The following is a 62,068-nucleotide window of genomic DNA, read 5'->3' as shown; positions in this document are numbered from 1 at the left end:
GGGAGGCAGAGAGTCAGGGAGGCAGAGAGGGAGGTAGAGAGGCAGGGAGGCAGTGGACTGACAAATGTAAATCCTGTTAGAGTTTCCGTTTGTAGTTATACAGAAAACAGTTTTACTTAATTTTCCATGATCTAATTTCTACTCCATTGTCATGTCTGTTTGGACAACTTTGGTTCTGTACTTAGTTTAGCTTGTTTGTGTACAATAGCTTCATTACACAGTGGTAGACTAAAACATTGTGGCGCCGTTTTGGTTATATCCAACACTGTCTGAGATTGTTTCACTTTCTTAATCACTTTTTTCTTAAACATTTATTGGCATGGAAACATTTGTTAACAATGCCAAAGCAAGTGAAGTAGATAATAAACTAAAGTGAAATAAACAATACAAATTAACAGTAAACATTACACTCACAAAAGTTCCAAAAGAATAAAGACATTTCAAATATCATAATATGTATATATACAATGTTGTAACGATGTGCAAATTGTTAAAGTTTAAAAGGGAAAATAAATATAAATATGGGTTGTATTTACAATGGTGTTTGTTCTTCACTGGTTGCCCTTTTCTTGTGGCAACAGGTCACAAATCTGTCTCTGTCTCTGTCTCTGTCTCTGTCTCTCTCTGTCTCTCTCTCTCTCTCTCTCTCTCTCTCTCTCTCTCTCTCTCTCTCTCTCTCTCTCTCCTCTCTCCTCTCTCTCTCTCTCTCTCTCTCTCTCTCTCTCTCTCTCTCTCTCTCTCTCTCTCTCTCTCTCTCTCTCTCTCTCTCTCTCTCTCTCAAGGCAATATGCTGACAGCACCAGCTGAAACTGGTTTATAAACATGCTGAGGCACAGGGTTAGTGACCTTTGAACTCAGAGACCCCTCAGGAGAGGACTGTCTGCAGAGTGTGGGAGTAGAAAAACTACCTAGCAACAAGCTGACTAATCAACCACACTGTCAACATAATCTTGGTTTCATAATAACGTGTATCAACTAAATTGTAATAGTATGAGTTTATTTAATATCATGACAATGAGAGAGAGAGACATTTTGTGTTGCACCTTTTAATCACACTATGGGTTTGGGGTAGAGTGTATCCCATGACTTTCCCTAACCCAATCCATTACCTACCACAACTGTTTTCTGCTCTATGACCAATCCAATGAGCTGAATATGAGGCTTTGAAATCACAATGTCTACATCTGAGAAGGCAACACACACACACACATCATTAAACAGAACAGTAGGCCACTTATTATATCTCTCTATGTGTCATCGGCAAAGGCATGAAGACATAGGCAGTGGCAGAATAGTCTATTCTATTCTATCTGGACCGATAAGGTAATGCAGGAAGCTGTAGGCAGTAGCAGAACGTGAACAGCAGCAGGAAGAATTGTGTGTCGCTCCCCTTTCCTGTGTGACCGCCTGCGTCAGCGTCGCGCAGTGGGAGTTTTCCGCTGACGAACACACGGTTGATGTGCGCACTACACTACAGTAGGCTAGTCCAGAGAGACAAGAGAGCAGACACCGTCAGCGATCCAGTGCCACGGAAAGCAAAAACCTTGACGCGTTTATAAAACCGTCAAGTTAATAACTGATCTGTTGAATTTAGGAGATGGTGATCTCATATTCTTGGTGAGTAGCTTAACTAATGACCGTGTCTTTTGATCTGTTTAGTGGCAAAGCTAAAACATATTTCAACATCAGCGGTTTTGTAACCAGTCATTAATGCTGAGTGTTTGATAAGCCTCTTTGTGTGAGGGGAAAGTTGTCTTAAAGTTATATAAGAAGTAACAAAAAAGCGGACAACTATTTCATGTTATTTTATTTTATTATTAGACTACACGAATGTCAAAAAGATAAGCAGAATAATATATTGTTTTTAGGCTTTAAGTTTGGTTTTGGTTGTATGAAAGCTATTTATATCGACAAAAATCTTTTGATCGTGTTTTCCAGTAGTTGTTTTGCTTGCTGTAGCCTAGTTGAGTCTTGTAATAGAGACCCCAAATAGCAACAGCTGAGTGTGACTAGCTGCTGGGCTGACCAGCACAATGTTTTCATTGTAAAGGCCTAATTACCGAACACATGAAGCTCGCGGAGTGACGAGGTCAGCGGCGGAAGTTGGGTCGCGTTTATAACGGGATGGAAGCCAAATAGTGAGGCAGTGGGTACTTAGTAGTAGTGGCAATTTGAGTAAAATATTGGTTGGTTGGTTGGCTGGCTGGTTGGTTGGTTGGTTGGTGTGTGTGTGTGTGTGTGTGTGTGTTGCACAGTGCTATGCAACACTGCAATTTAGGTATTTCTGCTGCTGTGAGTCATTGAATTATTTATATTAGTCACACACACACACACACACACACACACACACACACACACATGCACACGCACACACCCACCTGTACACTCACCATTAAATTTGACCTGAGTGAGAGGGGATGTCAAGGAACAGAATGTCTCTTGGAGAGATTTTCATAAAACTGCAGAAGAAAACCATAAGTCATTCTGAAACAACACACATATTCTATTTAAGCAATAAGGCCGGAGGAGGTGTGGTATCAGGCCAATATACCACGGCTAAGGATGGTTCTTATGCACAATGCAACGCGGTGTGCTTGGATACAGCCCTTAGCCGTGGTATATTGGTCGGGATACCACCATCCCAGAGGTGCCTTATCGCTATTGTAAACTGGTTACTAACATAATTAGAAAAGTAAACAAGTCATTTTGTCTCATACCCATGGAAAATTGTCTGATATACCACAGCTTTCAGCCAATCAGCATCCAGGACCCAATTTACCCGGTTTATAAATAGACATAGTGTAGTGCACCTTTTGCAATCACTACAAATGTATAACACAGTTAGTCATACAACCAAACATGAGCTGCTTCATTCTCTGTAGAAACGGTGTGTTATTTATTTGAACACCAAGACAAATTCCTAGCAACCATGTGTTATATAAATGTTTTCAGAGTCTTCACTGCCTTGTCCTAGTTATATTTGTGAGTATGACACTAATTATTCCTAGTAGTACATACCTCTTATTCCTTCCTAGTAGTACATTCCTCTTAATCCTTCCTAGTAGTACATTCCTCTTAATTCTTCCTAGTACTACATACCTCTTAATCCTTCCTAGTAGTACATTCCTCTTATTCCTTCCTAGTAGTACATTCCTCTTAATTCTTCCTAGTAGTACATACCTCTTATTCCTTCCTAGTAGTACATACCTGTTAATCCTTCCTAGTAGTACATACCTCTTAATTCTTCCTAGTAGTACATTCCTCTTAATTCTTCCTAGTAGTAGAAACGGGGGGCAAGAGTTCAAATGACTAGAGTAGAGAGCTTTTCTGTGACAACATGTTTTGTTTAAAGCCTCTACACCAGGTGTATTCAAGCTGAAGTACACAGACCCCTAGGAGTCCTACAGGGGCTTCTGCGAAAATATACAAATATAAAATATATATTTTTTTATATTTTAATGTTTTTCTGAATATCACTACAAAACAACTAAATTCAACTAATTTTGAATGACATATCTACAGTATAGATATCATCATAAAATCATCTTTCTAATGATGATACAACTTTTATTTCTCAACCTTTTAATATTAACTGGAGTGAATAACACTCACTGGAGTATCTGACAGGCTTTGAAAATGTACTCTTGAGTAGTTTTATGTACTTGGACATGCCTGTCTGCCAACACATGGCTAACCTTTGTTTAACCAGCTTAGCAGCTACTTGCAAAAAATGCATTTGGAGTTACCTTTTTTTTTTTAACTGATAGGCCATGTCAAAATGATTTCCCCAAATCTATTCATTTGAAAATGTTTATTTACTTCTCCTTGCCATTATCGTTCACAAAAATAAAACATGGGTAAAGAAATGTGCAAGAAAAGGTTGAAGACCACTGCTCTACTCTCTTGTATTTTACACTTTAAGTTAGAGTCCAGTTGAGCCTATTTAAGTATGTATTTACAGTAGTATTCAACACAAGCTAAGTTTGTAATCATTAAATAGAGCTGTATGTTGTTTGTTCTGTGTGGGCTTGGTTTGCACTGTACTCCCTGTTTCACTGGGGCCAAAATAGCCTGCTCTAGACATAATTTTCCCTCCGAAATATTCCGTCCTGGACTTCCTCCCTCCCTGTTTCCCAGCCCTCCCTGTTTCCACGGTTTCTTACTGAAAAACGTCCCAGGAATCACTGGAATGTTAATGACGAGAAGGAAAGAGAGAAAGAGCTATTGACGTTTTTAGACTAGCCTTGTATTTCACTAAAGCAAAAAAAAAGAATTGGGGATTGCAATAGTTATTGAGCCTGTTTATGACGTGGGTTATCAATATCTAGGCTATGTAAGTTATCAGTGGTTGTTGGATCATCTGTAGGGACGGCTTTCATTAGTTTCAATAAGCAGATGTCCTCCTTTTAAAAACCTGTCAAACCCGTACAGGTACCTCAGTCAAGGAATGAGGTTGGAAAATAACGATCCTACCCGGTGCTGCGTGTCACAATGAACAACAAAAGCAGTATCAGGTTACTCTGCTGTGGTTTTGCCCGTTGACAACAAGACTTAGATCTAATTTATTGTTGGCAGTTTGTGAAATGTTATTGGAAAGGTAAGTCCCAGTGATGTTTTTTTTTGCATATGTCTTATGATACCTGTTTGACATGGAAATGTTGTGGGTGAAATTGAGCAGTGTGTATGTTACTGAGTAAATACCACACTTTGCAACTTTGCATGACTCAACCATGAGTATTGTTAAACTCTGTTCCCACCAGACTTATATTAGCTACAGTAGTCACAAAACGCATTATAAATAACGTCAGTGTCAAAAGAAAGCTTGTGAATCAGTGTTACACATTCAGTTATTACGGTAGGCTACTGATTCACCGAGTGAGTGGGCACGGCATTGTGTATGACTCATGGATATATCGGGGGCCCTGAAAATATATATATTTTAAAAAAAAATGTAATCGACTTAATAGCAGTAGTTTCTGTGATTAATAACTTATTCAGAATTTGCTAAAATTGAGCTGTAATTCAAGGTTTTATATACAAAAACTATTACAAGGATATTAATGTCTTGATTTAGCAAAATCCGATGCATTGATAAAGTACACCTTTTATTTTTTACCTCAATGTCAACTTGTTTTGACATCACATTGTTGTTTTTAGCTGTACAGGTTATGTATTTCAGATGTTTTCAGACAATGCAATTCATCACGATAAAATACATTGTGCAATAAAATGACCAATAAGTTAACTTTAACAGTTGTAAATGTTATACCTCAGTTTTCACGAGACATATAGTCAGCAAAATACGGTGCCTTAGAAAAGCTATTGCGTCACTGTTACATATCCATGTACTACAGTTAGTGAGTATTCATTCATCATCATTGCAGTATTAATGTGTATTGTTAATGTATATTCACCATCCTTTTTTTTTACTGTTTTGTATCCAGGCAGATCGTCTAACCGCCCTAGAGAAGCCATGAGTGGGGTCCTGAAGAGGAAGTATTCCGAGGTAGAAGAGGAGGACCCTTGCTACTCCTCCCCTTCTTCCTCCGCCTCCTCCTCCTCCCCCTCCTCGGAATGGGAGTCGGATGAGGAGAGCTGCAACAGTGACAACCAAGACTTCACCCCTGCCTCACCTACCTCCCATCTACCCAGTAAGTCAATAAGAATGGTGGTAGCTACATTAACACATCTGTTGATGATCCATGTTACTTCAATCTTAAAGCAATATTTTGGCCAGTAGATCTCATGAGGAAACCCCTTGAATATATATCTATACAGTATGTCTATATACAGTATATGTTAATGTATATCATATTTTTATGGTCATTGGTCAATAAACTTGCAATGAATATGTCTTATCTTTGAAATAAATGCAAAGCTACACTATTGTTATCAGAGTCACTGCTAGGGAGTGTATTGAAGGAGTGTCCCGTTATCACACTACAGCAGCTCAGTTACAACCTGCTGGTAGCAGAGAATAGGCTTCTCTTTGAGGTACTGGGCTTTGCCCCTTGAGTTGACTGAATCATTTGACTAAACAATATGATGTGAATTACAGTTATCATGCTTAAGCTGCAAATAATAGGTTCATGTTATAACATTCAAAGATCCCTACAAACTCCAGTGACTCTGTTTTGCACTGTTTTGAATGGACAGCACATAGACACACGTCCCTTAGGTTCAACATAAGTCTATTAGATTGTGGTTGATATTTTGATTTCATGGATCCCCCCCCAAAAAATATATATTTCTATTTCATGTGGTAATTATTTTGTTCTCCAAACCACATTGAGAGTTAGATTCATTACAGGATGGACGTGAAATAGGTCATAAATAGTTAATCAATCACGAAACTACCATCTCTCCCCCACACAACTGCAAACACACTGTGTCCCAGTATGGAATGTCTCTAGCCAAAATAACAGCAGCGGAACTAAGCTGAATCCCAAATGGCACGTTCTTCCCTATGTAGTGCACTACTTTTGACCAGGGCCCTATGGCAACTTCTTCCCTATGTAGGGCACTTCTTTTGATCAGGGCCCTTATAGCTAATAGGGTGCCATTTGGGACATGGAATAGGCTACTACGTAGCTTGCTGAGCTGTTGTTTACCAACCTCCTCACTTTCGAGTTCCTTCTCCACTCCAGCATGTGTGAAGGTCAAACGACTCCTTATCATGAGGCCAAAATGTCAAATGAAAACAGCGACCTGATGGGGCATCAGTGACCTGATGGGTCTTTAACAGTCTCTTAGTAGTAGGGTGACTAGTACTTCTCACCAAACTGCAGAGAGGTTAGAGGGTCTTACTATAATTATAAGCAGGGTCTCTCTCTGTCTGTGTTGAGGGAGACATTGTCTTTCTCTCTCTTCATTCTCTCTCATTTGCCTTTGGTTGTATTATTATAAACACTCCTTGGGGTTTTGTTTCTAACAGATAAACTCCCCTATGTTCAACTCTGGTGACCCAGTTGACAAAGTTGTTAACACTGGGTTGTAACTTGTAACCATTAACAGTTAAGTGAGGTAGCGTAGTCTGCCACCCAGTGGCGGCTGACAGAACTGCATGATCAGCACTTTTCGGCATACTTATTTTGTATTTATTTTTAATTTATTGAACTAGGAAAGTCAGTTAAGTACAAATTCGTATTTACAATGACGGCTTACCAAAATGCAAAAGGCCTCCTGCGGGGACGGGGGCTGGGATTAAAAATACAATAAAAAATAATATATATAAATATAGGACAAAACACACATCACGACAAGAGAGACACCAAAACACTACATTCAGAACTGGTATGCAGTAGCTCTAACAAGCTGACATTGACAAAGGCATAGAATACACCAACTTCTTGTCGTGACTCTAAACCCTGTTTCTCCTCCTCCTCCTCCTCCTCCTCCTCCTCCTCCTCCTCCTCCTCCTCCTCCTCCTCCTCCTCCTCCTCCTCCTCCTCCTCCTCCTCCTCCTCCTTCTCCTCCTCCTCCTCCTCCTCCTCCTCCTCCTCCTCCTCCACCATCAACAGTCCGCTCCATCCTGAAGAGCCCAAAACTTTCCCATGACAACAGCGGCCATAGCAACAGCGTTGTCTTCAACCAGGTGACGGTGTTCCTGTTCCGGCGTTGCCAGGGTTTCACCAGCGTTCCGAGGCGCGGCGGTGCCACCCTGGGCATGGTGAGGAAGCACAGCGCCCTCCGGAGGTACACACTGGCAGAGCACACCCAGGAGAGACGAAGGAGGCGCAGGGAGAGACTCAGAGATAGACTGAGGGAGGAGAGGCTGGAGACACTCAGACAGAGAGTAAGTATTCTAGACTTCTAATCTACTAGTGAGCACTGTAGACCTCATTGCCCGGGCAGTTTCCCTTGAACCAGATTAAGCCTACCCCTGGACTAAAAAGCATGCTGTCCTGTGTTTGTCCCAGTCGAGTGCAAACTGACCATTCTGGTATAGTTTCTTGCATCCCATTTGCTTAAATTAAAATCAAAATCAAATAATCAAATCAAATGTTATTTGTCACATGCGCCGATTACAACAGGTGTAGATTTTAGAGTGAAATGCTTACTTACGAGCCTCTAACCAACCACGCAGTTTTAAGAAAAAAATAAGTGTTAAGAAAGTATTTACTAAATAAACTGAAGTAAACAATAAAGAAATAAAAGGAAAATTAAGAAAAAAAAAAAAATAGAAAAAAATATAGTAATTAAAGAGCAACAATAAAATAACAGTAGCGAAGCTATATACAGGAGGTACCGGTACAGAGTCAATGTGGAGGCTATATACAGGGTATTACGGTACAGAGTCAATGTGGAGGCTATATACATGGTATTACGGTACAGAGTCAATGTGGAGGCTCTCCTTTTCCTGTCTTCCACGATCATCTCCTTTGTCTTGATCACGTTGAGGGAGAGGTTGTAATCCTGGCACAACACTGCCAGGTCTCTGACCTCCTCCCTATAGGCTGTCTAATCTCACAGTAACTTAAACGTCATGTATGCGGGTCATTCCACCTCAAGAAGATGGGTCATTCCACCTCAAGAAGATGGGTCATTCCACCTCAAGAAGATGGGTCATTCCACCTCAAGAAGATGGGTCATTCCACCTCAAAAAGATGGGTCATTCCACCTCAAAAAGATGGGTCATTCCACCTCAAGAAGATGGGTCATCCCACCTCAAGAAGATGGGTCATTCCACCTCAAAAAGATTGGTCATTCCACCTCAAGAAGATGGGTCATTCCACCTCAAAAAGATGGGTCATTCCACCTCAAGAAGATGGGTCATTCCACCTAAAGAAGATGGGTCATTCCACCTCAAGAAGATGGGGTCATTCCACCTCAAGAAGATGGGTCATTCCACCTCAAGAAGATGGGTCATTCCACCTCAAGAAGATGGGTCATTCCACCTCAAGAAGATGGGTCATTCCACCTCAAGAAGATGGATCATTCCACCTCAAGAAGATGGGTCATTCCACCTCAAAAAGATGGGTCATTCCACCTCAAGAAGATGGGTCATCCCACCTCAAGAAGATGGGTCATTCCACCTCAAAAGGAGGAGTCATTGAACCTCAAGAAGATGGGTCATTCCACCTCAAGAAGATGGGTCATTCCACCTCAAAAAGATGGGTCATTCCACCTCAAAAAGATGGGTCATTCCACCTCAAAAAGATGGGTCATTCCACCTCAAGAAGATGGGTCATTCCACCTCAAGAAGATGGGTCATTCCACCTCAAGAAGATGGATCATTCCACCTCAAGAAGATGGGTCATTCCACCTCAAAAAGATGGGTCATTCCACCTCAAGAAGATGGGTCATCCCACCTCAAGAAGATGGGTCATTCCACCTCAAAAGGAGGAGTCATTGAACCTCAAGAAGATGGGTCATTCCACCTCAAGAAGATGGGTCATTCCACCTCAAGAAGATGGGTCATTCCACCTCAAGAAGATGGGTCATTCCACCCACCATCTCAGATTGTTCTGAATGTTTATGTTGTTAGAAAACAGATGAGATTAGCTTTCTTCCAACATTATTTTGTTGAAATATAATTTGAAATTAAATTCAGGATGATTTTGACATGAACCATGAAAATGTTAATATAGCTACCATTGACTTGCATTGGATTTGTGCCACAAATGCAACAAAAAAAAAGTTAGCATTTGAAACAGGGGTCAGGTAAACAAAACCAAAGCATGGATTGCTGTCATACCTTGTTCATAAACTGGTTACAAGGTAAGGAAACCAATATGTAATTTTGTAATTCAAATGAACTATCCCTTTAACATTGAAATGGGGGAAGAACAGCACCATCTAGTGGTCAGAACCTGGTAATACCAGGACATAGGATGGGACAAAAACCAAACAACTTCAATGACTCCTTTCTGAACATGGGGGTAAACATCATCAGAATCACTGAGAATACATAGGGTGAAGAAACAATAGAGTTGCAGCTCTATACTACTGGTCAGACATAGCAGCTCCATACTACTGGTCAGACATAGCAGTTCCATACTACTGGTCAGACATAGCAGTTCCATACTACTGGTCAGACATAGCAGCTCCATACTACTGGTCAGACATAGCAGCTCCATACTACTGGTCAGACATAGCAGCGCCATACTACTGGTCAGACATAGCAGTTCCATACTACTGGTCAGACATAGCAGCTCCATACTACTGGTCAGACATAGCAGCTCTATACTACTGGTCAGACATAGCAGCTCCATACTACTGGTCAGACATAGCAGCTCCATACTACTGGTCAGACATAGCAGCTCCATACTACTGGTCAGACATAGCAGCTCCATACTACTGGTCAGACATAGCAGCTCTATACTACTGGTCAGACATAGCAGCTCCATACTACTGGTCAGACATAGCAGCTCCATACTACTGGTCAGACATAGCAGCTCCATACTACTGGTCAGACATAGCAGTTCCATACTACTGGTCAGACATAGCAGCTCCATACTACTGGTCAGACATAGCAGCTCCATACTACTGGTCAGACATAGCAGCTCCATACTACTGGTCAGACATAGCAGCTCCATACTACTGGTCAGACATAGCAGCTCCATACTACTGGTTGTGTATGGTTGGGGTGTGGGGGGTCTGTGGGTGGTTGGGGTGTGGGGGGTCTGTGGGTGGTTGGGGTGTGGGGGGGTCTGTGGGTGGTTGGCGCGTGGGGGGTCATTGGGTGGTTGGCGCGTGGGGGGTCATTGGGTCGTTGGGGTGTGGGAGGTATGTGGGTGGTTGGGGTGTGGGGGTCTGTGGGTGGTTGGGGTGTGGGTGGTCTGTGGGTGGTTGGGGTGTGGGGGGGTCTGTGGGTGGTTGGGGTGTGGGAGGGTCTGTGGGTGGTTGGGGTGTGGGGGTCTGTGGGTGGTTGGGGTGTGGGGGGGTCTGTGGGTGGTTGGGGTGTGGGAGGGTCTGTGGGTGGTTGGGGTGTGGGGGTCTGTGGGTGGTAGGTGCATGGGGGGTCTGTGGGTGGTTGAGTGTGGGGGGTCTGTGGGTGGTTGGGTGTGGGGGGGTCCGTGTTTTTAACTCATTGTTTGAAAAACAGTTTGGTCCAAATCAGATATTTGGTATATTTATATTTATTGAATATTTTATGAATCCTATGGGCAATTTGGGTGCAATCAATTAGCTTCATTTCTCAGAGATCAAATTATATTTCAAAAAAATAATGTTGCAGGATTGCTAATCTTATCTGTTTCTAACTATATAAACGATTTCAGAAAATTCTGAGATGGTGGGTGTCATGGCCTACTGAAATTACATGGAACGACCCAGAAGGGTTACTGTAATAACATGGAACGACCCAGATGGGTGACTGTAATCACATGGAACGACCCAGAAGGGTTACTGTAATAACATGGAACGACCCAGATGGGTGACTGTAATAACATGGAACGACCCAGATGGGTTACTGAAATAACATGGAACGACCCAGATGGGTGACTGAAATGACATGGAACGAACCAGAAGGGTTATATCTTGTATTCCTCGACTCCCTTGAAAATACTCTAAAAGCATTTAAAAAGAAAAGTTAAGGACTATGTGTAAATATTTTATTTGAAGTAACTCTCTTCTCTCCAGCTGACAGCCAGTGGCATTATGGACCAGGAGGAGTTGGATCACCTCACCATCGACCAGGTGCCAGACGAAGACATCGAGACCCACCTTCCTGCGGCTGACCTTGAGGATGGGGAAGAGGATGGGGGTGACAGTGGGTTCCTGTACCCCTACGCTTCCCGCCAGAGACAGGCTCTACTCCGGACGGCGGGGGTGAGGCACATCGACCGGGAGGAGAAGAGAGAGCTCCATGCTCTGAGGAAATCCCGAGAGGACTGTGGATGTGACTGCCAGGGATTCTGTGAACCTGAGACCTGCGCCTGTAGTCTGAACGGGATCAAGTGCCAGGTGAGAGCCATGCAGATGTGACGGGTTTGATCCCTGGGCGTCTGATGAACAACAAGCCATTTGGTAAAGAATGAGAATTCTCTCCCACACCTAGATCAGATGCAAACTTTAGTCATATAATGAGCTAAGATTTCAGTCATATAATGAGCTAAGATTTCAGTCATATAATGAGCTAAGATTTCAGTCATATAATAAGCTAAGATTTCAGTCATATAATGAGCTAAGATTTCAGTCATATAATGAGCTAAGATTTCAGTCATATAATGAGCTAAGATTTCAGTCATATAATGAGCTAAGATTTCAGTCATATAATGAGCTAAGATTTTAGTCCTATAATGAGCTAAGACGAATGTGATTTCTCTCCGCAACAGATGGATCGCTCCAACTTCCCTTGCGGCTGCACCAAGGATGGCTGTGGGAATACTAACGGTCGCGTGGAGTTCAACTCCAGACGGGTCCAGACCCACTACATACACACTGTCATGAGGCTGGAGCTGGAGAGGAGACTGCAAAATGAGATATTAACCCAGAGGAGAGACCCAGAGGAGAACAAAGAAGAGCTCCAGGAGCTCCAGGACCAAGGGCAGCATCAGCAGGACAGTGCCCAGGAGGGGAGATGCCCCTTCGGGTTCACCCTGGAAGAAGAGGGCCTCTCTCTCTCCATCCCCACCACCCCTACCTTCCACTTCAGCTCTGAACTGTGTGAGGTTGGTGAGAATAGTTGCTGTAGTGACATGACCGACTCGTCCGGCGTCTCTGCCCAGAGCGAGGACTCCGACGTGGGAGGAAGTCCTCGAGAGCACCAGCCTCTCTTGGATGTGGACGATGGAGGTCTGGCTTGTGTCCTCAGCTTCTGTGACTCTGACAATGAAGACTGCTCCATGGGCAGTGAAAGTGACACAAAGCCAGGGAGACAACCGTCGCCACACCTTCCCCAGTGTGTCAGCAGCTTCGACACGTCATACGGTCTCTGTAAAGACACCACAGCCACCCTCGGCCTGTCCAACGCACCCAGTTCACACACAGACAATACACAAAGGTACACAGAGAAGACACACAGACACACAGACAACAGCTGCAGCGGCGGTTCTTTCATGGCCGAGTATCAAGACGACAATGCCAACCAAGCGACGGCCCTGTTCGCCCACAGCCCCCTCCAGGACTACCCCAACACACCCTCTCCCTCCATAGACTACTCATCCAGCAGCTACATGGACCTCAGTCTCTCCTCTGACTCGGATTTGGAGCTCTTTGACAACTTCCCTACAGACTATAGCTCAGCCCCTCTACACAACTCATTCAAAGGCCACAAGCACCCTGACAACTTCCTTCATCTGCAGGTATTGAGTTCTGCAAATGTCCCACAGTTCAACGAGACAGCTGGCACCTGCCTCCTGGAGTCTCTGATTGGCTTATCTGAACCAATAGAAACTCCTTCATTCACAGACAATCAGTTATTGGAGCAGGTAATTCAGTGACCAATGGGCTGAACTGTCAGGGTTCTGTGGGACCTGATTGGCTCATGGACATGGAAGTGAGCCTAGAAGAATTTTAATATGTACAGTCTACAGTTTGTATTTTAATAAGATATTTGAATGTACAGTATGAGATATTTTATTCAGATTTATTAAATATGATGTTGTTGAAGAAGAGGCACATTATGGTTATTCATGATTTAGACAATATTATACATGAGCAAATATCACAAAAGCCTAAATGTCATCACTACAAGATATAACATGTTTCCTGATGTTCACGTTTTTTTTGATGTGCTTTCCAGCAGTTATTTATAAATTATTATTCATTAAAAAAAAAATAACAATGGCTTAATTAATTAATTTACTTGAAGTACATTTTTTTTTAGCTGAGGGATTGTATTGCTGGAATCACCATGAGAGAAGCGTGAGACGGACAGACGGACGGACAGACAGACGGACGGACGGACGGACGAAAAAAACGGAAAAAACAAATAGTGCCAGAGATGAGGGGCTGGTAAAAAAAACTGAAGCTGAAAGAAGAAATCATTTTACATTGAAATTGTAAAGGGAGCCCCCCCATTCAAAAAAACCCAGTTGTTTCACAAATTGTACAGCAAACACCATTTCCCAAAAGTCCTCAACATGATGGTCCTTGTTTCATTGATGGGTTTACTCAATCAGCTTCGGACGGCCGGACAGACGTGAGACAGACAGACGTGAGACAGACAGACAGACAGACAGACAGACAGACAGACAGACAGACAGACAGACAGACGTGAGACAGACGTGAGACAGACAGACAGACAGACAGACAGACGTGAGACATTCATGCATTTTATGAATTGTATTCATGTGAAGTTTTGTTTCAATCAAGACGGTGGCACAATATTCAGAATTACAACATCTAGCCGTTTATTATTAATTGTAGTACTACTACTGTGTATTGGCCTACATGAAATGATTTAGCTAAATGTATCGCTATTTATTTGTGTCAAAACGCCATAGTTTCATGTATTGGAGATCCGTCTCTCTCCTCCAACATAAGTAACTTATTTTTTTTCTTCGTTTGGCTTATTTGACAAACTGAAAAGTTATTGCTTTGCAAAAATATCAATGGAATCTGATATGTGCTCCGTGTATTTATAAGAAAGTTTTGCATTGTCTGTCTTTTTAAGTTATTTTTAATGGAAATATATTAGCATTTACAATGTGTTACTGAATCTTGTATTTTAAAGCAAAGTCAAATCTTTTATCAATGAATAAACATAAATCTTTTGGAACAATGTTGAACAGAGAGCTATCTTTTTTGAGGCTACTGCATGTATGACAGAACAAAAAAACACCAACAATGTGACCAACCAAACAGTCTTCAAAAACATCATCATTCCAGTTAAAATAATAAGGTAATTAGTGAAAAAAAAAAGACTTGACAAGGCAAGAACAAGATGTATGTCAGGAGAAGTGCAATATTATCATAAGGAGATTTATACTTGGAATAGAGAGGAGGGAAAAAGTGAGGCAGAGGAGGTCTAAGAAAGAGAGGGAGGAAGAGGGTGAGCGTGAGTTGATTAAAAAAACGAGATGATTTCTTAAAACAGAATGGTAGAAAGTATAAACAGAGTGAGTTGAACACAGGAAGAGAAATGGAAATGAATGAGGGCGAAGTATCGGAGGTGGTAGGTGTGGTGAAGTTCTCGGAGCCCGAGGCTTCCACTGAGGGTCAGGATAAAGATGAGTCTGTGACAGTAGGAGTGAAGTTTTGGGAAAAGGTGGACCATTTGTGGTTTCATGGGTGGGTGAAAACAGAGTTAGGTGCTGTGGAATCGGTGAGGGTAACCAGAAGTGGTCTTGTGATTATTGATTGTGTTTCTGCTGGTCAGAGGGAGAAGGCGCTCCGTGTTAAACTAATGGGGGGGAAGAGATGTGAATTGTTTTGCTCTCAAGAAAAGGGTGCCATTGAAAGGAGTGATTACTGGGGTAGCGGTAAATATGAAAGCTGACCAACTGAAGGGGAAGATTCCCGGTGTTTGTGATGCCCATCGTTTGGTGCGACGCAGACAGGGTGGCGAAACAGAAGAGTCATTGTCTGTTCTTTGAGTTTTGATGTTGAGACTTTGCCTGACAAAGTGATGTTAGGATATATAGGTTTTCCTATAAGAGCTTTTGTGCCAAACACATTACGTTGTTACAGGTGTCAAGCTTATGGGCATGTGGCAGCAGTGTGTAGGAGGGAGGTTCCTAGGTGTGAGAAGTGTGCAGAAGGGCATGAGACAAAGGAATGTGTAGCATTGGGGAAAGTAGTGGTATGTGTTAATTGTAGGGGTGCTCATGGGGCTGGGGATCAGAAATGTCCCATGCGAGAGATGCAGGTTGAGGTTCCCAGCGTTAGAGTAGTGCAGAAGTTGTCATATGTTGAGGCAGTGAAGAAAGTAGAGGAAGATGGATCAAGGGGCAGAGATCCTGAGAGGAGTGGTGTGAGTGGTAGATCTGTACCAGTACAGAGGGATAAACCAACAAGTGATATATGTTTCAGAAAGATTGGATTTTTAGCATTTATAACAATGGTTATCCACTGTACTGCAGAGATGGAACGTAAGTCACAGAAAATAGAGGTGGTGGTGGCAGCTGCAGAGAGGTATTTGGGTGTGCGAGACTTGACGTCAGAAGAGTTACTGTTACAATGCTGAATATGTGTATGTGACTAATAAACATTTGATTTTAAGAATTACAGGCTGTGTTAAGTGGTGGTGTCCCATTCTTTCAGGCTGTTGACCTGACGTATTTTATTTATTTGTATTTATTTAACTTTTATTTAACTAGACAAGTCAGTTAAGAACAAATTCTTATTTACAATGACGGCCTACCAAAAGGCAAAAGGCCTCCTGCTCCCCGTTGGGATTAAAACATTTATTAAAATAAAATAGGACAAAACACACATCACAACAACAGAGACACTACATAAAGAGAAACCTAAGACAACAACACCACATGGCAGCAACACATGACAACACGGCAGCAACACATGACAACACGGCAGCAACACATGACAACACGGCAGCAACACATGACAACACAATATGGCAGCAACACATGACAACACAACATGGCAGCAGCACATGGCAGCAATACATGACAACACAATATGGCAGCAACACATGACAACACAACATGGCAGCAGCACATGACAACACAACACGGCAGCAGCACATGACAACACAACACGGCAGCAACACATGACAACACAACACGGCAGCAACACATGACAACACAACACGGCAGCAACACATGACAACACAACATGGCAGCAGCACATGACAACACAACATGGCAGCAGCACATGACAACACAACACGGCAGCAACACATGACAACACAACATGGCAGCAGCACATGGCAGCAACACATGACAACACAACATGGCAGCAGCACATGGCAGCAACACATGACAACACAACATGGCAGCAACACATGACAACACAACATGGCAGCAGCACATGACAACACAACACGGCAGCAGCACATGACAACACAACACGGCAGCAACACATGACAACACAACACGGCAGCAACACATGACAACACAACACGGCAGCAACACATGACAACACAACATGGCAGCAACACATGACAACACAACACGGCAGCAACACATGACAACACAACATGGCAGCAGCACATGACAACACAACATGGCAGCAGCACATGGCAGCAACACATGACAACACAACATGGCAGCAGCACATGGCAGCAACACATGACAACACAACATGGCAGCAACACATGACAACACAACATGGCAGCAGCACATGACAACACAACATGGCAGCAGCACATGACAACACAACACGGCAGCAACACATGACAACACAACACGGCAGCAACACATGACAACACAACATGGCAGCAGCACATGACAACACAACACGGCAGCAACACATGACAACACAACACGGCAGCAACACATGACAACACAACATGGCAGCAGCACATGACAACACAACACGGCAGCAACACATGACAACACAACATGGCAGCAGCACATGACAACACAACATGGCAGCAGCACATGGCAGCAACACATGACAACACAACATGGCAGCAACACAACATGGTACAAACATTATTGGCCATAGACAACAGCACAAAGGGCAAGAAGGTAGAGACAACAATACATCACGCAAAGCAGCTACAACTATCAGTAAATGTCCAGTAGGACGAAATAGATTTAAATAGTGGAGTATAATATATATATTTTTTATTATTTATTTATTTATTTTTGTGCGTGTAGTGTTAGATGGTAGGGTATTTGTTGTATTTATTTATTATTTTGTTCCAGTAAAGTATAAGTGTGTTATACTCCAGTCTAGCAGGTGGCAGGATCGTTGCTCTACATGTTGCGTGGTGGTCGGTGTCACCAGTGTGCGACTAGTCTGGTCTGATATAGGAGATCGCTAATGACAAGATGGCCACGGAGCATTAGTGGAATCTGTCAACTTTTTCAGCTACAGGGAAATTATATTTTGTGCTTTCTATAATAATGGGTTTATCACAAAGCACCGGTGCGTCGGAAGGAGGAACAGATGGATACCACGTCCACGGGGTAATAATGGGTCTTTATTTTATTGCTCTTCTTATGACGCTGCGTGTAGTTCTTGACGGTAGTATACAGAAGGCATACAGGGGTGTAGTAGCCGGATAAGGCCTGCCGAAAGCTGATGAGGTGGCACTGAGCTAGCTACCCTTTTGGCGCACAGACAACACAACGACCCCCTTTGGCGCACTGACAACACAACGACCTCACATTGATTTACGAGATGAAATAATCGATCATAATAACTCTGTGTATAGTTTGTATACGATCGCTTTCTCTTTTGTATGAATGAGCACCCAGGCCTTCTAGCTACAATGTAACAACTTAAACCAGTCGATGTAGCTACTGTAGATACTAGGCCAAGCGGTGACCAAATGATAACAACAATATTTTAACGTTGACACCCTTTTAATGCATGTATTTATATTATAAATATATATAGCTACACGAGATAACTATATAGTAGCTTAGTAAACTCAGCTCCATATATGAAGTTGATTTTACTCAACTAGCTAACGTTAGCTAGATAGCTGCTTTAGTTGTACCATTACATTCGCCTGAGAGGAACATTTTGATGAAACCGTCTAAATTCGGCCTATGGGACTGCTGCCAGGGTCGGTATAATTTGTGAAACGTTCCAACAGGAATCTGTTCCAAAAATAACAAGGTTGCCAACAAATGACGCATACAAAGTTGTATAGCGGAAGAGTAAGATAACTGGTAGGGAGTGGGCAATTTAGTTACGTGTTTCACTCACCACGTTTATTCCAAAAAATGTCTATCCTCACTCTGGTGGCCTATGGACAAACATTAAGAATAAGCTATATATGATGAGTTGATGCCTATTCCCCAGCTAATTAGCTAGGTGAATTGATTATTCTACTTTCTATGCGTTGTTTGTTGGCATCCTTGTACTTTAAGAAGTTTCTGGAACAGTATCCTTTTGGAAGGTTCCACAAATTATACCCACCCCTGCTACTATCTGCAGAAGCCACATGTTGCACAACAGCATAGCTGAAATGCATACAATACTGCACAACACAGCTTAATTAAACCACTATATGATCTACTATTTGTTGATCAACAGTACTTGTTGTGGAATTGGTAGATTACATTTACATTACATTTAAGTCATTTAGCAGACGCTCTTATCCAGAGCGACTTACAAATTGGATTACATGTTAGATATTGCTGAACTGTCAGAACTAGAAGCATAAGCATTGGATTAAATGGTTGTGTTTGTTTTCCCATGTCCACGTTGTGATCTGATAGGTGCAGGAGAATTCCCCTGCAGAGAAAGCTGGGCTGGAGCCTTTCTTTGACTTCATCCTCTCTCTGGGAGACCACAGACTGGTGAGTTAGTCAGATTCATCCTCTCTCTCTAGGAGACCACAGACTGGTGAGTTAGTCAGATTCATCCTCTCTCTAGGAGACCACAGACTGGTGAGTTAGTCAGATTCATCCTCTCTCTCTAGGAGACCACAGACTGGTGAGTTAGTCAGATTCATCCTCTCTCTCTAGGAGACCACAGACTGGTGAGTTAGTCAGATTCATCCTCTCTCTAGGAGACCACAGACTGGTGAGTTAGTCAGAGCATTGTGATACCATCTTCTATATTTCTACTATAAACCTTTGATTAATATAAAATACATTAGATACTCTGTTCAGTTCCTCTATCTAATCTATCACACACAAGCCCCACCCACGTGTTGCACATTACCAACATATTTCCAACTGACAAACTGACTTGTGTCCAGAACCAGGAGAATGACATGCTGAAGGACCTTCTGAAGACTAACGTGGAGAAGGCCGTAATCATGGAGGTGTACAGCACTAAGACCATGAAGCTGAGGGAGGTGGAGGTGGTGCCCAGTAACATGTGGGGAGGACAGGGCCTGCTGGGGGCGTCTGTCAGGTTCTGTAGCTACCAAGGAGCCAACGAGAACGTCTGGCATGTGCTGGTGAGAACTTACCTGGCTGTCGATGACGCTACGGTTAGGTGGTAGTAGATAAACGTACACACGGCTACAATTTCAAACAACTAGGTATTGTTTCATCTGTGGCGTGATCAGTTGTCTGTCTATCGCTGGTCTGTCTGTCTGTCTCTGGCTGGCTGGCTGGCTGGTCTGTCTCTGTCTGTCTGTCTCTGTCTGTCTGTCTCTGTCTGTCTGTCGCTGGTCTGTCTGCCTGGTCTGTCTGTCTGTCTCTGTCTGTGCTGGTCTGTCTGTCTGGTCTGTCTGTCTGTCTCTGGCTGGTCTGGTCTGTCTGTCTGTCTCTGTCTGTCTGTCTGTCTGGTCTGTCTGTCTGGTCTGTCTGTCTGGTCTGTCTGTCTGGTCTGTCTGTCTCTGGCTGGTCTGGTCTGTCTGTCTCTGGCTGGTCTGGTCTGGCTGGTCTGTCTGTCTCTGTCTGTCTCTGTCTGTCTGGTCTGGCTGGCTGGCTGGTCTGTCTGTCTGTCTGTCTCTGGCTGGTCTGGTCTGGCTGGTCTGGTCTGGCTGGTCTGGCTGGTCTGTCTGGTCTGGCTGGCTGGCCGGTCTGGCTGGCTGGCCTGTCTGTCTGTCTGTCTGTCTGTCTGTCTGTCTGTCTGTCTGTCTGTTCTGGCTGGTCTGGTCTGTCTGAGATCCTACATGTTGTTTCACATCATCATCATCAACACATCGTGCTGTTCTGTGTGTTATTTTCTCTAGGATGTGGATGTGAACTCACCAGCTGCGTTGGCCAGCCTTCAGGCCCACAGTGACTTCATCGTTGGAGCAGACCAGGTGTTGCAGGATGTGAGCCTAATCATTCACGTTCTTAACGTTTTTAAAGTTGTTAACTCCGTTGACTAGGTCGTTGCCTTTTAATTTAGTGGGAAAATAACCCATTGCAATAAACAATTGGCACTGTGATCTCGGTGTCTGTCCTCAGTCGGAGGACTTCTTCTCGCTGATCGAGACCCACGAGGGGAAACCTCTGAAACTGCTGATCTACAACACAGAGACAAACGCCTGCAGAGAGGTGGTGGTCACACCCAACGGGGCCTGGGGAGGAGAGGGGAGGTGAGTGGGGTTACCTTACCTGGGGTTACCTTACCTGGGGAGGTGAGTGGGGTTACCTTACCTGGGGTTACCTTACCTGGGGAGGAGAGGGGAGGTGAGAGGGGTTACCTTACCTGGGGTTACCTTACCTGGGGTTACCTTACCTGGGGAGGGGAGGTGAGTGGGGTTACCTTACCTGGGGTTACCTTACCTGGGGAGGTGAGTGGGGTTACCTTACCTGGGGTTACCTTACCTGGGGAGGAGAGGGGAGGTGAGAGGGGTTACCTTACCTGGGGAGGAGAGGGGAGGTGAGTGGGGTTACCTTACCTGGGGAGGAGAGGGGAGGTGAGTGGGGTTACCTTACCTGGGGAGGAGAGGGGAGGTGAGTGGGGTTACCTTACCTGGGGAGGAGAGGGGAGGTGAGTGGGGTTACCTTACCTGGGGAGGAGAGGGGAGGTGAGTGGGGTTACCTTACCTGGGGAGGAGAGGGGAGGTGAGTGGGCTGAGCCCTACCTGGGGTTACCTTACCTGGGGAGGAGAGGGGAGGTGTGTGTGCTGAGCCCTACCTGGGGTTACCTTACCTGGGGAGGTGAGTGGGCTGAACCCTACCTGGGGTTACCTTGACCTTACCTGGGGAGGGGAGGTGAGTGGGCCACTAGGTTTTACCTGGGCTCTCTCTCTCTCTTCTCTGAGGTTATTCTGTACTGCCTAAATGCCAAGGCTCTGAAACATCAGCAGTCTTAACTGATATTTGTTTGTTTTTTTAGTTTGGGTTGCGGTATCGGATACGGCTACTTGCACAGGATCCCATCCATGTTTCCCTCTCTATCTGAAGACGACTCCACACCAGCGATCCCCGCCAATGGATACGAAGAGGTATGGATGGGCTCCTTGTGTTTCACTACATGTATGGGAATGAGACGGAGGGAATACCACTTGTACAGTAATGACACATGAATCTACAGGCCTGTTAGTGACGAGGCGGACCGTTACCCCATTACAAGGCTATCATACATCCTTATGACATCATAATGCATTATACCTATCTGCAGTATTAAACCTGGAACTACAGGTGTCTACAGATGGCGACAAGGCAGCAACAAGCATGTTGCCCCCCCCCCCCCCCCCCCCCATGCACATTTACAGAAATGTTCATTGATGTGCATTGTCCCTGTGAAATGAATGAATGAATAAATAAACTGTTATGGGTTGTTTCTGTGTGATCCACAGGCGTCTCTGATGGTGGGTCAGTCCGGCCCACGCCGGGGACAGGGAACAGAGATAACAGACCAGGATAACAGACTGGAACAGATCACTCTGCAGGAAGAGGACAGTCCTCTACCTCCACCCATACAGGGTGTCATGGATCCAGGTGGGTTGACTGATTGGTCGGTTACAGGGTGTCATGGATCCAGGTGGGTTGACTGATTGGTTGGTTACAGGGTGTCATGGATCCAGGTGGGTTGACTGATTGGTTGGTTACAGGGTGTCAGGGATCCAGGTGGGTTGACTGATTGGTCGGTTACAGGGTGTCATGGATCCAGGTGGGTTGACTGATTGGTTGGTTACAGGGAGTCATGGATCCAGGTGGGTTGACTGATTGGTCGGTTACAGGGTGTCATGGATCCAGGTGGGTTGACTGATTGGTTGGTTACAGGGAGTCATGGATCCAGGTGTGTTGACTGATTGGTTGGTTACAGGAGTCATGGATCCAGGTGGGTTGACTGATTGGTTGGTTACAGGGTGTCAGGGATCCAGGTGGGTTGACTGATTGGTTGGTTACAGGGTGTCAGGGATCCAGGTGGGTTGACTGATTGGTCGGTTACAGGGTGTCATGGATCCAGGTGGGTTGACTGATTGGTTGGTTACAGGGAGTCATGGATCCAGGTGTGTTGACTGATTGGTCGGTTACAGGGTGTCGGGGATCCAGGTGTGTTGACTGATTGGTCGGTTACAGGGAGTCATGGATCCAGGTGGGTTGACTGATTGGTTGGTTACAGGGTGTCAGGGATCCAGGTGGGTTGACTGATTGGTTGGTTACAGGGTGTCATGGATCCAGGTGGGTTGACTGATTGGTTGGTTACAGGGAGTCATGGATCCAGGTGTGTTGACTGATTGGTCGGTTACAGGGTGTCGGGGATCCAGGTGTGTTGACTGATTGGTCGGTTACAGGAGTCATGGATCCAGGTGGGTTGACTGATTGGTTGGTTACAGGGTGTCAGGGATCCAGGTGGGTTGACTGGTCGGTTACAGGGTGTCATGGATCCAGGTGGGTTACTGATTGGTCGGATCAACCCTACTCCTCAGCCAGAGCATCCATTGTGTGGTCTGAAAGCTAAGAGGGCGAAACACTCTGAATTTACGAACAGACAATCTGACGAACGCCCAGGGTGCTCTCTGGCACTCCAGAGTGAATATACGAACGCACCCTAGATCATTATAGAAACACATATTCAGCCAACACATATAAAGCCATATATGAAATAGGAGTTCATTAAAATGTTTGTCTATTTGTTTGAGGGGGCGGCAACAGCTACTCGTCCTTGGGTCCACACAACACAACACAATTATACACAGCCAGAAACCAGGACTCTGATTACTATGTCTGTCTTTACTGTTCGTCTTCCATGAACTCTGTGCTGTGACCTAGTTTGCTTTGTTTGGCCCTTAATAATAATAAATCTGTCTTTCTGTGTTCCTCTAGGTTTCTGGGGTTCTGAATCTGTCTTTCTGTGTTCCTCTAGGTTTCTGAGGTTCTGAATCTGTCTTTCTGTGTTCCTCTAGGTTTCTGAGGTTCTGAATCTGTCTTTCTGTGTTCCTCTAGGTTTCTGACGTTCTGAATCTGTCTTTCTGTGTTCCTCTAGGTTTCTGACGTTCTGAATCTGTCTTTCTGTGTTCCTCTAGGTTTCTGACGTTCTGAATCTGTCTTTCTGTGTTCCTCCAGGTTTCTGACGTTCTGAATCTGTCTTTCTGTGTTCCTCTAGGTTTCTGACGTTCTGAATCGGTCTTCCTGTGTTCCTCTAGGTTTCTGACGTTCGGTTCTGAATCTGTGAAACTGTTATATTGATGCAGCCTCTGTCGTTGTCTGTTTCATTTTTATCTTGGAACTACCTCTGTGCTCTGCCAATGCTTTGTCTTTTTGCCTGATTCTGAATCTGTGACTCTTGTGTTCCTCCAGGCTTCTCTGAGTCTGAGGTGGCTATGATGGCCCCTGACCCATCAGAAGACATGGCTGATCGTCTGGACCTGTCCGTCTCGTCCATCGACATGACCGGCACCTCTCTGGCCGTACACGAGGATGTGCATGAGGAAAACCACAGCAACAACATCTCCGGCATCGGTAAGTTAACAATAACTTGGAGCTTATTGAAAGGGAAACAAGGTGTTTGTATTTTCAATTGCTTGCCGTGTCAAAACAGTTTCATGACAAGCACACTGTTGATATTTGTCACCATGTGAAACGATAGACCCTTATCAGTCAAACACCATTTTTTTTATACCGCTGCAACCAATTTGTCCAACAATGAATCTCCGTAGTCCCGACGTTGACTGTCTCTCTGTTCGTACAGAAGAGCTGGGTGACAGTGAGATTCCTGAGACGCCACCAGAGAACTGGATGGAGACTGAACCTCGGGAGTCCCTTATCATGACCACCGACTCACAAGACCAAGCGTCTGAATCCGCTGGATCCCCTGACACCGTTGTGGAGGCCCCATTCGCCCCTCTTGTTGATGCTTCTCTCCCAGACCCAGACATCACCTCCTGCCCTCCCCTGGACCTCCTACCCCAGGACCAGCTCCAGCCAGAGCCCCAGGCTGGCCTCCTGCTTCAGCCCCAGGTAAGTGACATCTTGGGGGACTCACTCACTCAGGAGGACGTCGCATTGGATGGAACACCACCAGAGCCAATGGTAGCGCCTGACGTCATCAGCTCACTGGAGCAACTCTCTGTGGAGCAGTCTGAAACCGCCGCAGAGAAACACCACCATGACGACCACGAGTGTTGCCATGACCACCACCACGAGCATGAGGTCAGCAACCAGGAAGTGGAGGAAGAGTAGGTTTGTGTGTTTCTTGCCGGGTCTGGTCACTGCCTGAAGAAACACTAGCAGAGATACTGAGCAGTCAAACATGGGGCATTTTCAGAACGCTGGTGAAAAGACCTGGGGTGATGTATTGAGATGAGACACTAATAGAACCAGATCGAAATGTAATGAATTTAACTGACACGGTTCCCCAATTTTATATGATGACGATGGATGTCTGTTCTATACTATACATTTCTATCTGAACAGGCCTCTGTTATATGAGTGATGGCGAGCGTACAGTCTACAGTTGGTAAGACGGTATGGTCCGAGAGAACGTTGTACAGTTTTTTTTTTTTGAACGACTGGTTGGATGGTTCGAAGGGTCACGAGACAGATCATGATAGAAATACTCAGACATACATAATAGCTCTCTTGTATTTTTGGGTGTAGTATCCTATGTTACAAGTTCAGCTTAATGCTCCGATTAGCCATAAGGGTTCCAATGTAATGTTATGAACATTTTGTAGTTTGTTTTAGTGTAAAAAAAAAAAAAAGTAATTTTTTAAAATTGTTTTGGATTTCCAAAAAAAAAAAAAAAAAATGGTGGAATGCCCGTTTAATAGATCCAAAGATAATTACACACACAGATAAATACATTGTTTAACTGCTTTATAGAATTCACTACGACAAACCGGTGATGTATAAACTTAAAGCATAGTTGCACCTTTTTTAATATTTTATTTGTGACAACAACACAACCTTTTTTTTTAGTCCTGTAATTCCACTGTTCCTGTTGAAATACACTACTTGACAAATACGAGTGGACCTCATAGACCTGGGTCTAATACATTCAAATACTTGAGCTGCGCTTGATTTAGTTTGCCAGTAGACTTGCATGGCCCTCCTTCCAAATCCCGTCTCGTTGACTCGAACGTGAGAAGCCTGGGCTTCCGAGGTTAGTTTGCCAGGCACAATGGAGTAGTCACAAAAGTGCAAACTTCAAGCTAAATTAAGCGCATCTCAAATGTATATTTTTACATACGTACTTGACCCAGGTTCAGTACCTCGTGACATCTATATAATCAAATCGGGTACAGCTTCTTTTGCTCTTTAAAAAAAAAAAACGCCTATCATTTGGAAGGGTTCAAGGTGAAACTTGTAAAGGCCGTCATTGTAAATAAGAATTTGTTCTTAACTGACTTGCCTGGTTAAATAGAGGTTAATAAATATCCTTCGCACTTCAGCAAAAAAAGGAGCAGCAATGATTTTTAAAAATCATGTGAAGAACTTACCAAGACAAACTTCCAAACGGACTAGAAAGGAGGTGGAGCACTCCACACAAAAATGTTGACTTTTATTTTAGCTCACTTTAATCCATTGTACAGGATGAGAACAGGTGACGTCTTCCTTGGTTACTGTTATAGGAATCAATGTTAAATTAAGTTTAAAATATTTGGAAAAAGTCATTGTTTTTAAAGCATCAAATATAGCCATTTTTGTTAGTTTTGTGTTTACAAAAGAGAGCCATTTTTGAATGTGGGATCAGGTTGTAGTTTTTAGTTCTTAAACTCAAGAAAGTTGAATCTTTACTTAAGAGGGAGAGGTAGACCTGTTTTCAATAAGTTACAGTGCATTTATTTGTTGGCCGATTTATAATTGTATGGATTTCTGTAGCGTAAGGGTCAGATTCAATCCGATCGCGTTTTGTCGGCTATGCACCTTTTATAAAGTCAACGTTCCTGTGTTCGCAGAGAACGCATTCACCAACGATGCATATGTTGGCTCAATAGTAAATTACCTTTTGAATGTCAAGTGTGCTAAATCTCAAATCTACCGAATGATCGGATTGAATCCCAGCCTTTGATGCGGTGCATTTTAGTTTTTACACAGTGTCATTTTATGGATTTCTGTACACCCTAGGTGAAAGGTCATTATTTTGTAAACTTACAGTAGGGAAAGTCTCTCTCATTCCTCCATGTTACCTCTTATCCGTGTCGTCATTTTTGTGATCTATGCAATTGTCAGCCATGTTTGTAGTTTTTGTGACTTTTTCTTTTGCTGTAGGCAACATACTGTAGCCATCATGGAAGTCATCTGTAAGCTGGAACCACAGACAATACAGTATCAGGGCTGGGGTCAGTTCCATTTAAATCAGTCAGTTCAGGAAGTACACTGAAATATCCAATTATCTTCAATGCTTTCTGAATTGACTGGACTTGATATTGAATTGACCCCTAACCCTGTGCTGTAGCTTCTGATTAAATAGTGACACTACTGTTGTTAGTTTAATATAAATGCTTTTCTGGAAGGGAAGGTTCTTTTTGGTCTTTTATTTAGGTTAGATACTTAGTTGCGAGAAATGAGGGGAGGGGAAAGTATTTTATCAATGAATGGAGAGTTTTTATTGTTACGAATGAGTGCAAATGAAATTCTGATTGTGAAAATGTATGAATATTCTCTGTAAAGCTTCTGATGCAAAAATGGAATCACTACTAGTCACTGGAACAAAAAAAATAAAATGGTCACAATTTATTTTTGCATTTGTTTTTCTCCAACTTTTACATTAAGCATTGCATGATATTAATACATTAACACGTTCTTGCAGGAACAAGCAGGTGTCTTCACTGACATTTTCAACCTCTCCCTGACCCGAGTCTGTAATACCTACATGTTCCAAACAGACCACCATAGTCCATGTGCCCAAGAATGCAACCTGCCTAAATGAAAGGCTGGTCATGGCTCACATCAACACCATCATGCCGGGAAACCCTAGACGCACTCCAATTCACATACCGCCCCAACAGATGACACACTCCACACTACCCTTTACCACCTGGCCAAAAGGAACACCTATGTGTGAATGATGTTCATTGGCTACAGCTCAGCGTTCAACACCATAGTGCCCACAGATCTCATCACTAGGCTAAGGACCCTGGGACTAAACACCTCCCTCACTAGGCTAATGGATCCTGGACTTCCTGACGAGCCGCCCCCCAGGTGGTAAGGGTAGGGAACAACACATCTGCCACGCTGATCCTCAACACTGGGGCCCCTCAAGGGGTGTGTGCTTAGTCCTCTGCCCCTCCTCCTTCACCCACGACACAACAGTGGTAGGCCTGATCACCGACAACGATGAGACCGCCTATAGGGAGGAGATCAGAGACCTGGTGCCAGGACAACAACAACCTCGCTCAGTGTGAGCAAGACAAAGGAGATGATCGTGGACTACAGGAAACGGCGGGCCGAACGGGCTCCTATAAACATCAACAAGGCTGAATTGGAGCGGGTCGAGCGTTTCAAGTTCCTTGGTGACATCACCAACAAACTATCATTGTCCAAACACACCAAGACAGTTGTGAAGAGGGCACAACACCTTTACCCCCTCAGAAGACAAAAGATTTGACATGGGCTCTCCAGATCCTCAAAGTATTACCGCTGCATCATCGAGGGCAGCCTGACTGGTTGCATCACCGCCTGGTGTGGCAACTGCTCGGCATCTGACCGTAAGGCACTACAGAGAGTGGTGCGTACGGCCCACCAAGCTTCCTGACATCCAGGACCTCTATACCAGGCGGTGTCCGAGGAAGGGCCCAAAATATTGTCAGACTCGTCACCCAAGTCATAGACCGTTCTCTCTGCTACCGCACGGCTAGCGGTACCGGAGTGCCAAGTCTAGGGACCAAAAGGCTCCTTAACAGCTTCTTCCCCCAAAGCCATAAGACTGCTGAACAATTAATCAAATGGCCACCCGGACTATTTGCATTAATATATTAATCAGTTGTCGCATGATAAATACGTTCGTTTTAAGATGTCATAGCGTGACATTAATACGTTACAAGATGTTATAGCATGATAAATCCGTTGTTATAGCATGACAATACGTTTTGTTACTGCGTAGTATTAATACATTATAAGCAGTTGTAGCATGATATTAATACATTATGAATGATCGGCTATGAAAAGCCAACTGACATTTACTCCTGAGGTGCTGACCTGTTGCACCCTCTACAACCACAGTGATTATTATTATTTGACCCTGCTGGTCATCTATGAACGTTTGAACATCTTGGCTATGTTCTGTTATAATCTCCACCCGGCACAGCCAGAAGAGGACTGGCCACCCCTCATAGCCTGGTTTCCTCCTAGGTTCTGGCCTTTCTAGGGAGTTTTTCCTAGCCACCGTGCTTCTACACCTGCATTGCTTGCTGTTTGGGGTTTTAGGCTGGGTTTCTGTACAGCACTTCGAGATATCAGCTGATGTACAAAGGGCTATATAAATACATTTGATTGATTGGTGTTATTGCATGATATTAATACATTATAAGCGGGAGAATGGTGAAATGTGAGAGACAGTTAACAAATACAATACTTTCAGTCTATTAAAAACATTCAAATTTAATATGCTGTTGAAAGCCCAAAATATACATCATCCACCAGTAGTTACAACCAACAGGGGACAAATACTGTAGGATACGACGTCTTGCTGTCTACACCATAGAAAGTCATTCTATTTCTATGGTGTACAGTTACTGGCGCTTCCTCTTAACTCATCACCATAGTAATGCATTACTGATACACACCTTTCTTGTGGGGGGGGGGGGGGGAAACAAGTCAATAACAAACTAAAAATAAAGACAATTTACCCAAACTAGTTATTTCACTCGTCCCAAGTAAGTGTGCATCCCATCCAATCTATGGTTTTACATATTACATTTTCAATTTGGTTACGCAGTTAAGTTATATGTATAAACACTGTAGTATGAGAATTTTTATTTTTTTAACTAACATCCTAGAACCAATTACTGTCTAGAAACATTATACAATAGCCCTCTTGGAAGATGTGAATATTGGTTCATGATCATAAAACAAGTCTGGGTGGAGATTTCACTTTAAAATGTGTAAACTTTGTCCACCAGATGCCCAATGTTACAATGTGTGATTTAAGAAATACCTTGTTTGTATCCTGATTGCTTAGACAACTACAAACATACTTGAAAATCTGTAGCCTGGTCCCAGATCATTGTCGACAATGACAGTTATAAGTTGGCTAGACAGCACAAACAGAACCGGGACCAGGCTAGGAAATCTGTCCTTTTTGATATCGTGTGCTTTTCTCAGGATTCTGAGGAAAAAAAAAAAAAAACATTGAATCAAAAACCTTTGATCAAAGTTAATTTCTCCGACTTGTTAAACTGTACAAAAAATGTTTAAACATAGCATCCTGAAAAATAAAAAGAACATGAATGCTTTATGCATGTTATTTACAACAAAAATATTCAATCTCTGAAGTCAGTCAGTCCTAATTCGGGTTGACAGAAATAAGCCATGAACAACAACATAGTCAGGGACGAACAATGATTGGCTTAAATAGTTGTCCAGGTAGGTGGAGTTAGGGCCAGGAGTTGCTCCTGGTAAAGTCACACGGTAAGGAGAAACTTCAGGTCCTAGAGTGGAGAATCAGGATGTAGCCTCTCTTTCCCCCAGAAGTATACACTTGCATAGTCCCCCCCCCCCTATCATGGATCTAAAAGCATAGGATTGAGGGAAAAGCAATGGCTGGAAGAAGTTTCCTGCATTGTAAAAACATACGCGAGAACTGGGACATCGTATCGGTGAAGGAAGGAGCAAAGGGCTGTTTCTGGAATGTACAAGAACAAAACAGCACATATATACATGAATGACATACTACCAGAACTATTCCATTTGACTATGACATCACAAAGGAAACAAACTATTCCATTTGACTATGACATCACAAAGGAAACGAACTATTCCATTTTACTATGACATCACAAAGGAAAAATGACATTCTTTTTCATTTTAAATAACCTACATAGATAGAGCTAGATAAAATACTTGATTCATTGATCATTCCACTATACATTATAGCACAGTCTGCAGAAAGAAGCGCCATTCATCGTGAATCTCTTACTAGTCTCCGGGCTTCACCGGTCTGTCCGGTTGAGTTTCCTATGATACGAAGTCACCCACCTCGCTCAAATGGCCAGAGAAAACGTCTCCTCAAACCTCTGGGTTGTAATTTTATTAATACGCAACGGCAAATGGAGAGAGGGGGAAAAAAAGTGATTCTTATTGGATAAATTCAGATTTAGTCCAAGGTTTCTCCCATACGGTGTCTAATAAATAACGCCCCTGATAAACAGAGTGGGTGGGGTGATACGCCTACCCTCTCACGGCCAGCCAATCATTGGGGCTGAAGATGGAGGACGCTAGAATGTGTGAAGAAACTGTCTCTTTATCCCTTAAATGAGGTGTCTGCCTCACGTAGATTTCTGCCTATAGTGAAGCGTCAAGTCTCCTCCGCTCTTCCAGATAAAATGCTTGACAGTTCGCAGGTCCATGTTTGGGTCCAGGACCTGTGGGAGAACAGAGAAGATCAACCAGGATGTGGATCTGGTGGATATCTATTTCAGTCATCACTGTCATTATTACGCTGTCATTTAACTAAATCAAAATCACCATTGCGGCAATCTGTAATATGACATGTTAAACTAAACCAAAATAACTTCAAATCAACATCGAAGCAACCAACTACACTGCCCAAACCACCATCAAAAGTGAAGCTGTCAAGTAGTGGACTTTTTCAAAATACTTAGGAATCACAACAGATAACACACACACACTTCTCCTTCAACAACTGAAGTCCATAATCTTTACTAAAACAGCAAAGATGTTTCCTCATTCCTCCCTAAACTACAGAAGAATGAGGAGTAGGGAGGTTTCCCCACCTGGTCTTGACATATCAGTTCAATCTTCTCCTCGGCCATGAGGGCCATGTCCTCGTCCTTCTCCGTCTCTCCTGGCTTGTCATTGGCTGCCAAGGAGGAAGCAGTGGTCTGGGACTCCGTGTCCAGGTTAATGATCTTCTCATGGACGTGCTCCATCACCTTCCTCACCTGGAGCATGTCACTGGCAGACAGACGGTCCCTACACACACACACACACACACACACACACACACACACACACACACACCACACCCCACACACACACACACCACACACACACACACCACACACACACACACCACACACACACACACCACACACACACACACACACACACACCACACACACACACCACACACACAGTGGAATAAAAGGATGTGTGTCAAGGGAAGTAGGATCTTGATTTACGACGGGAAACGTCGACGGTGCATTTATATACAGAGGTCAAATCGTGTGTGTAGGATTTATTCATGTAAGAACATCAAAGCCGAATATTAATAAAGGGACTTGGAAGTGTGGAATGTAGTGATTTCTCATGAAGAAACCTGAAACAGAAAATCTAAATCAAAATGTTACTTCTTCAGTGTCTTGGCTCCAGAAGAAGAGTGGGGTTGAAGGTAGAACGGGATCTTGTTGAATTTCGGCATGTTCTTCTGAAGGACATAGAAAAAGAGGGCAAAATGTCAATTCAGTGAAGTCTGAGGCAAGAAGAGTAAAAGCAAAGGAAGACTGAAAAGGTACTTACGTCCACGGTGATGTCTATGACCCACTGTGGGACTGTCTCATTCAGTAACATAGACTCCGTCTCCCCACCCGAGTCCCTACACAACAGTCTGAAACAGGAGACTCAACATTAGAACAGCTTGGAGAACTAGAAGAACAGTACAGGGAAGTAAATCGATGCTGCAAACAGGACTGTTTTTTTGTGTGTCTTAACTGGTGATGCAAGACAAGTAGTGATTCATTCTCAGATTCATTAATGATCCCATGCATGATATAGCCTCAACAAAATGTATTTTGCTCCCAAAATTCTCTCGATAATCCCTCAATCAAATGTATTTATATAATAGTAGTGTTAGGTCATAGACAAACACACTACCCAGGTTACACTTTTTCGATCCCTTCCTCCAGGGGGCAGCAGCAACCATGTCCAGATGCTGAGCCTGGTTGATAAGCACATCAGGTGATCGTCAGTCAGTGTCCCAGCTGGCAGAGCTGTGAGGCTGCTGGTCGGCGTGGCGGTCGCGAGGCTGCTGGTCGGCGTGGCGGTCGCGAGGCTGCTGGTCGGCGTGGCGGTCGCGAGGCTGCTGGTCGGCGTGGCGGTCGCGAGGCTGCTGGTCGGCGTGGCGGTCGCGAGGCTGCTGGTCGGCGTGGCGGTCGCGAGGCTGCTGGTCGGCGTGGCGGTCGCGAGGCTGCTGGTCGGCGTGGCGGTCGCGAGGCTGCTGGTCGGCGTGGCGGTCGCGAGGCTGCTGGTCGGCGTGGCGGTCGCGAGGCTGCTGGTCGGCGTGGCGGTCGCGAGGCTGCTGGTCGGCGTGGCGGTCGCGAGGCTGCTGGTCGGCGTGGCGGTCGCGAGGCTGCTGGTCGGCGTGGCGGTCGCGAGGCTGCTGGTCGGCGTGGCGGTCGCGAGGCTGCTGGTCGGCGTGGCGGTCGCGAGGCTGCTGGTCGGCGTGGCGGTCGCGAGGCTGCTGGTCGGCGTGGCGGTCGCGAGGCTGCTGGTCGGCGTGGCGGTCGCGAGGCTGCTGGTCGGCGTGGCGGTCGCGAGGCTGCTGGTCGGCGTGGCGGTCGCGAGGCTGCTGGTCGGCGTGGCGGTCGCGAGGCTGCTGGTCGGCGTGGCGGTCGCGAGGCTGCTGGTCGGCGTGGCGGTCGCGAGGCTGCTGGTCGGCGTGGCGGTCGCGAGGCTGCTGGTCGGCGTGGCGGTCGCGAGGCTGCTGGTCGGCGTGGCGGTCGCGAGGCTGCTGGTCGGCGTGGCGGTCGCGAGGCTGCTGGTCGGCGTGGCGGTCGCGAGGCTGCTGGTCGGCGTGGCGGTCGCGAGGCTGCTGGTCGGCGTGGCGGTCGCGAGGCTGCTGGTCGGCGTGGCGGTCGCGAGGCTGCTGGTCGGCGTGGCGGTCGCGAGGCTGCTGGTCGGCGTGGCGGTCGCGAGGCTGCTGGTCGGCGTGGCGGTCGCGAGGCTGCTGGTCGGCGTGGCGGTCGCGAGGCTGCTGGTCGGCGTGGCGGTCGCGAGGCTGCTGGTCGGCGTGGCGGTCGCGAGGCTGCTGGTCGGCGTGGCGGTCGCGAGGCTGCTGGTCGGCGTGGCGGTCGCGAGGCTGCTGGTCGGCTTGGCGGTCGTGAGGCTTTTCATTTGGAATCTTTAGTTTAGACATGCCTGTCTGTAGTTTTCCTTTCTGTATATATTTGTTTCTGTCACCACATGATAATCCACTTGGGCTCACCGACCCAAAGGGGTAAAGACAGAGCTGGCCCTGGACCTAAGGTAAGGTTGTCGTCTCCCTGGGCACACCTGCATCCAACGCGGTCCTCGTACACTGATTTCTCACAAATACGCACATTCATTCAGCTTAAGGACCATGTAACTAGGCTAGGATCCCTAGACATAATGAGTCAGGTTACAGACCATGTAGCTAGGCGTGACCATTGTCATGACACTCCTGTGATGATCTGAAGGATCAGGTTACACTGGGTCTCTCTCGTAGAGGGGGAATGTCATGACTCTCCTGTGACGATCTGAAGGATCAGTTTACAGTGGGTCCTCTCTACAGCGTGCTCTCTCTCGTAGAGGGGGAATGTCATGACTCTCCTGTGACGATCTGAAGGATCAGTTTACAGTGGGTCTCTCTCGTAGAGGGGGAGAGCGGGAAGTCAACTGTTTTATGGCCGGTCATAAAATACGCTGCCTCTATGCTCTGTAGTGTTCGAGATTGTAATGTAAACTGTGGAACACAAGAGACCCGTGGTCATCAAAAGTTTGAAAAATTATACAAATATTTTTATTGTTGAGAATGTGGGAGTGGTCCGTGGACACTTAAGGGACAGTCATGACGAGTGTGTTTCACTTGGTGACCTCAGAGAGGACAGGAATCACACAACTGTATCTCTTAAAGTGTACATTTCCCAGCTGTCAGCTTTACCTCTAAATATCGTGAAACCTATGTGATTAAACATGAAACTATTTGTGAAAAGATGTAATGTGATGTTAATCTTCTAAATGAGAATATGAATTTTCATAAAAAGCTAAACTAGTCAGTGGCCACACCCCCAGAAAACTATAACCACAAAGTATATTGTGACTTCTGGGGAAGTTAACCAGAGACTCTCTGATGAACTGACTCTCCAGCAGACGGACCGGCGATTCCAACAGAGAAGACAAAGACATACATTGCAATTATTCTCGAATGAACGGGGCCGTTCATGTGCAAAAGATTAGCATTTCAATTAATATAATTATCAACTGTGTAGTGAATCCATTTAGTCTTTCCTGCTCTCGGTCCCCACCCCTTTCCTTTGTCTACCAAGTCGTCATATCGGATTTGTCCACTAGGGCCTTTTACTTTGTATCATGTAGTAACCCAAATAGCCACTGTTTGTTTATGTAATTCTGTGTGATTATTTAGTTAGTTAGTAAATAAATAATTAAGGAAATGTATATATCGCTGATTCATAATTTAGGCTAGGGTTCGTGACGTTCAGTAATGGAACTGATGAGGTAATAATAATACATTAATGAGAATGACTAATCGATAAGATATGAAAATATCTGAAGAGTTATATTCAGGAAATTGCCACTCTATAAACAACATTATTCCATGGTGCCCTGACTTCCTAGTTAAAGTCACATGATTAGTTTAATCGCGTAATTAAATTACACAGAGAATTGATTTGATAAAATAACAGTCCACATGTAATGATAGGTCACAGACACAACACCATGTAGCTAGGCCTAAGACCCCTAGACATTATGAGTCAGGTTACAGACCATGTAGCTAGGCCTAAGATCCCTAGACTTAGCGAGTCCAACAATATTAGCAGGCTAGCTATGGGTTTCGTAAAATGTAGATATGTACCGGAACAGAGTCCTCCCTCCTGCCTCTCCGAAGATGACTGGAGTGTGTGGAGGCACCTGGAAGTACCCATTCCCCTTCTGTACCCGCGTCTCCTGCTCCCCATTCACTGCTGCTGGGGTTGGACAAGGTCAAAGGTTACTATAATCTTTTTTACTGCTCCTATACCATGATGAAATAGTGAGTCTATGGACATTTTTTCTGGGCCTAACCCTGCGACATGGGATGTCTAACACTATAGCCGTCTACAGCCGTATCTCAGGTGAACACTTTGACAACAACAACAAGGCCCGTTTACCATGGTTGACCTCGTTCTCCTCCTCATCCATGGGGTTGATGTGCGTCCTGGGCCAGAACTCTAGCAGGGCCTGAAGTAGCAGTCCACCAAGGTTCACTATACACACACAAACATTGCAAAGCTAAAAAAATAAAAACATTAATGCAGCATGAAGAAGTTATATTAAAAATGAAAACCTAAAAATCGTACACTTTGGGTCCGATCCATCGGAGCTTGAGAAGCCAGCATCCTTAGCAGACACCCAGGCAGCGAAGCAGTCACTCTCATCCAGCGTGATGGTCAGCATCTTATCCAGCAAAACACAGAGAGAGAGAAACAACATCAACCGATCTTATCTAGCTTCACCTTTTCAAACACTGAATAAGTATAGTATTATTAAGTTATAAACCTAGAAACCTACCCCCGTCTTGAGGTCAACAGAGAACCAGTTTGGGACGTAGACTTGCTTGAATCTCTTCTTGATCTCTTCATCAAACTCTACTTTCCCCAAGTCCTCACCCTTACAGGCTTTCAGCACGTCCCAGGATGCAACATTGTTGTTGGTGTCTTTGGTGACGATGTGCCTCTTGTCATTCAGAATGTGACACTGAATTATACTGGCCCCTCCTACAACAGCAAATATGTACAGTAGTTATCGTTTGATCACTCCTAAGACCATACAAGTCGCAAAACTAGGTTTGGGCGGTATTAAGATTTTCATACCACTTCTGTACCATACACGATATAACCAAATGTGCACACAAGGGGCACTATTGTTTTTATTTTATTTTAAATACAGTGCCATTGGAAAGCACTCAGACCCCTTGACATTATCCATGGTTTGTTCGGGTTTTATTTTTCAGAGTAAATAACTCACGGACACTAGAGAAGCTTAACCAAGTTTAATTCTTCCCAAATGGTCGTTACAGTTCTATTCAGACAACAAAACATTTCTCACCATCACAGGTATATATATACAGTGGGGAGAACAAGTATTTGATACACTGTTGATTTTGCAGGTTTTCCTACTTACAAAGCATGTAGAGGTCTGTCATTTTTATCATAGGTAAACTTCAACTGTGAGAGACGGAATCTAAAACAAAAATCCAGAAAATCACCTTGTATGATTTTTAAGTAATTAATTTGCATTTTGTTGCATGACATAAGTCATGTAAGAATTCCGTCTCTCACAGACCTGTTAGTTTTTCTTTAAGAAGCCCTCCTGTTCTCCACTCATTACCTGTATTAACTGCACCCGTTTGAACTCATTACCTGTATAAAATACACCTGTCCACACACTCAATCAAACAGACTTCAACCTCTCCACAATGGCCAAGACCAGAAGGCTGTGTAAGGACATCAGGGATAAAATTGTAGACCTTCACAAGGCTGGGATGGGCTACAGGACAATAGGCAAGCAGCTTGGCGAGAAGGCAAAAACTGTTAGCGCAATTATTAGAAAATGGAAGAAGTTCAAGATGACGGTCAATCACCCTCGGTCTGGGGCTCCATGCAAGATCTCACCTTGTGGGGCATCAATGATCATGAGGAAGGTGAGGGATCAGCCCAGAACTACACGGCAGGACCTGGTCAATGACCTGAAGAGAGCTGGGACCACAGTCTCAAAGAAAACCATTAGTAACACACTACGCCGTCATGGATTAAAATCCTGCAGCGCACGCAAGGTCCCCCTGCTCAAGCCAGCGCATGTCCAGGCCCGTCTGAAGTTTGCCAATGACCATCTGGATAATCCAGAGGAGGAATGGGAGAAGGTCATGTGGTCTGATGAGACAAAAATAGAGCTTTTTGGTCTAAACTCCACTCGCCGTGTTTGGAGGAAGAAGAAGGATGAGTACAACCCCAAGAACACCATCCCAACCGTGAAGCATGGAGGTGGAAACATCATTCTTTGGGGATGCTTTTCTGCAAAGGGGACAGGACGACTGCACCGTATTGAGGGGAGGATGGATGGGATCTCAAGGTCCTGGAGTGGCCTAGCCAGTCTCCAGACCTGAACCCAATAGAAAATCTTTGGAGGGAGCTTAAAGTCCGTATTGCCCAGCGACAGCCCAGAAACCTGAAGAAGGTCTGTATGGAGGAGTGGGCCAAAATCCCTGCTGCAGTGTGTGCAAACCTGGTCAAGAACTACAGGAAACATATGATCTCTGTAATTGCAAACAAAGGTTTCTGTACCAAATATTAAGTACTGCTTTTCTGATGTATCAAATACTTGTGTCATGCAATAAAATGCAAATTAAATTACTTAAAAATCATACAATGTGATTGTCTGGATTTTTGTTTTAGATTCCGTCTCTCACAGTTGAAGTGTACCTATGATAAAAAGTACAGACCTCTACATGCTTTGTAAGTAGGAAAACCTGCAAAATCGGCAGTATATCAAATACTTGTTCTCCCCACTGTGTCTCCCTACTTTGGACACTCCTCTCCAATCCTTACATCTTATGGTTCCACAGGAAGAGGGTAACAGGATAGTAAACCCTTATTACTCCCTTCAGGGGATCTGACCTCAACCCCTCCTTCGCCTAATCCACAGATGTCCATCTGCCTCCCCTATAGCGATCCTTTGATCTCCTCCCGTCCACCCAGCACATTCCACAGCCACTCTGTCTTTCTCCAGATCTCACTCCTTTATATACTATGCGTCTGATCTATTATGTCTTTTAATATCTCAATGTTCAAAGTTTAGAATCCAACAGGTTACAGCCTTATTCTAAAACAGATTAAATCGTCCCCCCCCCCCCATCAATCTACACACAATGACAAAGCAAAAACAGGTTTGTAGAAATTTTTGCAAATTTTAAATAAAATAATAAAAATCACATTTACATAAGTATTCAGACCCTTTACTCAGTCCTTTGTTGAAGCACCTTTGGCAGTGATTACAGCCTCGAGTTTTCTTGGGTATGACGCTACAAGCTTGGCACACCTGCATTTGGTGTTTCTCACATTGTTCTTGTCGTGGAAAATTGCAAGATTATGTTATAATGCTTGTAATTTTATGTTATAATGCTTGTATTACATTATAATAGTTGTTACATTCGATAGAATAGAGTATTGTGTGTGTGTGTTCCACTGTGGATGGGCCTCTATGAGATAGCGCTGACTGAGGAGATTTACGATGTCTTTGGGGTGATAAAGCCTAAAGAGCATTCCAGATAACATGAGCTAATGGTTCTGTTCTATGCCGTACCAGGGAGAGACGGTTCCCTTTTGGAGTGAGGGGGCCAGACACTGGTCTTTACAATGAGAACTGTTGACACAGCAGTAACTGTCTGCTATGTTTTATAGATATCTTTCATACAAATCTTAACCTTTGTGAACTGTTCCTAAGATCTGTGGTTCGTCAGTGTAAGTTGAGAGGGGTGTATCTTGGCTATAAAAGATCTTTGTACTTTTCTGTTGGTACTTCTCAACGGTTCATTAGAAATAGTGAATTGTTGAAAGTCAAATGCTATTGCAAAGCTTTTATTATTAAAGATGTAGTTTAAGTACAACTCTGACTGGTGTGTAGTTTGTAACTCTCCTCATTTGGTAAAGCAGAAATATGCCACCACATTCTCTACAGATCCTCTCAAGCTCTGTCAGGTTGGATGGGGAGCGTCACTGCACAGCTATTTTCAGGTCTCTCCAGAGATGTTCAGTTGGGTTCAAGTCCAGGCTCTGGCTGGGCCACTCAAGGACATTCAGAGACTTGTCCCGAAGCCAAACCTGTATTGTCTTGGCAGTGTGCTTAGGGTCGTTGTCCTGTTGGAAGGTGAACGGTCACCCCAGTCTGAGGTCCTGAGCGCTCTGGAGCAGGTTTTCATCAAGGATATCTCTGTACTCTGACAAGTCTCCCAGTCCCTGCCTCTGAAAAATATCCCCACAGCATGATGCTGCCACCACCACCCAACGTGATGCTTGGCATTCAGGCCAAACAGTTCAATCTTGGTTTCATTAAACCAGAGATTCTTATTTCTCATGGTCTGAGAGTCTTTAGGTGCATTTTGGCAAACTCCAAGTGGGCTGTCATGTGATTTTTACTGATGAGTGGTTTCCATCGGGCCACTCAAACATAAAAGGCCTAATTGGTGTAGTGCTGCAGAGATGGGAGAACCTGCCAGAAGGACAACCATCTCCACAGAGGAACTCTGGAGGTCTGTCAGAGTGACCATCGGGTTCTTGGTCACCTCCCTGACCAAGGCCATTCTCCCCTGATTGCTCAGTTTGGCTGGGCGGCCAGCTCTAGGAAGAGTCTTGGTGGTTCCAAACTTCTTTCATTTAAGAATGATGGAGGCTACTGCGTTCTTGGGGCCCTCAATGCTGCAGAAATGTTTTGTTACCCTTCCCCAGACGGATCTGTGCCTCGACACAATCCTGTCTCTGAGCCCTACGGACAATTCCTTTGACGTCATGGCTTGGTTTTTGCTCTGACATGCACTGTCAACTGTGGGACCTTACATAGACAGGTGTGTGCCTTTCCAAATAATGTCCAATCAATTGAATTTACCACAGATGGACTCCAAATAAGTTCTAGAAACATCTCAAGGATGAACAATGGAGACAGGATGCACCTGAGCTCAATTTCTAGTCTCATAGCAAAGGGTCTGAATACTTACGTAAATAAGGTATTTGTTTATTTTTAATATATTTGCCCAATTTTTTTTGCAAATATAATACATTTTGCTTTGTCATTATGGGGTATGGCCTTTAGATTGATGAAGGAAAAATAATAATTTAATACATTTTAGAATAAGGCTTTACCGTAAATTATTTTTGTAAAGTGTCAAGGAGTCACTGCACTGTGTGTGTGTGTGTGATATATTTAAGCAATAAAACCACGAAGAGGGGTGTTATATGGCCAATATACCGCGGCCAAGGGCTGTTTTTATGTATGACGCAACGCGGAGTGCCTGGACACAGCCCTTAGCCATGGTATATTGTCCATACATCAAATCCCCAAGGCGCCTTATTGCTGTTAGCTGGTTACCAAAGTAATTAGAGCAGTAAAAATAAATGTTTTGTAATACAACTGAGCAAGAGGACAAGTACATTAAGAGTGTCTAGTTTGAGAAACAGACAACTCACAAGTCCTCAACTGCCAGCTTCATTAAATAATACCCCGCAAAACTATAAAGATTGGTCTTTTTGGACACCAGTCTCAACGTTAACAGTGAAGAGGCGACTCCGAGATGCTGGCCTTCTAGGCAGAGTTTCTCTGTCCAGTGTCTGTGTTCTTTCGCCCATCTTAAGCTTTCATTTTTAATGGCCAGTCTGAGATATGGCTTTTTCTTTGAAACTCTGCCTAAACTCTGCCTAGAATTTCAAAACGACCTCAATCCTATAGGCAATTTGTAGCCAGAACTGAAAAAGCGTGTGCGAGCAAGGAGGCCTACAAACCTGATTCAGTTACCCCAGCTCTGTCAGGAGGAATAGGCCAAAATTCACCCAACTTATTGTGGGAAGCTTGTGGAAGGCTACCCGAAACGTTTGACCCAAGTTAAACAATTTAAAAAGGCAATGCTACCAAATACTAATTGAGTGTATGTAAACTTCTGACCCACTGGGAATGTGATGAAAGAAATAAAAGCTGAAATAAATCTCTCTACGATTATTCTGACATTTCACATTCTTAAAATAAAGTGGTGATCCTAACTGACCTAAGACAGGGAATTTTTACTAGGATTAAATGTCAGGAACTGTGAAAAACTGAGTTTAAATGTATTTGGCTAAGGTGTATGTAAACTTATACACACACACACTTCTTTTTTGGTGTATTGAAAATCATACTGTCGGTACTTCAAAATACCCTGATATACACTATAAACGATATATCGCCCAAGCCTAGTTTATGGTTAGAAACTAGGGTCACTTCTGCCTCTCCTCACAACCACTGCATTCAGTAAGAGATTGTTTTTTAACTATGAGAATCTATTTAAGTGAAGACATCAAACAGCTTGCACTAAGATTCATGTGAAAACTACATCCAGTTAGATCACTCCACACCCACTAACGAAGCCGTACCTTTGATGACCTGTTCAGGCGTTGTACACAGTGGGGTCATGGGAGTGATGATGTCATTGTCATAATCCCCAGACGCCCGGAAGTTGTGGATTCCCTTTAAACACTGCAACAGAAATTAATTAAGAAATCTTCTTTTTTTTTTTTTTTAGATAAAAGAATTGACACTAACTGAATTGACACATAGAAAGCCCTAGAATGATCTCTGAGGGCATCGAAAGACATGGCATACTTATTGTTTACCCATTTGTTAACAGATGACTTGGTGGTAGAGACCCAGATAACAGGAGGAGGGTCAGCTGTCCTGTCCAGTTCCATCTGAGGAGGAGAGGGATAGCCCCTGTCAGACCCAGGTTAAAAAAAACACACACACACACACACACACACACACACACCACACACACACCACACACACACCACACACACACCACACACACACCACACACACACCTCTGTAGCTCAGCTGGTAGAGCGTGGTGCTTGCAACACCAGGATACTGGGTTTGATTCCCGGGACCACCCGTACGTAGAAATGTACGCACGACTGTAAATCACTTTGGATTAATTAAAGCATCTGCTAAATGGCATATATTATTAACAACAAAGAGTCCCATGCCCTTACCTTCAGTACAGGGGCCTTCTCCTCACAGATGAGTACTCTGATATCAGGGTTCCTCAGATCGGTGCAGAAGATCTTCTTGTCTCTGCCTCCAGAGTAGATGTGTGTGAAGGCGTCGTTCACCTGCAGGGCCCACACTCCCTCGTCGTGGACCCGATACGTAGCGATACACCTCTGCTGCCCCAGAGACCACAACCTGATGGTTCCATCTGAGCTGCCTGACAGACACTGGGAACCACAGAGAGAGGAGAGTTAGACTGATGGACAACCAAACAGAAAGGGTCCATGTAATAGAGGATCAGATACAATGTAGCAAAAAATGTTGAGACGGAAAAAGAAAATATTCATTATTCTGGTTCTGGTAGAACCTCTTACATTTCACTTCATTTTTTTTTTAAAGAACCATTTTCTAAAAATGTATTATCTGTGCTGTTTTAAGATATACTTTACCTGTGTGCCGTCCCTGTTCAGCAACAGCGACTTGACGTTGTCGGAGTGGCCTTTCAGCTTCATCAGCTTAGCACACGTCCTAGGGTCCCATACTCTCAGGACCTGATGAAACGTCAACAGATTGAAGAGACAACTGTCTACAAACATGCAATAGAACTTGTGCTTGGTAAATAAAGGTGACCTTTCAAAAAGGCAACCAACAACTGCCGTCAAAACTGTAGACATAAAATTGAATTGTTTTAATTTAAATAAAACATGAACTTTAACCTGGCAAGAAGAAAAGGTGACTAAAATGTTGCCCTCCAACCTTTTCAGTGGAGCCAGATACGATGACTGTCCCCATCTGGTTCATAGCCAAGCTGTAGATGGAGTCTTTGTTCCCACTGAGGGATGACGCTGTCACACACACACACAACGGTTAGATTCCAACAGTCAGCGCACAGGTTTATGTTTGTAAAAACATTATTTTAAGGGCACGTACTGCATCGGAAAATAATAGGCTTTGCGGTATGAAAGATTGATTTCTGCCTCAACAAATACCTGTTCTCCAGACACAAATTAAGTCTAGTCCTGGACCAAAACGTCTTTCAATGGCGAATCTTCATTGAGAATGCTATTTAGTCCTGGACTAGGCTTCATCTGTGTCTACGAAACCAGCCTGTGGAGATGTTTCTAAACTCAATGGGACTCAACTTCTAAATATTGTAGAAATCAATAAAATGACATTTACTGGTGACAGTGTTGTTGGAGGCAGTCAGTGCTGTTAGTGTGTTGACATCCCACAGGAAGATCTGTCTGTCTAACCCTGCTGACGCCACCAGCTCCTTGTCTTTAGCATATGCCAATGCCTTCACATAGTCCTGCCAGGGGAAAATACAAAATCACTTTGTGGTCTTCACATAGTCCTGCCAGGGGGAAATACAAAATACAACATCACTTTGTGTCCTTCACATAGTCCTGCCAGGGGGAAATACAAAATACAACATCACTTTGTGGCCTTCACATAGTCCTGCCAGGGGAAAATCAACATCACTTTGTGGTCTTCACATAGTCCTGCCAGGGGGAAATCAACATCACTTTGTGGTCTTCACATAGTCCTGCCAGGGGGAAATCAACATCACTTTGTGGCCTTCACATAGTCCTGCCAGGGGAAAATACAAAATACAACATCACTTTGTGGTCTTCACATAGTCCTGCCAGGGGAAAATACAACATCACTTTGTGGTCTTCACATAGTCCTGCCAGGGGAAAATACAAAATACAACATCACTTTGTGTCCTTCACATAGTCCTGCCAGGGGGAAATACAAAATACAACATCACTTTGTGGCCTTCACATAGTCCTGCCAGGGGGAAATCAACATCACTTTGAGGCCTTCACATAGTCCTGCCAGGGGGAAATCAACATCACTTTGAGGCCTTCACATAGTCCTGCCAGGGGGAAATCAACATCACTTTGAGGCCTTCACATAGTCCTGCCAGGGGGAAATCAACATCACTTTGAGGCCTTCACATAGTCCTGCCAGGGGGAAATCAACATAACTTTGTGGCCTTCACACAGTCCTGCCAGGGGGAAATACAACATCACTTTGAGGCCTTCACATAGTCCTGCCAGGGGGAAATCAACATCACTTTGTGGTCTTCACATAGTCCTGCCAGGGGGAAATACAAAATACAACATCACTTTGTGGTCTTCACATAGTCCTGCCAGGGGGAAATACAAAATCACTTTTTGGTCTTCACACAGTCCTGCCAGGGGGAAATACAAAATCACATTTTCCTTCGTTTTTCAAATAGGAAAGCTCTATTATACTGTTTAAAAATATGCACAGATAATATACACACAATATCCACAGCAGAACAATATTCTGTAAATGGACATATTTCTGAACCACAAAGCCCAAATATTGAGTGTAGAAGAAGAAGAAGCACCACCTTGTGAGTTCGTAACGTTGACATGCAGAATCCTTTCTGTGCGTTCCACACTTTCACTGTCGTGTCTGAGGAAGCAGATATCACTGGAAAGAAAGAATTTGAAAAAGTGAATAATAAAATCAGAATGTTTCTACTACATTAGGCTACGGATAATGATGGAATGACTGTCGTCGTTTGGGATGTTGCTACAAGCTATGCGGTGTTCAATACTGTTACAGGCTTTGGGTTTTTCTATTTATATTTTAAGGTTGGACGTTAGCACGTGGGGCGCACCGATTGGTTCCACCTCGTTAGTCCGTATGTGTTACACCTGTGCTGGCACAGGTGATATTTAAGAGTGGCTGACCTATGTCCTGGTGCTCTTGAGAGATATAAAGAGTTAGCACCTTTGGTTGGTGCTCCATATTTGATTTATTTATTTATCATTAAACTATATTTTATCTGATCTTAACTGGTTTCATTTTGCTCCACCTTTTGGTTTTCTTCCTGTCTTTAAGTTTGGGGTAGATTTTTATTTTATTTGCCTCTTTGGCTAATTTAGTGGGCTCATGATGGGTGTCTTAGGTCCCAGTTGTTGTTGCTAGACAACTTTCAGCGGACACCATGAGTGTCTTTTAGAACCCTGACCAAGTCAGTGGCCTTGTGGTTAGTGTCCACCCTGAAATCGGAAGGTTCTGAGTTCAATCCCTGGCTGAGGCATACCAAAGACTGTAAAAATGGGACGAAGTCTAGGACCAAAAGGCTCCTCAACAGCTTCTACCCCCAAGCCATTAGACTGCTGAACAATTAATAAAATCGCCACCGGACAATTTACATTGACCCCCCCCTCCCTTTTGTACACTGCTGCTACTCTGTTTATTATCTATGCATAGTCACTTTACCCCTACCTACATATGACCTCAACTAACCTGTACCCCCGCACACTGACTCAGTACCACCTGTATATAGCCTCGTTATTGTTATTTACTTTAGTCTACTTGGTAAATATTTTCTTAACTCATCTTGAACTGCACTGTTGGTTAAGTAAGTAAGCATTTCATAGTAAAGTCTACACTTGTTGTATTCGGTGCATGTGACAAATAAAGTTTGATTTGATGTGTCTCTGCTTGGCACTCAGCTTTAAGGAGATAGATAGGGGGTAAGGCCCTGCGAAAGACTAGCGTCCTGTTCAGGGGGTGTACTTGTACATTAAGCTACTTCACTCTACAGAAACAGGAGATAGGCTCCTGCTCCTATGAGCCGTTCTGGCTCACTCATGCAAGGCTACCTACTTACTTAGAACCCCACCTGATTTGGTTGTTAGTCTGTTAGTTCTCCCTTCTGTTTGAGGGACAATTTGTGGTTTCTTGCTGGGGAACATAACAATACTCACATGTCTTTCCATTGCAACAGAGGACGATGTCATTGACCCAGTCTGTATGGTGCTCCATGGAAGCGATGTAAGGGTCCTGCAATGGTAAAATAACATTCACTTAACATAAGTGGTGACAGGGGTGGTTTCCCAAACACAGATTAAGCCTAATCGTGGTCTTAAAACACATTCAATGGAGATTATACAGGAAACCAGCTCACAAAGGGTTAGGATAGGGATATGCTAATATTCGTATTTATCAAAGGGTGACTGGGACACAATACAGTACCTTGTGCTGGTTGACACTCCATATCCTGATGATAGAGTCTCTTCCGGCCGTGAAGAGCCGGTTCAGTGTAGGGTCCAGCTGAAGAGCATTCACCCCATTGCGATTGTACTTTTCCACCTCGTCTCTTATCACATAAGATACCTGCAAATAAAGTTGGAGGGGGATGGTCAATAATAGCCTGAACAGACCCCTGCTATAGCATTGGCGCATGCGTGACTAACGCTTTGGCCCAAAGTTTTTATTTTACCTTTATTTAACCAGGTAGGCCAGTTGAGAACAAGTTTCTCATTTATAACTGCGACCTGGCCAAGATAAAGCATGGCAGTGCGACACAAACAACACAGTTACACAAACAAACGTACAGCCAACAACACAATAGAAAAATCTATATAAGCTGAGGAGCTGAGGCTCCATGACATTCACTTATCAACTTATCTAGCTAGTTCATCGAGGATCAGTCCGCATCTTTAGCTAGCTAGCTTGTAAGCTACAGGCTAACGTTTCAAGATCCTAGCTAACGTTAGCTAGCTGGCACAGCTTTTTAAAATCTTTATTTAGCTAGGGTTAGGGTTAGTCAGTTAAGAACAAATTTGTATTTACAATCACGGCCTACACCGGCCAAACTCAGACGACGCCGGGCCAATTGTGCGCCGCCCTATGGGACTCCCAATCACGGCCGGTTGTGATTCAGTCTGGATTCGAACCAGAATGTCTGTAGTGACGCCTCTAGCTGAGATGCAGTGCCTTAGACCACTGCGCCACTTGGGAGCCAGCTAACATGTTAGAATCGCAATTATCAATTTAATGACAATTTACACATACCCTAAGACATGCAACAATGATTAAATACAATTGTCGCACAACTCAGGTTCATTAAGTTACTTTGTTCGAGCAAATCGCTTCAAATCGTGTGTTTAGCATGCTAGCTAACTAGCATGTACGTTAGCTAGCTTGAGATGAGTCAACAGTAACGAGATACGCATTCTTGGATTGCAATTTGCATCGTCTTTCCAAGATTAGTGGTGCACATTGTCACACTATTTGGAATAGTGTGCATTTTCATGTATACAGAGTTGTATAACAGAAATATCAATTGACCTGTACTTTCCTTCGCCCAGCGGCATTCTGTCTGTGGTGGGCCGCCATCTTACATGTTGACAGTCAACCCTCACACGTCACATCCGAGAAGAAACACCATGCGCAGATAGAATAATGACACTGATATTTCACCGGATGTATAAATGTGAAGCATCTGCTTGGCGTTTCCAATCACAAGCAAATATGGCTGGCAGTGGGAGAAGATTGAACTAGATGGATTGTGACCGACATTATGCACATTTTCTCATCGATGAATAATTTGATCTCAATACAGTTTTATGTATTTAAAACTATAATATTTTATGAACAGAGTGGACTACGTTTTGTAGACTTTGCCAAAGTTTTAAAACATCGCGTTGTTTAGGAGTGCAAAGGTGAATTTAGGTAGTGCACACATGCACTTCACAGAGTAGGCGTTGACTAACTGAAAAATGCAAATATTTTCTAGAACGTGCCAAGAGGATTTTGATAGGTTGTGCTAGACTGCCCACCTCCTTGCTTGTTCTGCCCATTATGAGTCAATTGTTTCTATCGGAAACAACAAGCAGTGATCTTGGATTAGTTATAAAAAATCTTTGCTACACGTTCTTCTTCGTCGATGAGGTCTAACGGCGGTTGGCATCCAATAAATGTTGCAATAGCCACCTACTAGACTGGAGTATAACACCCTTATACATTGCTTGAAAAAAATAAAAAATACCCTACCATCTAACCCTACACTCACTAAAAACCCACCACCCTACTCCACTATTTAAATCTATTTAGTCCTACCTCAGGCCTGAAAGGATGGGACATCACCACATAACACACCCTGTAACTCTTCTGAGGTCAAGTCTCGCACACCCAAATACCTCTCTGCAGCTGCCACCACCACCTCAATTTTTTTTATTGACTTACGTTCCATCTCTGCAGTACAGTGGATAACCATTGTTATAAATGCTAAAAATCCAATCTTTCTGAAACATATATCACTTGTTGGTTTATCCCTCTGTACTGGTACAGATCTACTACTCACACCACTCCTCTCAGAATCCCTCCCCCTTGATCCATCTTCCTCTACTTTCTTCACTGCCTCAACATATGACAACTTCTGCACTACTCTAACGCTGGGAACCTCAACCTGCATCTCTCGCATGGGACATTTCTGATCCCCAGCCCCATGGGCACCCCTACAATTAACACTTACCACTACTTTCCCCAATGCTACACATTCCTTTGTCTCATGCCCTTCTGCACACTTCTCACACCTAGGAACCTCCCTCCTACACACTGCTGCCACATGCCCAAAAGCTTAACACCTGTAACAACGTAATGTATTTGGCACAAAAGCTCATATGGGATAACTTATATATCCTAACATCACTTTGTCGGGCAAAGACTCAACATCAAAACTTAAAAGGACAGACAATGACTCTTCTGTTTCACCACTCACGCCACCCTGTCTGTGTCGCACCAAATGATGAGCATCACAATCACCGGGAATCTTCCCTTTCAGTTGGTAAACTTTCACATTTACCAGTAATTACTCCTCTCAATGGCTCCCTTTCCTTGAAAGCAAAACAATTCACCTCTCTTGTCCCCATTCTTTTAACGCGGAACACCTATTCCCTCTGACGAGTAGAAACACAAACAATTATCACAAGACCACTTCTGGTTACGTCACCCATTCCACAGCACCCAACTCTGTTTTCACCCACCCTGAAACCACAAATGGATTCTTAGACCTCCTCTGCCTCTCTTTTTCCCTCCTCTGTATTCCAAGTATAAATCTCCTTATGATAATACTGCACTTCTCCTGACATTACATCTTGTTCTTGCCCTGTCAAGCGATGCCATTTTAACCTGGCTGTCACAATCTCCGTACAATCAGCACGAACCCCTCGGGATGTAGTGGCAACAATGTGTCCCACTTGCAAAGCAGCTGCTTCGTCTTGATGTTCTTCTTTGTCAGTAGCTACCGAGAAGCTTTTCTATTCCCTCAACCAAAATAAACTACATGAGCTTCCAGTGTGTCTACTTATTAAGCAATAGGCCGGAGGGGGTGTGGTAAATGGCCAATATACTACAGCTAAGGGCAGTTCTTAGCACAACGCAACGCAACGAGCCTTAGACTTGGTATATTGGCCATATACCACAAACCCCCAAAGTGCCTTAGTGCTTATTATAAACTGGTTACCAACTAAATTAGTGCAGTAAAAATACATGTTTTGTCATATTTGTGGTATTCGGTCTGATGTACCACGGCTGTCAGCCAATCAGCATTCAGGGCTTGAACCACCCAGTTTATAATGTGGTTTATGGTGATGGCTAGAAGAGATCCAGCTTTAGTCAAATTAAACGTCAGATTTTACTTTCTGTAGCAGATAGAACTTACGCAGCAGGTTAGGATAATTAACATAGGTTAGGAGAACTTACCCAGCAGGTTAGGATAATTAACATTGCAGGTTAGGAGAATTAGGCTAAGGTTAGGAAAATGGTTAGGGTTAGCTAAAGTGCAACTATTGACGTTAATTTGACAAAAGCTGGATCCATTCTAGTCATGATTGTGGTTTATGGGCATAGAGATCCTATTAAATTACTAGAGGGGATATGTCATAAACCCTCAAAGTTCCAAAATGAGGCGCAAATCTTGTTCGGGGAGAAATCCAAAACCAAGAACTCTACTTCCTCATTCTATGTTTATGGGTAACTGAGTTCTCTCATATCCCTAGTACATTATCAGCTATTTACTTTGAACGGTCATCTATTGCCATTAAAATTGAAATAAGTTATAGAGTCAGATGTTTTTATCCACATTCTGTGCAGGCTTTTTCCCCTCTCCACAACACTGCCTGCTACCACTTGATCTTGCAGTGTGTCTTTCCCATGTGATGTTCACGAAGAGGGCGAAGAGGAGTTGGACTCAGTTTGACTCATGAGCCGGATCACCCTCCTCTTCTTCTCTCTCGTCCGTGGCCTCCTGATACTCCGACACCTTTTCTCCAGGCGATCGAGGTGACCTTGAATGCTCTGCAGCATCGCCAGCATCCCTTCCAGGTCAGACTGGGATACGACCAGTTGTTCAGGTGGAGGTGTAGGTGGAGTCTCTTTGCCCTGATGTCTTGCTTCTGGGTCTGTTTCTGTACTCCTCCACCTCGGGTAGATCTTATAAGAGAAACAAGAGAATGGCCTGATAATGAATAAGCTTTGAAGGACTTTAACACAAAGGATCTCATTGATTCAAATCAAGAAAAATAGAAGTTAAAGCAAATTATACCAATTGTATTATGCTCAATTTTACCTTCCAAATGCAAGCTGGAATGATGATGACCAACAAGACGAAGAGTCCACGTGATCCCATAGGAGACAGAAAAAAGCCTCTGGACTGGTTGGTGTTTGTCCAGGAGGTTGTTCTGTGTCGGATATCTGGATGGTCTGGGATGGCAGGACTTCTAGACAACAAGGCCACCTTGATACACATCATAATGTAACAGACTATACTTTCATCATCTGTCCTCAGTGCTTCAACTTTGTGTATTCTGAGAATGTTCCAGATGGACTCCATCCATTTGTCATGAATCAAGTCTTCACTTATGTCTGTTCTGAGTTCTATCTTCAGTGAACTGACGTTACAGAACATGCTAAGAAACTCCAAGGCAACTTTTTCATTATTCCAGTCCATGAGGATATTGCTTTGAAATGCCAAGAAGAAGATGAACAAGGAGAGAAGCAGGCACTTGTAAACCATTTTCATATCTCACTTCTAATATTGATTCCCATCCAGACTCACTCCCTCACCATAATGCACCACTCTATAGAAAGTTGGACTAAAAGTCAAACGATGGAGCTAGTTTCACATTCAGTATGACAACGTTGGATATCAGGAGATGCCATCGTCTGCCTCTGTAAATTTCTCAGAGCAAACCACACCTGAGAGGTGCACCTAGTGGCCGCAAAAAGGGGGTTTGCAGTGGCCGTAGTGTCTATTCACTCAGAGTTGCAGCGTCATCACAAAGTGATGTCACAAACCCCCCCCAAAATAACTTTTGTGTCACAATAGGTGTTTGGAAGGCTGAAAAGTTCTAGCACTAAATTGACAAACATCTGAATAGAACAGCAACTAATTACAGATTTTCAGAGCATTTATCTATTACATAAAATACATAAAATAATTGCTTTGCATAAATGTAAACCCAGCTCAACCGTCAGACAACTGTCTTTAGGATCACTCCCGAGTGGCGCAGCGGTCTAAGACACTGCATTGCAGTGCAAGAGGTGTCACTACAGTCCCTGGTTTGAATCCAGGTCGTATCACATCCGGCTGTGATTGGGAGTCCCATAGGGTGGTGCACAATTGGCCCAGTGTCGTCCAGGTTTGGCCGTCATTGTAAATAAGAATTTGTTCTTAACTGACTTGCCTAGTTAAATAAAAAATCTGCCCCAAGTCATTTCAGTCTATTGACCACAAGTATGTATTATTGCCTGTATTAAAACTCTGTGTCCAGATGGTGGCAGTACTCTTCCAGAAGACAGCAACAGTGTCTGACTTGCTGACACAGCTGGGGAAACCATGCTACAAGTAATTAGATAGTGCCTCGCCAGACCATCTGGGCACTGTTTGCCCACCATGACTAAGTAAATCCCTCCATCTCTCTCTCTTTCTCTCTCTCTCTCAGGTTTTAGCTCTGGACTGTATAAAAGCACCATTTTCTCTACTCTGCTTTTTTTTTATCAAGCTCAGCCATTTTAGCTAACCTTGGTGTTTTTGTTTTTTGTTTCTGGATGTGAAGTGTTGAGAGAGTTACAGATATTGGGCTCAGTGACAAAAATAATTGCATTTACATCAGCTTCTGAGACTGCAATGAAAGAAAGTGTATTTTAAATTGATCATAGAAAAGTCCCTTCTCTTCTGAAAGCGAGCAACAGCCAACACCGACACCAACAGATGGACCACAGCGAAAACACTCTTAATGGATTAAGCGTTTTCAGATTTCACATAATTCTTTATTATTATTGCAATAAAATATACGGTGTTAACTTGAATCAGATATACTTCCCTCTCTTTACTAAACTTAACTGTAATATTTTTTTTTTATTGTCAGCTGTGACACTCCTAAGATTGTCTGCATTTTTCTTTTTATATATAGAATTACCACAACACCGTTTGACTAGGTTTGTAACAGCGACAGATCAGAGAGGAAGTCGAGTTCTAACATGGCTGTCTGTGTGCGTGCTGTGGCTGTAGCCGTGACTAAAATGAAGTTTTATGTACATGATTTCGTCTCTCTCTGAAATGGGCCTAATAGCTCCAGAGTGAGTGGCTTAGCCCAGCTTCTCTCTACTTACCTGTCCTGTCATGTGCCAAGTGACTGAGCTCTCTCTCTCTCTCTCTCTCTCTCTCTCTCTCTCTCTCTCTCACTCACACACTCATTCACACAGCTCTCCTCTCTGTTCACAAAAGGGCAAGGAGGGACCCATATAACAACATGTTTGTTCTTTTAAAGCAGAATGTTAAAACGTATGTTGACAAGTTTGTTGTAAGTGGAATTCCAATGCTCTATTATTATCAGAGACCATGACTTCTTCTGCATCCAGACTGCATGACCGACCCTTGTCATCAAGTCAAATGACTTGTTTTTAGGGGTTTGTACTCTCCTATTCCCCAAAGTGTTTGTGATGAACAAGTGTGTCACAGTACTTCACTGTGTCTGTCTCTACTCCCTGTACGAAAAGGAACTAGGAGGGTTTCACCCAATCACAGCGTCCCAATCAGGAGACCACTCCTCCTCCGACAGAGGGTTGGACGCTTATTTTCATCCGTTGCCAAGAGACCGCATCAGGACCACGTTGTCGCAGCAACCAGGAGAAAACAACCACCTCCCCCAGCCCCCTTGAGGTTCCAATATGCCCAGGTGTAACTGGTTTGAGCTCAGGGGGAATGAATAAGAAGCTTTGGGAAACACTGGTAAAACTGGTAACACTGGTAACACTGGTAAACACTGGTAATACTGGTAACACTGGTAACACTGGTAACACTGGTAATACTGGTAAACACTGGTAATACTGGTAATACTGGTAAACACTGGAAACACTGGTAAAACTGGTGACACTGGTAACACTGGTAATACTGGTAAACACTGGTAATACTGGTAACACTGGTAACACTGGTAATACTGGTAACACTGGTAATACTGGTAAACACTGGTAATACTGGTAATACTGGTAAACACTGGTAATACTGGTAATACTGGTAACACTGGTAATACTGGTAATACTGGTAACACTGGTAAACACTGGTAATACTGGTAATACTGGTAAACACTGGTAATACTGGTAATACTGCTAACACTGGTAATACTGGTAATACTGGTAATACTGGTAAAACTGGTAACACAGGTAACACTGGTAATACTGGTAAACACTGGTAATACTGGTAATACTGGTAAACACTGGTAATACTGGTAATACTGGTAACACTGGTAATACTGGTAAACACTGGTAATACTGGTAATACTGGTAAACACTGGTAATACTGGTAATACTGGTAAACACTGGTAACACTGGTAATACTGGTAACACTGGTAATACTGGTAATACTGGTAACACTGGTGACACTGGTAACACTGGTAATACTGGTAATACTGGTAACACTGGTAATACTGGTAACACTGGTAATACTGGTAATACTGGTAACACTGGTAATACTGGTAACAGTGGTAATACTGGTAAACACTGGTAACACTGGTAACACTGGTAACAGTGGTAATACTGGCAACACTGGTAATACTGGTAACACTGGTAACACTGGTAACACTGGTAACACTGGTAATACTGGTAATACTGGTAACACTGGTAATACTGGTAAACACTGGTAACACTGGTGACACTGGTAACACTGGTAATACTGGTAATACTGGTAATACTGGTAACACTGGTAACAGTGGTAACAGTGGTAATACTGGTAAACACTGGTAATACTGGTAAACACTGGTGACACTGGTAATACTGGTAACACTGGTAATACTGGTAATACTGGTAACACTGGTAATACTGGTAATACTGGTAATACTGGTAACACTGGTGACACTGGTAATACTGGTAACACTGGTAATATTGGTAATACTGGTAACACTGGTAATACTGGTAATACTGGTAATACTGGTGACACTGGTAATACTGGTAACACTGGTAATACTGGTAGCACTGGTAATACTGGTAATACTGGTAACACTGGTGATACTGGTAACACTGGTGACACTGGTGACACTGGTAATACTGGTAACACTGGTGATACTGTAACACTGGTAATATTGGTAATACTGGTAACACTGGTGACACTGGTAACACTGGTAATACTGGTAACACTGGTAACACTGGTAATACTGGTAACACTGGTAACACTGGTGACACTGGTAGCAGTGGTAATACTGGTAACACTGGTAATACTGGTAACACTGGTGATACTGTAACACTGGTAACAGTGGTAATATTGGTAACACTGGTAATATTGGTAATACTGGTAATACTGGTAACACTGGTGACACTGGTAACACTGGTAACACTGGTAATACTGGTAACACTGGTGATACTGTAACACTGGTAACACTGGTAACACTGGTGATACTGTAATACTGGTAATACTGGTAACACTGGTAAAACTGGTAACACTGGTAATACTGGTAACACTGGTAACACCGGTAACACTGGTAACACTGGTGATACTGTAATACTGGTAATACTGGTAACACTGGTAAAACTGGTAACACTGGTAACACTGGTAACACTGGTAATACTGGTAACACTGGTAAAACTGGTAACACTGGTAACACTGGTGATACTGGTAACACTGGTGATACTGGTAACACTGGTGACACTGGTGACACTGGTAACACTGGTGATACTGGTAACACTGGTAACACTGGTGACACTGGTAATACTGGTGATACTGGTAACACTGGTAATACTGGTGATACTGGTAACACTGGTGACACTGGTAACACTGGTAACACTGGTAACACTGGTAATACTGGTGATACTGGTAACACTGGTGACACTGGTAACACTGGTAACACTGGTAACACTGGTGATACTGGTAACACTGGTGACACTGCTGACACTGGTAACACTGGTGATACTGTAACACTGGTAACAGTGGTAATATTGGTAACACTGGTAATATTGGTAATACTGGTAATACTGGTAACACTGGTGATACTGTAACACTGGTAACACTGGTAACACTGGTAATACTGGTAACACTGGTAACACTGGTGACACTGGTAGCAGTGGTAATACTGGTAACACTGGTAATACTGGTAACACTGGTAATACTGGTAACACTGGTGATACTGTAACACTGGTAACAGTGGTAATATTGGTAACACTGGTAATATTGGTAATACTGGTAATACTGGTAACACTGGTGACACTGGTAACACTGGTAACACTGGTAATACTGGTAACACTGGTGATACTCTAACACTGGTAACACTGGTAACACTGGTGATACTGTAATACTGGTAATACTGGTAACACTGGTAAAACTGGTAACACTGGTAATACTGGTAACACTGGTAACACCGGTAACACTGGTAACACTGGTGACACTGATAACACTGGTAATACTGGTAACACTAGTAACACTTGTAACACTGGTAATACTGGTAATACTGGTAGCAGTGGTAATACTGGTAACACTGGTAACACTTGTAACACTGGTAACAGTGGTAACACTGGTAACACTGGTAATATTGGTAATACTGGTAACACTGGTAAAACTGGTAACACTGGTAACACTGGTGATACTGGTAACACTGGTGATACTGGTAACACTGGTGACACTGGTGACACTGGTAACACTGGTGATACTGGTAACACTGGTAACACTGGTGACACTGGTAATACTGGTGATACTGGTAACACTGGTAATACTGGTGATACTGGTAACACTGGTGACACTGGTAACACTGGTAACACTGGTAACACTGGTAATACTGGTGATACTGGTAACACTGGTGACACTGGTAACACTGGTAACACTGGTGATACTGGTAACACTGGTAACACTGGTGACACTGGTAACACTGGTAACACTGGTGATACTGGTAACACTGGTAACACTGGTAATATTGGTAATACTGGTAATACTGGTAAACACTGGTAATACTGGTAATACTGGTAAACACTGGTAATACTGGTAATACTGGTAACACTGGTAATACTGGTAATACTGGTAACACTGGTAAACACTGGTAATACTGGTAATACTGGTAAACACTGGTAATACTGGTAATACTGCTAACACTGGTAATACTGGTAATACTGGTAATACTGGTAAAACTGGTAACACAGGTAACACTGGTAATACTGGTAAACACTGGTAATACTGGTAATACTGGTAAACACTGGTAATACTGGTAATACTGGTAACACTGGTAATACTGGTAAACACTGGTAATACTGGTAATACTGGTAAACACTGGTAATACTGGTAATACTGGTAAACACTGGTAACACTGGTAATACTGCTAACACTGGTAATACTGGTAATACTGGTAATACTGGTAAAACTGGTAACACAGGTAACACTGGTAATACTGGTAAACACTGGTAATACTGGTAATACTGGTAAACACTGGTAATACTGGTAATACTGGTAACACTGGTAATACTGGTAAACACTGGTAATACTGGTAATACTGGTAAACACTGGTAATACTGGTAATACTGGTAAACACTGGTAACACTGGTAATACTGGTAACACTGGTAATACTGGTAATACTGGTAACACTGGTGACACTGGTAACACTGGTAATACTGGTAATACTGGTAACACTGGTAATACTGGTAACACTGGTAATACTGGTAATACTGGTAACACTGGTAATACTGGTAACAGTGGTAATACTGGTAAACACTGGTAACACTGGTAACACTGGTAACAGTGGTAATACTGGCAACACTGGTAATACTGGTAACACTGGTAACACTGGTAACACTGGTAACACTGGTAATACTGGTAATACTGGTAACACTGGTAATACTGGTAAACACTGGTAACACTGGTGACACTGGTAACACTGGTAATACTGGTAATACTGGTAATACTGGTAACACTGGTAACAGTGGTAACAGTGGTAATACTGGTAAACACTGGTAATACTGGTAAACACTGGTGACACTGGTAATACTGGTAACACTGGTAATACTGGTAATACTGGTAACACTGGTAATACTGGTAATACTGGTAATACTGGTAACACTGGTGACACTGGTAATACTGGTAACACTGGTAATATTGGTAATACTGGTAACACTGGTAATACTGGTAATACTGGTAATACTGGTGACACTGGTAATACTGGTAACACTGGTAATACTGGTAGCACTGGTAATACTGGTAATACTGGTAACACTGGTGATACTGGTAACACTGGTGACACTGGTGACACTGGTAATACTGGTAACACTGGTGATACTGTAACACTGGTAATATTGGTAATACTGGTAACACTGGTGACACTGGTAACACTGGTAATACTGGTAACACTGGTAACACTGGTAATACTGGTAACACTGGTAACACTGGTGACACTGGTAGCAGTGGTAATACTGGTAACACTGGTAATACTGGTAACACTGGTGATACTGTAACACTGGTAACAGTGGTAATATTGGTAACACTGGTAATATTGGTAATACTGGTAATACTGGTAACACTGGTGACACTGGTAACACTGGTAACACTGGTAATACTGGTAACACTGGTGATACTGTAACACTGGTAACACTGGTAACACTGGTGATACTGTAATACTGGTAATACTGGTAACACTGGTAAAACTGGTAACACTGGTAATACTGGTAACACTGGTAACACCGGTAACACTGGTAACACTGGTGATACTGTAATACTGGTAATACTGGTAACACTGGTAAAACTGGTAACACTGGTAACACTGGTAACACTGGTAATACTGGTAACACTGGTAAAACTGGTAACACTGGTAACACTGGTGATACTGGTAACACTGGTGATACTGGTAACACTGGTGACACTGGTGACACTGGTAACACTGGTGATACTGGTAACACTGGTAACACTGGTGACACTGGTAATACTGGTGATACTGGTAACACTGGTAATACTGGTGATACTGGTAACACTGGTGACACTGGTAACACTGGTAACACTGGTAACACTGGTAATACTGGTGATACTGGTAACACTGGTGACACTGGTAACACTGGTAACAGTGGTAACACTGGTAACACTGGTAATACTGGTAACACTGGTAACACTGGTGATACTGGTAACACTGGTGACACTGCTGACACTGGTAACACTGGTGATACTGTAACACTGGTAACAGTGGTAATATTGGTAACACTGGTAATATTGGTAATACTGGTAATACTGGTAACACTGGTGATACTGTAACACTGGTAACACTGGTAACACTGGTAATACTGGTAACACTGGTAACACTGGTGACACTGGTAGCAGTGGTAATACTGGTAACACTGGTAATACTGGTAACACTGGTAATACTGGTAACACTGGTGATACTGTAACACTGGTAACAGTGGTAATATTGGTAACACTGGTAATATTGGTAATACTGGTAATACTGGTAACACTGGTGACACTGGTAACACTGGTAACACTGGTAATACTGGTAACACTGGTGATACTCTAACACTGGTAACACTGGTAACACTGGTGATACTGTAATACTGGTAATACTGGTAACACTGGTAAAACTGGTAACACTGGTAATACTGGTAACACTGGTAACACCGGTAACACTGGTAACACTGGTGACACTGATAACACTGGTAATACTGGTAACACTGGTAACACTTGTAACACTGGTAATACTGGTAATACTGGTAGCAGTGGTAATACTGGTAACACTGGTAACACTTGTAACACTGGTAACAGTGGTAACACTGGTAACACTGGTAATATTGGTAATACTGGTAACACTGGTAAAACTGGTAACACTGGTAACACTGGTGATACTGGTAACACTGGTGATACTGGTAACACTGGTGACACTGGTGACACTGGTAACACTGGTGATACTGGTAACACTGGTAACACTGGTGACACTGGTAATACTGGTGATACTGGTAACACTGGTAATACTGGTGATACTGGTAACACTGGTGACACTGGTAACACTGGTAACACTGGTAACACTGGTAATACTGGTGATACTGGTAACACTGGTGACACTGGTAACACTGGTAACACTGGTGATACTGGTAACACTGGTAACACTGGTGACACTGGTAACACTGGTAACACTGGTGATACTGGTAACACTGGTAACACTGGTAATATTGGTAATACTGGTAATACTGGTAAACACTGGTAATACTGGTAATACTGGTAAACACTGGTAATACTGGTAATACTGGTAACACTGGTAATACTGGTAATACTGGTAACACTGGTAAACACTGGTAATACTGGTAATACTGGTAAACACTGGTAATACTGGTAATACTGCTAACACTGGTAATACTGGTAATACTGGTAATACTGGTAAAACTGGTAACACAGGTAACACTGGTAATACTGGTAAACACTGGTAATACTGGTAATACTGGTAAACACTGGTAATACTGGTAATACTGGTAACACTGGTAATACTGGTAAACACTGGTAATACTGGTAATACTGGTAAACACTGGTAATACTGGTAATACTGGTAAACACTGGTAACACTGGTAATACTGGTAACACTGGTAATACTGGTAATACTGGTAACACTGGTGACACTGGTAACACTGGTAATACTGGTAATACTGGTAACACTGGTAATACTGGTAACACTGGTAATACTGGTAATACTGGTAACACTGGTAATACTGGTAACAGTGGTAATACTGGTAAACACTGGTAACACTGGTAACACTGGTAACAGTGGTAATACTGGCAACACTGGTAATACTGGTAACACTGGTAACACTGGTAACACTGGTAACACTGGTAATACTGGTAATACTGGTAACACTGGTAATACTGGTAAACACTGGTAACACTGGTGACACTGGTAACACTGGTAATACTGGTAATACTGGTAATACTGGTAACACTGGTAACAGTGGTAACAGTGGTAATACTGGTAAACACTGGTAATACTGGTAAACACTGGTGACACTGGTAATACTGGTAACACTGGTAATACTGGTAATACTGGTAACACTGGTAATACTGGTAATACTGGTAATACTGGTAACACTGGTGACACTGGTAATACTGGTAACACTGGTAATATTGGTAATACTGGTAACACTGGTAATACTGGTAATACTGGTAATACTGGTGACACTGGTAATACTGGTAACACTGGTAATACTGGTAGCACTGGTAATACTGGTAATACTGGTAACACTGGTGATACTGGTAACACTGGTGACACTGGTGACACTGGTAATACTGGTAACACTGGTGATACTGTAACACTGGTAATATTGGTAATACTGGTAACACTGGTGACACTGGTAACACTGGTAATACTGGTAACACTGGTAACACTGGTAATACTGGTAACACTGGTAACACTGGTGACACTGGTAGCAGTGGTAATACTGGTAACACTGGTAATACTGGTAACACTGGTGATACTGTAACACTGGTAACAGTGGTAATATTGGTAACACTGGTAATATTGGTAATACTGGTAATACTGGTAACACTGGTGACACTGGTAACACTGGTAACACTGGTAATACTGGTAACACTGGTGATACTGTAACACTGGTAACACTGGTAACACTGGTGATACTGTAATACTGGTAATACTGGTAACACTGGTAAAACTGGTAACACTGGTAATACTGGTAACACTGGTAACACCGGTAACACTGGTAACACTGGTGATACTGTAATACTGGTAATACTGGTAACACTGGTAAAACTGGTAACACTGGTAACACTGGTAACACTGGTAATACTGGTAACACTGGTAAAACTGGTAACACTGGTAACACTGGTGATACTGGTAACACTGGTGATACTGGTAACACTGGTGACACTGGTGACACTGGTAACACTGGTGATACTGGTAACACTGGTAACACTGGTGACACTGGTAATACTGGTGATACTGGTAACACTGGTAATACTGGTGATACTGGTAACACTGGTGACACTGGTAACACTGGTAACACTGGTAACACTGGTAATACTGGTGATACTGGTAACACTGGTGAC

At 43.5% G+C, this 62,068-nt stretch overlaps 3 protein-coding genes across 6 annotated transcripts; 2 read left to right on the top strand and 1 right to left on the bottom strand.

Annotated features, from left to right (window-relative positions):
• Nucleotides 1-1,452: 1,452 nt before the first annotated feature.
• On the top strand, nucleotides 1,453-14,675 carry LOC129813547 (cysteine/serine-rich nuclear protein 1-like). Its single transcript, XM_055865845.1, has 5 exons — nucleotides 1,453-1,617; nucleotides 5,445-5,651; nucleotides 7,521-7,795; nucleotides 11,584-11,907; nucleotides 12,279-14,675. Exons 2-5 carry the CDS (start codon nucleotides 5,474-5,476, stop codon nucleotides 13,383-13,385), a joined length of 1,884 nt encoding a protein of 627 aa, XP_055721820.1. The 5' UTR covers nucleotides 1,453-1,617; nucleotides 5,445-5,473; the 3' UTR covers nucleotides 13,386-14,675.
• Nucleotides 14,676-17,798: 3,123 nt separating this feature from the next.
• Nucleotides 17,799-27,551, top strand: gorasp1a (golgi reassembly stacking protein 1a). 2 transcript variants are annotated; one of them, XM_055865843.1, is made up of 9 exons: nucleotides 17,799-17,984; nucleotides 19,248-19,328; nucleotides 19,733-19,936; nucleotides 20,660-20,746; nucleotides 20,883-21,013; nucleotides 21,760-21,868; nucleotides 22,223-22,364; nucleotides 24,171-24,332; nucleotides 24,562-27,551. In XM_055865843.1, exons 1-9 carry the CDS (start codon nucleotides 17,922-17,924, stop codon nucleotides 25,050-25,052), a joined length of 1,470 nt encoding a protein of 489 aa, XP_055721818.1. In that variant the 5' UTR covers nucleotides 17,799-17,921; the 3' UTR covers nucleotides 25,053-27,551. The 2 variants fall into 2 exon arrangements, with proteins under 2 accessions (XP_055721818.1, XP_055721819.1); XM_055865844.1 differs by lacking the exon at nucleotides 17,799-17,984 and having other exon boundaries at nucleotides 19,283-19,554.
• A 1,837-nt stretch (nucleotides 27,552-29,388) lies between these two features.
• On the bottom strand, nucleotides 29,389-47,970 carry LOC129813545 (WD repeat-containing protein 48-like). Of its 3 annotated transcripts, XR_008753175.1 has the most exons (19): nucleotides 47,862-47,969; nucleotides 46,764-46,904; nucleotides 46,496-46,571; nucleotides 45,124-45,206; nucleotides 43,920-44,049; nucleotides 43,497-43,585; nucleotides 43,190-43,291; nucleotides 42,743-42,967; nucleotides 42,365-42,439; nucleotides 42,125-42,227; nucleotides 36,522-36,727; nucleotides 36,311-36,407; nucleotides 36,122-36,217; nucleotides 35,827-35,938; nucleotides 32,514-32,601; nucleotides 32,345-32,421; nucleotides 31,769-31,967; nucleotides 30,609-31,396; nucleotides 29,389-30,141 (listed from the first exon to the last, which is right to left on the bottom strand). XR_008753175.1 is itself a non-coding variant. In XM_055865842.1 (18 exons), exons 1-18 carry the CDS (start codon nucleotides 47,907-47,909, stop codon nucleotides 31,301-31,303), a joined length of 2,040 nt encoding a protein of 679 aa, XP_055721817.1. In that variant the 5' UTR covers nucleotides 47,910-47,970; the 3' UTR covers nucleotides 29,389-31,300. The 3 variants fall into 3 exon arrangements, 2 of the variants coding, with proteins under 2 accessions (XP_055721817.1, XP_055721816.1); XM_055865842.1 differs by having other exon boundaries at nucleotides 29,389-31,396; nucleotides 35,827-35,935; nucleotides 47,862-47,970; XM_055865841.1 differs by having other exon boundaries at nucleotides 29,389-31,396.
• Nucleotides 47,971-62,068: the final 14,098 nt, after the last annotated feature.

This window comes from Salvelinus fontinalis, chromosome 17 (assembly GCF_029448725.1).
Source record: "Salvelinus fontinalis isolate EN_2023a chromosome 17, ASM2944872v1, whole genome shotgun sequence".
In the NCBI taxonomy this organism is placed as follows: domain Eukaryota; kingdom Metazoa; phylum Chordata; class Actinopteri; order Salmoniformes; family Salmonidae; genus Salvelinus; species Salvelinus fontinalis.
The sequence above is the reverse complement of the archived record's forward strand: the minus strand, read 5'-3'. Positions and strand labels throughout refer to the sequence as shown.

Bases quoted from the DNA above. Each gene is read 5' to 3' on its own strand.
- LOC129813547 (XM_055865845.1), top strand. From the start codon at position 5,474: ATGAGTGGGGTCCTGAAGAGGAAGTATTCCGAGGTAGAAGAGGAGGAC. The intron at 7,796-11,583 runs GTAAGTATTCTA...TCTTCTCTCCAG, and splicing joins TGGAGACACTCAGACAGAGA to CTGACAGCCAGTGGCATTAT. The intron at 11,908-12,278 runs GTGAGAGCCATG...TCTCCGCAACAG, and splicing joins TGAACGGGATCAAGTGCCAG to ATGGATCGCTCCAACTTCCC.
- gorasp1a (XM_055865843.1), top strand. From the start codon at position 17,922: ATGGGTTTATCACAAAGCACCGGTGCGTCGGAAGGAGGAACAGATGGA. The intron at 17,985-19,247 runs GTAATAATGGGT...GTGATCTGATAG, and splicing joins ATGGATACCACGTCCACGGG to GTGCAGGAGAATTCCCCTGC. The intron at 21,014-21,759 runs GTGAGTGGGGTT...TTGTTTTTTTAG, and splicing joins GCCTGGGGAGGAGAGGGGAG to TTTGGGTTGCGGTATCGGAT.
- LOC129813545 (XM_055865841.1), bottom strand. From the start codon at position 47,909: ATGGCGGCCCACCACAGACAGAATGCCGCTGGGCGAAGGAAAGTACAG. The intron at 36,218-36,310 runs GTACGATTTTTA...GTGTGTGTATAG, and splicing joins CGATGGATCGGACCCAAAGT to TGAACCTTGGTGGACTGCTA. The intron at 31,968-32,344 runs GTAACATTTTGA...GTGTGTGTGTAG, and splicing joins GGAGCCAAGACACTGAAGAA to GGACCGTCTGTCTGCCAGTG.